The following is a 72089-nucleotide window of genomic DNA, read 5'->3' as shown; positions in this document are numbered from 1 at the left end:
ACCTTTATACAGCATATGTAATGAGTTCTTAAAGCTCATTAGTAGTAGTAGTATTGTGAATATTATAAAAACGTTTATATAAAGCAGATGACAATATATGGTAAAATGCAGTCCAAGTCTCTCACATACACACACACAAAAAAACTTACTAACAGGGTGAAATGACAGTTCCTATTGGTGTGGCAAGACCACAGCATAGCATCTGTAAGTTGAGAACTTTTTTTTTTTTTGAGACGGAGTTTCACTCGTTGCCCATGCTGGAATGCAGTGGCGTGATCTCAACTCATCACAACCTCCACCTCCAGGGTTCAAGTGATTCTCCTGCCTCAGCCTCCAAAGTAGCTGGGATTACAGGCACGTGCCACCACACCTGGTTCATTTTGTATTTTTAGTAGAGATGAGGTTTCTCCATGTTGGTCAGGCTGGTCTCGACTCCCGACCTCAGGTGATCCGCCCACCTCTGCCTCCCAAAGTGCTGGAATTACAGGCATGAGCCACCACACCTGGCTCAAGTTGATAACTTACTGAAGGCAAGAGTTATCCTCCAGCCTAGCCCCCAGGAGAGAGCCTGGCACATGGTATAAGCTTGGGAAATGAAATACTGAATAGAGGCGGCCACGTGCAGCGACTCACACCTGTGATCTCAGCACTATGAGAGGCCAAGGAGGGAGGATCACTTGAGGTCAGGAGTTCAAGACCAGGCTGACCGGAGATCGAGACCATCCTGGCTAATAATACGGTGAAATCCCGTCTCTACTAAAAAAATACAAAATACTAGCTGGGCGAGGTGGCGGCGCCTGTAGTCCCAGCTATTCGGGAAGCTGAAGCAGAAGAATGGCGTGAACCCGGGAGGCGGAGCTTGCAGTGAGCTGAGATCCGGCCACTGCACTCCAGTCTGGGCAACAGAGCGAGACTTCGTCTCAAAAAAAAAAAAAAAAAAAAAAAAGACCAGCCTGACCAACATGGAGAAATCTCATCTCTACTAAAAATACAAAATTAGCCAGGTGTAGTGGCCCATGCCTATAGTCCCAGCTACTCAAGAGGCTGAGGCAGGAGAATCACTTGAACCCAGGAAGCGGAGGTTGCAGTGAGCCAAGATTGCACCATTGCACTCCAGCCTACACAACAAGAGCAAAACTCCATCTCAAAAAATAAAAAAAGAAATATTGAATAGAAGCAGAAAATCGGGAAGTATAAAAAAGGGCAGAAGGTCTCTTATCTTCAGGGTAAATGAAGGTACAAAAGACAGCAGTGTGTTAGCAATCGTTTTGAAAACAAGGGAAATTCTACACTCCTTAGAAAAGTCCCTTAAAGCCTTTCTGAAAGACAAATGGCCAGTATATTTCAAAATTTTAAATGTCCCATATACCCTTTGACCCAGCAGTTCAACTTCTATAAATCTATCATAAAGAAATATTTCATGTCTACAAAAGTGTATGTAAAATAATGATGTCACTGGGAGTTATTTGTAACAGTGTTTAAAAAAAAAAAAAAAAGAAAGAAACAGGAAAAAAAAAGTCCCTAAGATTCCTACAGAATAGTAAAATAATTCATGTTTCAGGCAGGGCACGGTGGCTCATGCCTGTAATCTCAACACTTTGGGAGGCCGAAGCAGGCGGATCACGATGTCAGGAGTTCAAGACCAGCCTGACCAACATGGTGAAACCCCGTCTCTACTAAAAATACAAAAAATTAGCCAGGCTTGGTGGCACGTGCCTGTAATCCCAGCTACTCGGGGGCTGAGGGAGGAGAACCACTTGAACCTGGGAGGCAGGGGCTGCAGTGAGCCGAGATTGCGCCTCTGCACTCCAGCCTGGGCAACAAGAGCGAAACTATGTCACAAAAAAAATAAAAATAAATAATTCGCCGGGCGCGGTGGCTCACGCCTGTAATCCCAGCACTTTGGGAGGCCGAGGCGGGCGGATCACAAGGTCAGGAGATCGAGACCACGGTGAAACCCCGTCTCTACTAAAAATACAAAAAATTAGCCGGGCGCGGTGGCGGGCGCCTGTAGTCCCAGCTACTCAGGAGGCTGAGGCAGGAGAATGGCGTGAACCCAGGAGGCGGAGCTTGCAGTGAGCCGAGATCGCGCCACTGCACTCCAGCCTGGGCGACAGCGCGAGACTCCGTCTCAAAAAAAAAAAATAAATAAATAAATAAATAAATAATTAATTCATGTTTCATCCACACTATAGAATATCATGTATTCATTGAAAAGAATGAGGTATAACCACATGAAATGACCTAGAAAAATCACTCAAGATTAAATTTTAAAAGTAAATCATGGTAAAATAATCCTATTTGTAAAAAACAAACAAAAAGACACATATATTGGTACATGTGCACGCATAGAAAGCGGATGGGGAGGATACATCCTAAACCGACGATAGAGACAGGGAAGTTAACATGAGGAAAAATGAAGAATTTTCATTTTTCATGTATATAGATTTCATTCTATATACATCTATATTTTAAAACTTTTATCATAACAATATTTTCCTAGTAGAAGTCAGTAAAGACTTAATACATTAAGTCACCAAAAACAATGAGCTTTGGTAAATGAATGTTGCCACTTAATCCTTGGAAGAAAAGAAAAACTCAAATAAGGAAAATATTTTAAATAATGTTTTGATCTTAGACCAGCACAATCTTTTCCCCCAGAGACTTTTCAATAGTTCTTAAAAGTTAGCTCTGATTTTCAAAATGGAATAGGTGCCATATATTAAAATAGATCTCTTAAAATAGGCCTCAGCCTAACAATCATGGCTTCTCACAAACTGCTAGAAGTGATACCCTTTGGTGTAGAGGAAACCGTTCACTGCTATGAGTCTGTTTAGATCAAACACCCAAGCTATGTTTCTAATTTTTATACAAGAAGCATTACATCACTTAAAAACATGAAAAATTCTTCCAGGCACAGTGGCTCATGCCTGTAATCCCAGCACTTTGGGAAGCCGAGGAGGGTGGATTACCTGAGGACAGGAGTTCAGGACCACCCTGGCCAACATGGTGAAACCCCATCTCTACTAAAAAAAAAAAATTAGCCGGGTGTGGTGGCAGATGCCTGTAATCCCAGCTACTCAGGAGGCTGAGACAGGAGAATTGCTTGAACCCAGGAGGCGGAGGTTGCAGTGAGCCAAGATCATACCACTGCACTCCAGCCTGGGTGTTAAGAGCGAAACTCCATCTCTAAAAAAAATAAAAATAAAAAATGAAAAAAGTCTCAACAAAATGCTACATGAGAATAATGTACTTTTTAGTAAGTAATCTTCAGAATAAGTTATTTTGTAGTCTGGTTAGGTAAACAATGGATATCCTCAAATCTTCTCCAAGCAGTGTATTATTTAAAAAAAAAAAAAAAAAAATTCGATACTCTACTACCACTGTCTTCCACCTTAAAACTATAATTTTGCTTAATCAGCATTTTTGATGTGTGACATACATCTTTCTTGTAAAAAGATTTCCTTCAAAATATGCTTTAACTAATTAACCATACTATATCAAAATTACATAACTTATATGTTCTTAAATAGTCATCAGTATTAAGCTCTTGCTCCTCAAAAGACATTGTTAAGTAAATGAAAAGCCAAGCTTGTATTCCCAACTATTCAGGAGGCTGAGGCAGGGGACTTGCTTGAACTCGGGGAGGCAGAGGTTTCAGTGAGCTGAGATCGTGCCACTTCACCCCAGCTTCGGCAACAGAGCAAAACTCTGCCTCAAAAAAAAAATAAATAAAATAAATAAAAAATTAAAATAAAAAAAAAGAAAAAGAAAATGGAAAGCCAAAATACAAACTAGAAGAATGTATTTGTAAAATATACATCCAATACAGGACTTATATCCAGTTTAAAGAACTAGTAAAATTCAGTAAGAACAGCAGCAATTAAAACGGGGCAAAAACCTATGAACAGACATTTCACCAACAAAATTAGATGGATGACAAGCACATGAAAAGATGCTCAACATCATTAGAGAAATTCAAAATCACAAGGAGTGCTGGCAAATATGTGGAGAAACTGAAATTCTCATAATATTGCTGAAGAGAAAGCAAAATGGTACAGTCACTTCAAAAAGTTTGGCAGTTTCTCTTAAAAATATATTTACCAGATGACCCAGCAATTTTGCTCTAAGGTATTAATCCAAGAAAAAAGAAAACACATGTCTACACAAAGATTTATAAGCAATTGTTCACAGCAGCTTCAATTTTTCTTTTTTGAGACAGAGTCTTGTTCTGTCACGTAGGCTGGAGTATAGTGGCGCGATCTCGGCTCACTGCAAGCTCCACCTCCTGGGTTCATGCCATTCTCCTGCCTCAGCCTCCTGAGTAGCTGGGACCACAGGCGTCTGCCACCACGCCCGGCTAATTTTGTGTGTGTGTGTGTGTGTGTTTTTAGTAGACGGGGTTTCACCGTGTTAGCCAGGATGGTCTCCATCTTCTGACCTCGTAATCCACCCACCTCGGCCTCCCAAAGTGCTGGGATTACAGGCGTAAGCCACCGCGTCTGGCCTAGCAGCTTCAATTTTAACAACCCAAAACTGTAAAGAACTTAAATATCAATCAACTGGTAAATGTATGCATAGCTTGTGACAGATACATACACAGACTATTATTCCTCAATGAAAAGGAACTACTGCTAAATGCATGAATGAATTTCAGTGTTTCCAACAGGCTAAGTTAAAGAAGCCAAATACATAAGACTACAAACTCTATCATTCCATTTATATGCATCTAGAAATGGCAAAACTTAGAAAGCAAATCAGTGCTTGCCAGGACCCAGGGGATAGGGGGAAGGGAATTAACTGCAAAAAGGCAAAAGGAAGCTTTTTGGAGTGATGGAAATGTCCTTTATGATGTTTGTGGTGGTGGTTACATAAGTGTATACATTTGTCAAATCTCATCAAATCGTACATTTAAAAGTGATGAATTTCATTGTACGTCAATTTGACCTCAAAGCGGACAAAACATATTCGCTAGATCTGGGAATTTACCTTTCAAATGCTCCACTGTTCCTTATTATTTTAAAGAGGATAAAGATGCTTTCGGCCCGAGCTGGCTCACATATAATCCCAGCACTTTGGGAGCTGGTGAGCGGATCACAAGGTCAGGAGAGATGAGACCAGTGAAACCCGTCTCTACTAAAAATACAAAAAAAAAAATTAGCGAGCAGTTGTTGAGGCATGCAACAGTCCCCTAGCTACTCGGGAGGCTGAGGCAGGAGAATATAAGTGAACCGAGGCCGGAGCTTGCAGTGAGCGAGATGGCGCCCACTGCACTCCAGCCTGAAGCGACAGGCTGAACTCTGTCTCAAAAAAAAAAAAAAAAAAAAAGATGCTTTCTCTGAGAACTGGAACAAACAACTGAGTTTATCCATCAACTGTTGCCAGAGAAATGGTTTCTGTTTTCATTTGTAACCATGTGTATCAGGGAAAGCAAAAAAAAATTTATTTATTTATTTTTTTTTGGCGAGAATCTAAACTCTGTCACTCAACTGGAAAACAACGAATCTCCTTCACTGCGGCTCATTCCACTCATCTCTCACTCGGCCTTCAAGACTAGAAACCATACCTGTGAGCTATTCTGTATTCTGTGAGGCAGGACATCCAATCGCCCATAGAATAAATTACCGTCCATTTTATAATCCTTGTCCATTTCATCTCAAGTCAAACTTATTACCAAAATACCCCAGGTTGAGGCAAATTCTCCTGCCTTGGCCTCCCAAGTAGCTGGGACCACAGGTGCATGCCACCACACCCAGCTAATTTTTTTGTATTTTTGGTAGAGATGGGGTTTCCCTATCATGAACTTCTGACCTCAAGTGATCCGCCCACCTCTGCCTCCTATAGTGTTGGGATTAGAGGCACAAACCACTGTGCCCAGCCCAGGAGAGCAAAAAAATAAGAATGAAGATTTACAAATATTTGTTGCTAGTAACAAAAAAGAAACAACTGTTCAGAAGATACCTAAGACATCTCAAGAAGAGGTTTGATCAGACTGGGGAGATCATAAGAAGTCTTGTGTTTATCAGAAAGAAACCTGGCCAGTCGTCACTGTGAGGAAGAGGTACAACCTGTCCCAAGTGTTCTAAACCAGACCAACATTAACACCTTCCTTTCCCACGACCCCAAATCAAATCCGTCTCTGTTCAGTTCACTGCCTCATTTCCTCCCTCTGTCCCCTTCTCTTCATTCCCATTATGCCTAGCCTAGCTCAAATCCTCATAGTCCCAACAGCCTGACCTGCTGCACAGAAATTATTGTGAAATAACACTGTGTGGTTTTCCTGATACAAAGTAGTAAATGGCCTTTGTCATTTTATATTTTTTCTAAAGGAAGAAAAAAATTAAATCACGTATAATACTCCCCACCTGGAGATAACAACTGTTAATATTCTGGTGTTTATTCTCCCTATCTGTTACATATAATGTGACGTGGACTTAACACTCATTGTGCACACACAAACTGATCATGAATTAGGTACCTCAAACTGAAAGGTAACTATGGTAATTCCAAAGCAATAAAAACATACACACAATGCCTGCCTTCAAAGAGGCTTATAAACTAAGAAAAACGCAAACCTCAGGAAAATGAATATGTGATCACAGTATATGGGCAAAATTCAGTTTCAGAATTACATAAAAATATATTCAGGACTGGATTTAGAGAAAAAGCCTTCAATGGTAAATTTGTCTCCAAAACCAGAGTAATACTTGTTCCTTTTTACACTTAATATAATGTGCGCATTTTTCCATATTAAATACTTTTTAAACTATTTTAAAATGGGTCTTTCTGCCTGTGATCCCATCCACCTCAAACTATTTTTACACAATATTCTTTCATCTATCCATTCAGTCATCAAAATGCCATCCAACCCCTCAGTCAACAAAATCCCTCAGCTCAGGAACATAGCAGTGAACAAAACATACAGAACTCTGTGTTCATGGAGCTTAATTCAAGTAGGAAGACGACAAACGAAATATACAGTACATTAAATGGTATAAGCACTACAGAGAAAAATAAAGCAGAGAGGGATACAGGGAATGTGTTGGAAGCTGAGAATTACAATTTTAGATAGGGCAACCACTACTCTGACTTCCCCCAAAACCTTATATGGCTTCCCAATGCCTGATGCCTAGGCCCAAGGCCCAGAGGCCCTGATTCAGGTCTGGAATAGGGGCCAGGGAATCTGCATTTTCACATGCACATCAAGTGATTTTGATACAGATAAACTACAGATCACACTTTGAGAAACACGGGTCTAAAGCATAAGCCCCAAACCACTGACCCTAACACTGAAGGCCCTCCCAGTTTGGCCCCAACCTGCCTTCCAACTCCTTTCTCACTGCTTCTTACCTTCACATGCTCAATGCTCCACACAATCTGAACTGTTTTCTGAATCTGCCTTGCTCACAGTTTTCACTGCCTGGAATGCCCTTCGGCCCAGGCATTTCCTATTTAGAATCTATTCAGACTTCAAATACAAACTCACTCTCAAAGTGTTGCTTTGTCTACCCAGCTAGAAATAACACTTTGAATGCCTACAGCATCACAGCTATATAACTCTTGTGACAAATCTACTTTTCTAGCTTGTATTGACCTTCTTTCCTATGAGAGGGAAACTTTTTTGTCATCTACATTACCTCTGCATCCCTAGGGTGACTAGGAATTCTTGGCCCATAACAAGCACTCAAATTAGTGTTTGGCAACCAAATGGATACACCAGTCATCGATCAAACACCCTTGGTTCCTATATTACATTCCCTTTACTCCTTAACTCTTCTTAGCTTTTTTCTTTGCCATTGTTATTTTACCTTAACATTCTAAATGGCATTCCAAGATATCTGGATTTTTATAGTAAGAATGTTAGTTTTGTAAACAGAAAAAAATTAAGAAAAATTCTTTTAACATCGTGACTGAAAAAGTATAGCAGCAGGAGTTGGTAGGTAAACACTATCCTTTTCTGTCGCAACAGTCTCTTCCCTCTTCACGAGATGATCATGGAAATAGGAACCTGCATGAAAGAATTCTACCTTCTCACTATTCACAATAGCAAAGACCTGGAACCAACCCAAATATCCATCAATGATAGACTGGATTAAGAAAATGTAGCACATATACACCATGGAATACTATGCAGCCAGCCATAAAAAAGGATGAGTTCATGTCCTTTGTAAGGACATGGATGAAGCTAGAAACCATCATTCTCAGGAAACTATTGCAAGGACAAAAAACCAAACACCGCATGTTCTCACTCATAGGTGGGAATTGAACAATGAGAACACTTGGACACAGGAAGGGGAACATCACACACCGGGGCCTGTCATGGGGTGGGGGAAGGGGGGAAGGACAGCATTAGGAGATATACCTAATGTAAATAACGAGTTAATGGGTGCAGCACACCAACATGGCACATGCATACATATGTAACAAATCTGCATGTTGTGCACATGTACCCTAGAACTTAAAGTATAATTTAAAAAAAAAAAAAAAGAAAGAACTCTACCTTCACAGTTGCCTAGAAAGAAAAACTTTGCAGGCCGGGTGTGGTGGCTCACACCTGTAATCCCAGCACTTTGAGAGGCCGAGGCAGGCAGATCACAATGTCAAGAGATCGAGACCATCCTGGCCAATAGTATAGATGGGTGAAACCCCATCCATACTAAAACTAAAACAATTAGCTGGGCATGGTGGTGTGCACCTGCAGCCCCAGATACTTGGGAGGAGAATCGCTTGAACCCAGGAGGCAGAGGCTGCAGTGAGCCAAGATCGTGCCATGCACTCCAGCCTGGCAACAGAGTGAGAATCCATCTCAAAAAAAAAAAAAAAAAGAGAAATCAAACTTCACCCTGTCCAAGGTTACATACATACCAACGCAGCATTCTGAAAATCATCACCCCAGTATTATTTCAGCCTTTTATACTCCTCTATACACTGTAACAGTAATCTTCCATTTTAATGAATTTTAAATACATTATTTGGATATATAAAAATAGAAACATACTAGAAGATTGTAACATACCTGTGGATTTTCCAAACGCTTTAAATATTCTTCAAATGATCCTTCTATAAACTGCAAAAAATATATCTATTAGAAATGTCATCTAAGATATATGTCAAAAGTTAACTGCTTCACTGTGTAAACAACATTCACTGTGAATTACTGTTTGTACATAAACCTAAAATACCTCAGTATTATTTAAAAATATGTACATAATCTAATTATGAAAACATATAGCAATCACTAAAGACCATAAACACACAAAAGAATGTAAAGAAGGAAATTATGTCAGGAAAGGTTTCCTGAAAGAAAAGTGACTCAAGATGAACACTGGACAGGATCTGGATGGCAACAGGCAGCTGATACTCTACAGAGAGGGTCAATGTGGCATGAGGAGGAAGAGGAACACTGTGTTGGGAAGACAAGCAATCTGGCCAGCTGGAGCAGGACAACCTGTTGTGGAACTGAGGGGGAGAAGAACCCAAATGGGGGCATATTTACAGAGGGCCTTGAGCCCAGGAAGGACTTACAGGCTAGATGGGAAAGGCCATTCAAGGCCACTGCAGGTGACATTCTGAACTGAGAAATTATATAATGAAAGCAGTACTTTAACTTGGTAGTGGCCAATGTGTGGAAGGGAATAAAACAAAGACTGACTTACTAGCTAAGAAATAGTATAGCTTAACAATACAGATAAGAGTACTCGTTGTCTCTCAGTTCAGTGACACTAGAAAGAGCGATGAGAACTAATAAGGCTAAAAATATTTTGAAGCATCAACAGGATTTTTCTAATACAGCTTGCTTCATTGCTTCATTGTTACTTTGACATAAAAATAGGGTTTATTCAAGCTGTGTAATAACCCAACCTTTTTTATGTTTCTTTCATAGCAATCACACTCATTTGAGAAATCTCTAAAAGTCATTCGTTGAACTACCAAATTCAATTGCATTTAAATTACAGTCCCAGTTGATTTAGCAAAGTGATATACTTAAAGACATTAAAGTATACTCCCTAGTCTATAAAAATCTTTTAAGCACCCTTGGATTTTAAGATTGAGGCCGGGCGCGGTGGCTCAAGCCTGTAATCCCAGCACTTTGGGAGGCTGAGACGGGCGGATCACAAGGTCAGGAGATCGAGACTATCCTGGCTAACACGGTGAAACCCCGTCTCTACTAGAAAATACAAAAAACTAGCCGGGCGAGGTGGCGGGCGCCTGTGGTCCCAGCTGCTCCGGAGGCTGAGGCAGGAGAATGGCGTAAACCCGGGAGGCGGAGCTTGCAGTGAGCTGAGATCCGGCCACTGCACTCCAGCCTGGGCGACAGAGCCAGACTCAGTCTCAAAAAAAAAAAAAAAAGATTGAGATTCTTTTACAGATTATATAATGTCAAATTGCCAAAAATATCTTAAATTTCAAAACATATTTATAATAAAAGAGCCATATATATTAAAGATCCCACCAATCAAGGGCTACTGTTCTATATTAGATGATTATAGGTCTAAGAAAAAAAAAAAAAAAAAAACACAGAACCATTTAAAGTTACAAGAGACTGCAGAATTCTGACACAAGCCTGCATCCTATCTGAGAGTCTTCTTTCTGAACAGAAAGTGTCCATCTATGATATGGCTGAACAATGTCATAACAAGGCATAATCCTTTCTACAATATCTCTTTCCAATTCTGGACAAATGAAACTGCTTGAAGGTTCATATAAGGAAAGTGAAACTTTTCCCCATGGAACTTTCAACCTGTGATCATACCTCATAAGATTATATGGACTAAGGCCAGGCGCGCTGGCTCATGCCCGTAATCCCAGCACTTTGGGAGGCCAGGGCGGGTGGATCACGAGGTCAGAAGATTGAGACCATCCTGGCTAACATGGTGAAAGCCCGTCTCTACTAAAAACACAAAAAATTAGTCTGGCGTGGTGGTGGCGGGCACCTGTAGTCCCAGCTACTCTAGAAGCTGAGGCAGGAGAATGGCATGAACCTGGGAGGTGGAGCTTGCAGTGAGCCGAGATCGCGCCACTGCACTCCAGCTTGGGCAACAGAGACTCCATTCAAAAAAAAAAAGATTATATGGACTAAAAAAATATATGCAAAGCACTTAATGTTAATGCCTGGCACATAGTAAGCACCTCAACCAACGTTAGCAATGTCCATTATTATCAACAGTTTTACCCTCTGGGGCCAATGATTAGTAAGAATTAATTTAAAGACCACTCCACCTCCCCACTTCCCTTCTCTACCACACCTTTGTAATCTTTGTACTCTCTTATCTAGCCTCTGTATTACCAGTTTTTTTTAATAAAACAAGGTTTCAAGCCTATTATTTGCAAAGTATTATATCAATGTTCTCTACCAGTCAACTGGGGAAACAACATCCAAAGTTGTCAGGTTACATAATTCTAGGTCTTCAAACTAGTAAGTAATAAATCCTATAAGACTCTGAATGTAAAATGAAAACAGGTCACTGTGGCATCTTATTTCACATACTACCGAGAAAATTGTATTAAGCTGTTACACAACATTTTATTAACTATTAATCACTACTTACATAATTATAGTGTTCTGATATGTGAGTTCACACTGAACCCTGAAAATTAAAAACCTATAAATGCCTTCTGATAAAATTAAGCGTTCAGCATTACTTACACGCAGGGTATTTTTTACACTGCAAGTCTGAATTTTCTTTTTTTTTTTTTTTTTTTGAGAGAGTCTCACTCTGTCACCCAGGCTGTGGTGGAGCAGCACAACTCGGCTCACTGCAACCTCTGCCTCCTGGGTTCAAGCAATCCTTGTGCCTCAGCCTCAAGAGTAGCTGGAACTACCGGCATGTGCCACCACACCCAGCTAATTTCTTTTGTATTTTTAGTAGACACAGGGTTTTGCCATGTTGGTCAAGCGGGTCTTGAACTCCTCACCTCCCAAAGTACTGGGATTACAGGCGTGAGCCACCATGCCTGGCCTGAATTTTTTTTTTTTTTTCTAATTTATAGGGAGTTGCCAATCACAGAAACCACTATTAATCACAACACCCCCAATTCCCTGACCATGTCAGACAAAGCCCACTCTTAGTATGCAAAGGCCTTGTCCAGGTCATCTTTTCATCCCCCAGAGCTCAGCGTCTTATCCATCATTGTAGCTTTCTAAATGTCCAAATAAATGCAAAAAATATAATAGCCTGGAAAATAACGTAACTGAGTAACTAGATAAAGTTCAATAGAGAAGTTTTTTTATAAGTGTTATTTTCATAAACTGCATTAAGATCCAGCCTGTGAAATTTCTACCAGAAACTTCTAAAAGCCAAAATGTAAATCCAAGTCAAGACACCATTACATGTTTGAAATTACAAGTTACCGCTTCAAATTTCTCTCTGTTCTCTCGAAGATAGTGAATACAGGCCATTCTGACTTCAACATGGCGAGACTGAGAGTGCAATACCTAAAAACAAAAGGCAACAAACACACTATTAAGCATTCAGTTAAAAGTTACAACCTAATGTCTTCTTTTACACCCAAAATAATCTGACAACCAATAGATTATCAGTCTTCCTCCATTTCCCTTTCTAAAATTTCGGTATCTATTCATTCCTACCTCTTCTTCTAACCAAGCACAGCAAAAACATGACATATACAAACAATACTACTTCTTAAGCCAAATTTTGAAAAGAATTTATTAGCCTTTCTCCTTTAGGACATTTTTGCAAATTTAGGACACTCTCTTCCCTTGGCCATCCCTCCACAATAACTTTACTCTTCACAAAGAAGAGCTAACAAAATCCATGCTATGCCACGCTCAACGTCATCCTATACATATTGAAAAAGACAAACTGGCAACTTCAGTAGGAATGTATTTTGAAGCTTTCAGCCTGTAAAAGGCCGATTTATTTTTCCCATTAATTCTGAATCCACTTAGAGGCTCTATGTAAAAATTTAAGTCCACTATAGTTTCAGAAAAATTAAGGCACTCATTCTTTCCCTGGTGATCAAGCTTACAAGACAAGAAAGAACATCCAAGTAGGCAGCACAAGGGGTGCAAAAATGTTGTGTGATGTCATCCCAAGAGGTTTGGGATTTGTTTTTATGCCCAAATTGTAAAGTACCAACCTACAAAGTATGATCCAGATCCTCTCACTCTGTAGTTTTCATTTTCTTCTATTAAACAACCAGTTCAACAAAAAGATAACTTACTGGCATGTGGTCTTTTACCAGTATTCTAAAGCTGTGAACTGAAACAATTATTTTTTTTTTGAGACGGAGTCTTGCTCTGTTGCCCAGGCTAGAGTACAGTGGAACAATCTCGGCTCACTGCAACCTCCGCCTCCCGGGTTCAAGCAATTCTCCTACCTCAGCCTCCTGAGTAGCTGGGATTACAGGCACCCACCATGGAGCTTGGCTAATTTTTGTATTTTTAGTAGAGACAGGGTTTCACCATCTTGGCCAGGCTGGTCTCAAACTCCTGATCTCGCGATCCGCCCACCTCAACCTCTCAATGTGCTGGGATTACAGGCATGAGCCACCGCACCCAGCCTGAAACAACTATTTCTTATCCAATGCTTCCTTCTAGCTAGCTCCCAATTTTTTTCTTCCCCCCAGAGAGAGTCTTTCTCTGTCCGCCCAGGCTGGAGTACAGTGGTGCAATCTCGGCTCACCTCAACCTTTGCCTCACAGGTTCAGGCGATTGTCCTGCCTCAGCCTCCCGAGTAGCTGGATTATAGGTGCTGCCATGTCCGGCTAATTTTTGTATTTTTAGTAGAAACAGGGTTTCACCATGTTGGCCAGGGTGGTCTCAAACTCCTGACCTCAGGTGATCTACCCGCCTCAGCCTCTCAAAGTGCTGGGATTAAAGGCATGAGTCACCGCGCCCAGGCCTAGCTCCCAATTCTTTAACATGCTTAAAGGAGATTAGAATTCTTTTCTATTACTAGGTATCTCAAAGATATTCCTGTACCCTAAAGGGTTATAGTTTAAAAAAAAAAAAAAAAAAAAAAAAAACTCACACACTTAAAATAACACATTTCAAACTACCATCAAGATCTCTTAATTTATATTAATAGAAAGTAGCTTTAAGAGTTACAGATCCTGGCCGGGCACGGTGGCTCACGCCTGTAATCCTAGCACTTTGGGAGGCGAAGGAGGATGGATCACCTGAGGTCAGGAGTTCGAGACTAGCCTGGCCAACATAGTGAAACCTCACCTCTACTAAAAAAGTGAAAAATAAAAAAATTAGCCAGGCGTGGTGGTGCATGCCTGTAGTCCCAGCTACTTGGGAGGCTGAGGCAGGAGAATCGCCTGAAACCAGAAGGCAGAGGTTGCAGTGAGCCGAGATCGCGCCACGGCACTCCAGCCTGAGTGACAGAGTGAGGCTCCGTCTCAAGAAAAAAAAGACAAAAAAGTTACAGATCCAATTAAGTGGTTCTCCCTTTACGTTTAGCGTGAGTAGAGAATTTGGGAAAAGGGAGGCTCCAGCTGTGCGTTCTACAGCTCTCCTGGTAACAACCGGGCTCATTTATACCCACAGAACTGGCACAACTGCCTGGACGCCTAGTATGTCCTATTACGCTGAGATACACCGAAGATGCACCTATTGAGGTTAGCAATTAGTTTGTTTTCATTGTAATAACTGGTTTTCAGTTTAACCGATTCTACCTTCACTGCTGTCGTCGGACACGATTAAACTGTATTCGTATACATTCTAAGAGTCCGTGACCAAAAGAACTATCTATATATAAAAATAACCACCATAAGAATTTTTTTGCCAGCCGGGCATGGTGGCTCACGCCTGTAATTCCAGCACTTTGGGAGGCCGAGGCGGGTGGATCACAAGGTCAGGAGATCGAGACCATCCTGGCTAACACGGTGAAACCCCATCTCTACTAAAAAAATACAAAAAATTAGCCGGGCACAGTGGCAGGCGCCTGTAGTCCCAGCTACTCAGGAGGCTGAGGCAGGAGAATGGCGTGAACCCGGGAGGCAGAGCTTGCAGTGAGCCGAGATCGTGCCACTGCACTCCAGCCTGGGTGACAGAGCAAGACTCTGTCTCAAAAAAAAAAAAAGAATTTTTTTTTGCCAATTCAACAAATGACATTTAGCAACACTTCTTTCACAGAAGCCATGTTAGACGCTATTATGAATCAAGGTATTATTAGTATAAATAAACCACAGTGTCATCTGATAGGGCTTTCCTCTGCCATTAGCAAAGTGGAGCTAGTCTTAAAGCCATTTACCTAGAAACAGGTGGCAAACATAAGTTAGTAAAGCTTATTTTCAATCAAAAACAATGGTAGGCATATCTATTGGTTTTTCTCCTCTTTTAACAAAGATTATGGCACATACAATCTATCGGAACCCCTTGCTCAGAAGCAAAACTCTCAGCAACTTCTATAAAGTGTGAGAGTGCTGGTAATTTACAAAGTCAAGCACTGCAAGAAAAGCAAGGTTAAATGACAACTTTTTTAAATGTAAATTATTGTGCAAGGTTGAGAACACTCCGGAAGAATTAAAGTAGTATGACAAATACCTCTGCAAATTAATATATACATGAAAGCAAACGAGAAGGCTTTCCCATTTTTACTTGGGACAAGACAGTGATAAATACTGGGAAAGGCTGAGACACTGTTTTAGCAAGTCCTCTAAGAGTGCCCTATTTTTAGCTCCATGGCTGTGGAGCTGATTCAGGTCAGGCCTCCGGCAGGCCCAAATCCACAAGTGTAAAAAGGAAAAGGCCTATCTAAATCAGATAATTCGGAGAGAAAGACCAAAATCCTAACTCGTCTCCTCCCCTCTTTAAAAACTGCCACTTAGATTATTTACTCTGATTCCTTCTTAGAAATGATAAGTATTTGTGATTTTATAGGAGAAATTGTTGGCAAAAACATAAATCCTTGGTACTTATTTTAAAAGGGAAGCCTGACGTTGGTATTACTTCCTCTTTCCCACACACACACTTTGCCTTTGCGATGATGGCTATACCTGTAGTCTACTGAACTTCTCCCAAAGTTCAAGGTCTTGAGCTAAGCTCATCAGACTAAAACGGAGTCACATAACTGGGAAGGGCAGTCCCTTATGCCTAACCTAAGCCCCATTACAAAATACAATAAAATGTGTTACCTGATGTAACAAAGAGTTCTTAGTGTAAACTAGCTCTTGCCCCCTTTCCAGTTAAAAACAGAGATCCCACTACAATAACAGAGAGGTTTCTGTATAATCAAGGCCACCAAGTATCTATGGTATGCACTACGGAAATCAGGCACACCTTTCTGCTTCAATATAAACTAGGACTCAGATAACTCAAATCCAAGTAAATTCCAAGCTTCCCTTACCGCCATTTACTTCTACCTCCTCGCTTACCAAACTCTTGCTAGGTCTAACAGTACGTAATAAATATGGGCTGAATTCACTTCCACCTCTTCCCTAGGCTTCTGGAGGTGCTGAGGAGTTCAAGGAAGCAAGACAGACACAGACTCAGAAAATTCACAAATGGGGCAGGCTATTTACCTACTACTACTAAGAACTGGAGGGAGTGGGTGGGTGTTAACACACCTCACAGCAACATCGAAAATGAGAAAAGTCTAACGGACAGACCCTGGTTTGGGGAGCTTCTGGAAGAATGTTTCAATGACAATGTCCACAACATAAAGCAACGGTTTGTGTCCGTTAAATCAATTTGTTTTAAAGAAAGATTTTACGCTCCCTATGGCAAATAAATGGCTTGCCTTTTAATGTTTAAAAACATGAGAACAGACTGGCCTCCAGATGTTAAGTAAAAGATTTACTCACAAATAGAAATTTTAAAAGTTATTTAGCATTCAAAAAAGGTGAGGGAAAAGAAAACAGAAACATCATAAAAACCCCACAGGGGGGTAGGGAGCGGTGTGCGATGGGGTAGGGGGAGCAGGTCCTAGGTCAAACGAAAGCACATGTGAAAGGTCTGAAAGACACACCAGAGCAGAAACTTTTATCCAGCTACTTCGGCAGCTATTTTTCAATACAGGATGGGTTTTGGTGACAGCACACCTACAACACAGTGTTACATAACATGGAATAAGCTCGCTCAAAAAAAAAAAATCAGAAAAATCTTCCTGAGCAACTGTGTTAGAAAGTGGTTTTGAAAAGCTCCGGTTACACGTACCCTTTCTACTACCAACATCAAAACAGGCTTTTTAAAAAAAAGTCAGTTCTGTTTAGTATACCTACACAGCCCAGCAGTCCATAATAAAGGGTGGAACCTACTCAAAGACAAATCCTTCAAAATATTCTATATTTGTAAAAGGTTGGTTTTCTCAAACGGCAGTTTGCCCATTTGATTCAAGTGACATGGGCGAGCTTGCCTACCCCACATTCCAAAGTCCAGCAGCAAACCAAAATATGTTCCACAAGTAAAGTTTGATCCACCACTTCTAGTAAACACTTGTTTTACTGGAGTGGGGTGAGCGTGGTGCTTCTTAAACGAAGGGATGGAAGGTGAATGCGGAACAGAAGTGAAAAATATCATGTCGCCAGGTCCCCAGCAATAAATTAACTGTACAAGCTCTGAGCAGGCCTCACAAGTTGTCCTCAATCCATTACCTCTTCATCAGGAGAGAGACACCCCGTTAATTTGCGAGCTTTGAAGTTTCAATTTGCACCTTTCAGACGCAAAGCAGCGTCCCACTCCGGCGTTACAATGGGGCGCTGTGACGACAGCGAGGGCACGCGCAGCCCCGGCCGTGGGCGGCCCGGACAGCCCGCAGCTGCCTCCCCACCCAGACCCGCCGGGCCGTCCCCGCCTCCCCTCGCACCACCACCCCCCCTGCAATTACCTGCTCCGCCACTGCCCGGAACAGGCACGACCCGTCCTTGGCGACCAGTTTCCGATACAAGCCCAGTTTCCGCAGATAGGCGTCCATGGGCGTCGCGTCCTCGCGGGGCCCCGCGCCACCCTGGTCCCCGCCGTCGGGGACGCCGACGGCCGCCTCCATGTTGCTGGTCCTGCTACAGGCCAGGCGCGGCGAGGGCTAGCCCCACATGGCCAGGCCGCCGGCAGCTCGACGCCCCGGCCTGGGGCAGGCGGCGGCTCGGGCTGGGGCTCGGGCTCCGCGAGCGGCGGCAGGCGGCGGCGGCCCGAGACAGCGGTCCGCGCTCTCCGGGCGCATAGGGGAGCCCTGCCTAATGCATGGCTGTCCGCACGCGGCCGCCTCCTCAGAGCGAACACGCGCCCACAACAAACGGGAGGAGCGGGATTAAGGAAAACCCCGAGAGTGAGCAGTCACTTCCCGACGGCCTCGCTGGCTGACTCAGGACCCAGGCCGGGGGTCGCCGCCCCCACAAGTTTCCTCGTCCGTACCGGTGTGAAGCGAGAAAACCCCCGCCCCTGGCGCGCACGCTGGGCCGGCTCAGGTGAAGCGAGGCCTGCGTCCCCCGCGCACTCCCCACGCCGGGAGCCGAGGAAACCAAAAAAGAAAGACGCGGCCTTTCGTTTCCCCACCTCGCTGGAGGACGCCGGAGGGGCGGGGAGCGGGTGGGGGCGCCTGGGAGAGAAGAGCACCTCGCAGCCCAGAATTTGTTTTCGCTTTCGGCCCGACAGCGGAGAGGACGGCGGGAGGTGTAGTCTTGGCAGCCGCAGGAAGTCGGCTTGCGGCAGGCGGGGACGCGCGGGCCGGCCTACCCGGGGGAGGCGCCCGGGAGGCGCGCGGACTACAAGTCCCTACAGCGCGGGCGCCGCCGCCACCGCCCCAAGCGGACTTTGCGCTGCTCTGGCGCCGCGTCCGCGAGCAGGCCGAGGGGCTCTGCCAGCCGACGTGGGGCGAGCAGCGCGCGCCGCCCGCCAACCCTGCCGCTGCGCGGCGGGAAACGCGCGCGCTGGGCTGGCGTGGAGTTGCCAGGGACACGACGGCGCAGTGTCGGCCCTTTGTGTATTTCTTTCCAGAGGGCGCACCTGTCTGCTCCCTTCCCCCCGGCCTGCCCTCCTGGCGTTTCCATGGAGGTGGTTTTAACGGCTTAAGCAGAAAATAGAGCTAATTGGCGGAGGCTCCGGGAACTGGCACGGTGCGGGACGACACACTCTGCCCATAAATCAACCGTGGACTGCTGATTCCTATTAGAAATTAGAAGTACAGCTCACGTACTACGGCAAGATGAAGGCTTTGCCAAAGACATTTTTGTTTACCCTGTCGCTGTAGCTGAGCACCCCATTACAGAGGCATGTCACTGTCGGAAGACGTTAGGGTTTTTTTTTTTTTTTTTCCTTCTTAAAAAATTCGTCTTGTAATTGCTTGATAACATGCTAACTGGACTGGCCATGGCTTCCACTAGTGCTCGAGGCTTCAGCTCAACTTGCCACCCTCCGATGATGAATGACAGAGAATTGACAAAGTCAAATTATGCTTTAGAACCCAGAATTTATCCAGCATGCTTCTGTTGAACCAGAATTTTATTTTGCTAAAATACAACATGTGGTGTCCTTATTTAAATACATGGTTAATCATAACACTAATTCAGTCTTTAGGCTATGGTGGAGGAGAGGGAGAAGAAAAGGGAGCGTTACTGTAGGTTTAGACATGTAGTCAAATACGTTGGAATGGGGGCAAGGCAGGCCAGGTGGTGAGGGTCCAACGACATAAATTTTTTAAAAACTACTTTAGACACTCTTCGGTATTTTCAGTGCAAGCAATCAGTCATATATTCACTCTCCTAGGAGCGTAATTGATTTCTTAATGTTTATTCTATCTCAAATGATGCTTCTTTTAGAGAACACAAACGTCATGGTTACCCAAATGAAAAAAATGTCCCTGCCTCAAATTTACTTGTTGTAGCAAAGAAACACTTTGAAATCACGTTTAGAAAAATATAGTTTCAGCCGGGTGTGGTGGCTCACGCCTGTAATCCCAGCACTTCAGAGGCAGAGGCGGGCCGATCACTTGAGGTCAAGAGTTTGAGACCAGCCTGACCAACATGGAGAAACCCCGTCTCTACTAAAAATACAAAATTAGCCGGGCGTGGTGGCGCATGCCTGTAATCCCAGCTACTCGGTAGGCTGAGGCAGGAGAATCGCTTGAACATGGGAGGCAGAGGTTGCAGTGAGCCGAGATGGCAACTTTGCACTCCAGCCTGGGCAACAAGAGCAAAACTCCGTCTCAAAAAAAAAAAAAAAGAAAAAAAAAAAGGAAAAGAAGAATATAGTTTCAAGTCCAAACCTGTTGCTTTTCTTTTTAAAATACATTTACATTGCATATACTTCTCATTCTGCTTTAAAAAAAAAAAACAAAAACAAATCCTGAGTATTGCCACTACTTAAAACATGGATCACCCTTGTTTTTGAGTTTAAAAGCTTGCCTTTTAAACTCAAAGAGAAACTCAAAGTAATATCTAAAATCCTGCTGAATGAATGTAGAACAGCCTCACTCTAAGCTGGCTGCGTCTGGTTCCAAAATTAGAAGTGATGCACCTGTTATCTCTGACCCTGGGCCTGTTTAAGGAAATCCTTTAGGTATTTTGAGACCTAATCCAAGATAGACCCTCTGTATGCCAACTTCCCAAATATAGCTCAGTGTTAAAGCAACATTAGAGGATCCTACATCTTTAAACTGGACCAAAACTTAGAGAAACTCACTTACTTTCAAAGAAGGATCTTTACTTGTTGACATTAACTTCTGAACCTTTTCAATAAACCAAACCAGAGCTGACAGAATGTTTATTCTAAGGAAGCCATTTCTGCCTGTGTGAAGAACTCTAAGCAGACATCATTTTAATCAAACAATACCTGAAAGATTCAATGCTTTTGAGACCTAATGAAATTATAAAATTAAACTTACACAAAGGAGTCAACCAACTTTTTTTCCTTATGCAAAGTCAATGCCTTAAGTTTGTTTACTCTGACAAACTTTAGGGCTAATAATTGTACTAGACAGAATTTTTTAAATTGTTTTTAAACTTCATAGATCGATATATTTTATGGAGTTTTGTTTTTTCCAACCTAAGGTTAGGTATTGTAGTAGGCAGCCTCTAAGATGCCCCACCCCCGACCCCCACCCTGTGATTCCCACTTCCTGGTATTCACACTCATAATCACCTCTACCTTGTAACAGGATTGGTCTGAGTGACCAATAGAATAGAGCAAAAGTAATGGTATGTCACTTCTGAGATTAGGTTATAAGAGACACTTTTGGCATTTTGACTGCCCTCTCATACTCCCTGTCTCATGGGTCACTCATGCTGGTGGAACCTGGCTGCTATGTGTCAGACTGACAGAGAGGTTCCCTTGGTAAGAAACTGGAACCTTCCTTCCTCTAGCAGTCATGTGAGTCAGCTTTGAAGCGAATCCTCCAGCCCAGTCAGGCTTTCAGACAACTCCAGCCTTGGCCAAAATCTTGACTACAACCTCAGGAGAAACCCTGGCCAGAACTACCCAGATAAGCTCTGAAATTCTTGACCTCAGAAACTGGGTGAGAGAGTTTGTTTTAAGCTCCTAAATTTTGTCGTAATTTGTTACATGGCAATAGATAAATAATACAGATATAATTCTTCATTATTTGTCTTTACTAGATAGAGAATGAATGCATTTTGACAATTCATGAAAATAATCACTGGTTTAGTAACAGTGGTTTTACCAGTTCTCTGAATTCTAAAGATGAAAAGGTGGGTTATTTTACCAAAGAGTCAAAATAGTAAGTAATAGGATTTTTTTAAATCTATGAAATCTCTTACAAAAATAGAGTAACCGAAGAATGTTTTTATTGCCACATAGCATTGTTTCATTTTCTACAAAAATTCAAGTAATGGAATCCTACTCAAAAAATGTATTTTATGAAAAAAGACCTGTTTCTTCTGGATCTTATCTGCCAGAGGCTACTAATTGCCATTTGCCACTTCCCATTTGATTTCCCCTGAGTTTTTGTTGGGCCCATGGGCACCCAACTTTGGGCTGTATCTCCCAACTACCTTGGAACTAAATGTGACCCTGTGATTGTGTTTAGGTCAATGGGATGTAGGCAGAATTATTTAACTTCCAGCTCATCTCCTTAAAGATGGATTCTCCTGCCTTCTACTCTCTGTCCTACTTCCCATGAGGTGCTCTGAAAACATGGTTGAAGGCAGAGTGGCTCACGTCTGTAATCCCAGCACTTTGGGAGGCCGAGGCGGGCGGATCAGCTGAGGTCAGGAGTTCAAGACTAGCCTGGCTAACATGGTGAAACCCCATCTCTACTAAAAATACAAAATTAGCCAGGCTTGATGGCGGGTGCCTATAATCCCAGCTACTCTGGAGGCTGAGGCAGGAGAATCGTGGACCTAGGAGGTGGAGGTTGCAATGAGTCGAGATCGCGCAACTGCACTCCAGCCTGAGCAACAGAGTGAGACTCCATCTCAGAAAAAAAAAAAAAAACATGGTTGAAACTAGTTAGCCAGCTTTGATCATGCAAAGACAACACCCTAAGATAACAGAGCAATGAGATGGAGGACTGGAGCTCCTGAATACTTCATAGCCTGTGATCCTTGAACCACTCCTCTCCAGACTGTTCATGAGAAATAAACTTATTTTACTGACCATTGCCACTGTTGTTATTATAACTACTTAGTCTATGTATTCTAGCATATTTCCCCCTCCAATATTAAATAAGTGATAATATTTGGGACAAATTAAATTTACTTATAAGAGTTTCTGAGTTGAGCAGAATATAATTCTTTTTTTTTTTTTTTCTTTTGAGACAGAGTCTGTTGTCCAGGCGGGAGTGCAATGGCGCCATCACAGCTCACCGTAGCCTCAACCTCCCCAGGCTCAGGTGATCTTCCTATCTTAGCCTCCCGAGTAGCTGGGACTACAGGCGTGCACCACCACTCCCAGCTAATTTTTTGTGTGTTTTTAGTAGAGATGGGTTTTTGCCATGTTGCCCCAGCTGGTCTCAAACTCCTGAGCCAAGCAATCCTCCTGCCCCAGCCTCCAAAAGTGCTGAGATTACAGGCGTGAGCCACCACACCTGGCCCATAATTCTTTTTTCTGAGAAATTAGGGAATTGCCAAAGACTTAATTGCAAGATTCCAAATGTTAAAGGGCTTCAAAATATGAAATTTTTAACATCAAAATAATGGTGTTATTTCAACTAATGACTTTCTGCCTCACCAACCCACATTCCCCTTCAGCTGCTACATTTGATGGTGTTGACCACCTTTTCATTTTGTTACTCTCCTTCACTTTTTGTGAAGGTGATATATCTTGTGTAGTCAAGATATTTAAATATCTTGTCTTGATTATATCTCCTTTGCTGATTCCTTTTCTCCCCCACTCCCCATCTCCTAAATGTGGGGGTGCCCCAGATCTCAAGCTTTAACTTTTTTTAGCCCTGTTCTCTTTTCCAAGCTTTAATATCTTATCTCTAGTCCATGCAGGGTATTTCCACCTAAAACACATTTCTAAAAGTAAACTCATTTTTCTCTTAAAACCATCCCCCTCAAGCACTCTAACATGAAGCATTAGGTTTAAATAGTAGATACTAAAAAAACACAATATTTGCTGAATGATTTAATGATATATCATTTATTTTGGTAGCTAACTCTTGTTTTTGCTTAATCGTTTTACATTCTCTGTGGAATAGATGAGAAACAATAAGGAGTTATAGTTAAGGTAATAAAAACCAACTTTTTGCAAATGAAATAATTTAGTTAAATGCTCGGGCAAATCAGGAAAAAACTGGTGTAATGGGACTACATTTCCAATTTATATTTTGGAGGAATGATCATTGAGAAAAATAATCTTATCTGTAATTTAATAATTGAATGAAATGATAGAAGAAAACGTATGCTATAGCTTTTCCGTTTCATTTGCAAGCTATTCACAAGGAGGAACTGGCTGGTGGTAATAAAAGACTTTACCTAAAAAGCCTATGATTCTATACCCATTTCCCACCTTCTCTGGTAACTTAGAATATCAACATTAGCAAAGTCCTTCACAAGCCTTCTAAGTCTTCAATACTATACATTCCTGCATAGCAGAAAATACTTTAACGTTGCATGAGTTAGTTTACCTTTTCCTTGCTACAGCAAAAGGATCAAAAGAACAGCAGAGGAGAAACATCGTTTCCCAAAACGGGAAGCAGATACTTCTTACTGCAGGAGAATGTTTGAAGATCAAGGTTTGAAAGAAAAGAAGACCACTTTTCTTAGTTTTTAAAGTAATTTTTAAAATTCCACTATGGCTTAATTGTCATCAAGATCAATTCAAAAAATTACAAAAGAAAAAAAAAAGGAAAGAAGGAAGGAAGTACAAGGAACGGTAAAGGGGCCAGGACCCTGGTGCCATCTATTAGCCAAGTGAGCTAACCGAGAGAAGGACCTTGCAAGGGGCTTGGCTGAAAATGCTCAGATATCTGAGTCCTTTCTAGCCACCATTCAGCCTCCGCATGAAGGAGCATCTCTTGTTGGCCATGTTACTTAACTGTACCAGCGCTTTGTAGCTTGACTGCTCTGTAGTACCGAAGTTGGTGTATGCCATGAGATCCTTACTCAATCCTAATAAAGAAAAAAGAGCCCCCATCTGTACTTTCAAACCCCAGAGCTAGGACTGAATAAGTTTCAAACCCCAGAGCTAGGACTGCAGTCCTGAGACCCTATAACTTGTATGACTAAAGAAGTGAAACTATGATGTAGTTTCTTTTTTTTTTTTCTTTTTTTTTTTTTTTTTTTTGAGACGGAGTCTCGCTCTGTCGCCCAGGCTGGAGTGCAGTGGCCAGATCTCAGCTCACTGCAAACTCCGCTTCCCGGGTTCCCGCCATTCTCCTGCCTCAGCCTCCCGAGTAGCTGGGACCACAGGCGCCGCCACCTCGCCCGGCTAATTTTTTTGTGTTTTTAGTAGAGACGGGGTTTCGCCGTGTTAGCCAGGATGGTCTCGATCTCCTGACCTTATGATCCGCCCGTCTCGGCCTCCCAAAGTGCTGGGATTACAGGCTTGAGCCACCGCGCCCGGCCTAGTTTCTTATTAGAGCTATGACTTCCATATATTGCTATGCCCAAGCTGGATGAGTTAATAAACCTCACAGTAGACTGAGCCTCTTACACAAGTAGCTAGTAGCGAAGTCATAGTCCATCATCTCTGCAAATAAAACCTCCACATACTTCCAACCATTTACCTCTCCTTCCACCACTACCTCTTGATTCCACCCTGACGGAAGCAAACTCACAAAGTCCCATTACAAAGTATTTACTTTAGCTCCCCAATAGGATTGTAAACTCTCTGTAGGCTTGTAGAATTTAAGATTCTTTTTTTCTTTTTCAAGTGTCTAATAGTATATTTGCTTTTGCATATTCAGATTAAACATTCAGTAAACATTCATTAAATGATTTCAAGTATTCCCAATGAAATGCTCAAAGGAGAAAGTATTTCAAATGAAAATACATAAATAACTACAGGTTATGGAACCTCACCCTGTAGTTTGAGGCCTAAATATTTGATATAGAACAGTGGACCAAGATTATATGTTAAGTAATACTTAATACTGTCTTCCTAACCAAACAAATTGAAGATAATCTAAATAGAGAACTGGTCAAACACATGATTATGATTATGATTATTATTTTTTTTTTTAGAGTGCTAGGGCTTTATTACAAATGGAGTTGACTGCTAGAGAGGCCCTTCTCCAATCTTTCTTCTGTACCTTCTTCCCCCGCAAAGACATCCCTCTAGGGGAGGTCAGTAGGCCATTAGGTAGGAGGAAATCTGGAGAGTGAAAAGGGGCACTGCTTTTGTCAAAGTCATCTGAAATAACCACTGAGTCTGAAGGCTGGCTCCAGTTGAGAATCTTCTAGTGGAAGAGGCTTAGCTCTCATCTTCAAGGTCCTTCATTTCTACATCCTGGGGAGCTTTTGTCTTCTTTTGCCTTTTGAGCTGTGGTTCACTAGTCCTGGCTGGCTTTGAAGGGGCTTCCACTTCCATGGCCGCCTTCTCTTTCTGGGCAAACCGGATCTGCTGGCGGAGTTTTCTGGCTTCTTCCCTGACACAGTAATGTTGGCACGTGCACTGGAGGCCCGCTTCTTGAGATGGTGCCGCGTGATCAGCCCTTGGTCTATCACAGCCCCGACCACCCGGTGCCTCAGACGCCGCTCCCGATTCAGCACCCGCTGGCCTTTGAACAACTTCTTCTTCAGCTCGGTGCGGGGCTGGTTGATCTTTCCCCCGGGAGCTCCCACAGTTGCGATGCCATCCCTGGTCAAACACATTCTAATGTGTCAATACAATTAGAATACAGTACTATTCAGCCTTTAAATACAATGTGTCTGTTTCTGTGTGTGTGTGTCATATCACAATCATCCAGAAAACTGTATAAAACCACAGATTACTGAAATTGAAGGTAGAAGATGGTGATTAATTAATCTAAGATCTGTCATGAATTAATAATTGTACAACTTAGGTAATGAGCACACGTGAGTTCATTATACTATTCCTTTTACTTTGTACATGTTTGGAATTTTCTATAATAAAAAAGTTTAAAAACAGGGTTTTTAATATCCTGCTTCAGGCTGGATGTGGTAGTTCACACCTGTAATCCCAGCAGTTTGGGAGGCCAAGGTGGGTAGATCACCTTGGATGAGGTCTCAGACCCTGAGGTCAGGTGGATCACTTGAGGTCAGGAGTTTGAGAGCAGCCTGGCCAATGTGGCGAAACCCTGTCTCTACTAAAAATACAAAAATTAAGGCTGGGCACAGTGGCTCACACCTGTAATCCCAGCACTTTGGGAGGCCAAGGCAGGCAGACCACTGGAGGTCAGGAGTTCAAGACCACCCTGGCCAACATGGTGAAACCTTGTCTCCACTAAAAATACAAAAATGAGCCCAGTGTGGAGGTGGGCGCCTGTAATCCCAGCTACTCGGGAGGCTGAAGTAGGATAATCACTTGAATCTGGAAGGCAGGGGTTGCAGTGAGCTGAGATCGCACCACTGTACTCTAGCCTAGGCAACACAGCAAGACTCTGTCTCAAAACAAAAAAACAAAAAACCCGGGCACAGTGGCTCATTCCTGTAATCTGAGCACTTTGGGAGGCTGAGGCAGGTGGATTACAAGGTCAGGAGCTCGAGACCAGCCTGGCCAACACAGTGAAACCTCGTCTCTACTAAAAATACAAAAACTAGCCAGGCATGGTGGCACATGCCTATAGTTCCAGCTACTCAGGAGGCTGAGGCAGGAGAATCACTTGAACCCAGGAGGCAGAGGATGTGGTGAGCCAAGATTGTGCCACTGCACTCCAGCCTGGGCAACAGAGCAAGACTCCGTTTCAAAAAAAAAAATTAGCTGGGCATGGTGGCACAAAAAATTAGCTGGGCATTGGTGGCCTCTGCCTCCCAAATTGGTGGGATTACAGGTGTGAGTCACTGCTCCTGGCCCTGAACGTATTACTCTTAAAAGCACTGTAAAACCTGAGTAAAATAATTTTTAACAACTTTGAGATACAATTGACACAATAAACTGTATATATTTAAAGTGTACAATTTTCATATATTGATATAATGATATGCCCATGAAACTATCACCACAATCAAACTAATGAACATATCCATCACCCCTCAAAGTTTCCTTATCCTTTTTTGTAATCCCTGTATATCACACGCACACATGCACACACACATACAAAAACACACACACAGACACACACACACTCACACTCCTCAAGTTTCCGGATAACTATTGATCTGTTCTTTGTTACTGTAGATTAGTTTATATTTTCTAGAGTTTTTATATAAATTGAATTATACTATATGGGCTCTTTCTTGTCTGACTTATTTCACTCAGCACAATTATTCTGAACTGATCTGTTCATTTCATGTATCAGTAGTTTTTTTCTTTTTCTTTCTTTTTTTTTTTTTGGCTGAGTAGCATTCCACTGTATGAACATACCACACATTGTTTATCCATTCAGCTGTTGTATATTTGTCTTGTTTCCAGGTTTGGGCTATAAAAATAAAGCTACAATGCACTCTTCACTTTTCTCAGGCAAATTACCTAGAAGTGTAATGACTAGGTCATATGTCACATGGTAAGTGAACATTTAACTTTCTAACAACAACAAAAAAAACCTACCAACTGTTCCAAGTGAGTTGTACCATTTTATATTCATTGGTTACAGCTACAGTACATGAGAGTTCTAATTCCTTCACATCTTCTCCAACACTTGGTATGGTCAGCCTATTTATTTATTTATTTATTAATTTATTTATTTATTTATTTATTTTGAGATGGAATCTTACTCTGTGGCCCAGGCTGGAGTGCAGTGGCGTGATCTCGGCTCACCTCAAGCTCCGCCTCCCAGGTTCATGCCATTCTCCTGCCTCAGCCTCCAGAGTAGCTGGGACTACAGGCACCCACCGTCATGCCTGGCTAATTTTTTTTTCTTTTTTTTTTTATATTTTTAGTAGAGACGGAGTTTCACCATGTTAGCCAGGATGGTCTCGATCTCCTGACCTCTATGATCCACCCACCTCAGCCTCCCAAAGTGCTGGGATTACAGGCGTGACAGACTTTTTAAATATTAACCACTCTAATGAGTATGCAGTGGCATTTCATTGCAGTTTTACTTTGTATTTCCTTAATGACTAATGATGTGGAGCCTCCTTTTATGTACTTGTATGTCATTTGTATTTCTTCTTTGGTTGAGTATTCAGTTTGGTGGGGCTCTTGCTTTTAGGATTTGTTAGGTGGGACCATAGCAGCATTTAGCTTAGGGTTAATTTATATCCACTACTGAGGCTAGACCTTTCTGAGTATTCTAACCAATGTCTCATGAATTGTGAGATTTTCCAGTGTGGCTAGGAGGAACCATCACTCTCCTTACACTGTCTCTATACTGGGCATTGTTTTCTCTAATCGTCTCAGCAGGTTGTTTCCCTGGCCTTGGGTGGTTTCCTCCCATGCATGCATTGGTTACAAGAATTCTCCACAAATCATCACAGTTATTTCTCTATGCAGCCCTCTTCTCTATTGTACTGTGTCCAGTGAATTGGAGTTGCCTTGCTCTCTGGGACTCTTAGCGCCATCTACTCAACTCAGGGAGTCCCTGTATTTCACTTGAATTTCCCCTCCCTGTGCCATGGTCTGAAAACTCTCTCAAGGCAATAAGCTGAGGTGATTATAGGCTTACTTCATCTGTTTCCCACCTCTGTGATTGCTGTCCTTTGTTGTCTAATGTCCAGTGTCCTGAAAATTATTCTTTCATATGTTTTCTTGACTTTTTTCTTTGTCATTTCAGGAGGAAAGGTAAATAAGATCTCTATTACTCCATCTTGGCCAGAAGCAGAAATTTGAAAACAAATACAATGAGTATTTTTATGTTTACAGACTTTTCAGTTTGGGCCACAAAATAAGTCTAGTTTCCCTGCTTTTTTTTTTTTTCTTGTGAGATGAAGTCTCACTCTGTCGCCCAGGCTGGAGTGCAGTGGCGTGATCTTGGCTCACTGCCACCTCTGCCATCCAGGTTCAAGCGATTCTCACGCCTCAGCCTCCTGAGAAGCTGAGACTACAGGCGCACGCTGCCACACCTGGCTAATTTTTGTATTTTTAGTAGAGACAGAGTTTCACCACGTTGGCCAGGCTTGTGTTGAACTCCTGACCTCAAGTGATCAATCTGCCTTGGCTTCCCAAAGTGCTGGGGTTACAGGATTGAGCCACCAAACCCAGCTGGAGAAAAACAGTTTTTTTTTTGTTTGTTTTTTGAGATGGAGTCCCACTCTGTCACCCAGGCTGGAGTGTGGCGCGATCTTGGCTCACTGCAATCTCTGCCTCCTGGGTTCAAACGATTCTTCTTCCTGAGCCTCCCGAGTAGCTAGAATTACAGATGTGCTCCACCATGCCTGGCTAATTTTTTGTCTTTTTAGTCAAGATGGGGTTTCACCATGTTGGTCAAGCTGGTCTGGAACTCCTGCCCTCATGATCCACCTGCCTCGGCCTCCCAAAGTGCTGGGATTACAGACAGGAGGCACCACGTCCAGCCAAGAAAGAGTTCCCTAAAAGTGAAAGAAGTACATATTTGACATACATACCAAAAGTGCATTTTCACACTGGAAAAAATAAAATAGAATCCACAAAACACTGTAAGGATCAATACATGAGTTTAGTAAGGTTGCAAGATACATGATCAATCCAAAACCAATTGTATTTCTACTCACTAGCAATAAACAATCCAAAAATGACATTTAAAAAGTTCTGTTTACAATAGCATCAAAAAGAATAAAATCTTAGAAAATAATTCACAAAAGAAGTTTGAAAATTGTATGCTGAAAAGTATAAAGCATTGTTGAAAGAAATTAAAGGAGATATAAACACATAGAAAGATATTAATGCTCATGGATCAGAACTTAATTTTTTTTTTTTTTTCAAGACAGAGTTTAGCTCTGTCACCCAGGCTGGAGGGCAGTGGCACGATCTCAGCTCACTGAAACCTCTACCTCCCGGGTTCAAGCGATTCTCCTGCCTTAGCCTCCTGAGCAGCTGGGATTATAGGCATGCACCACCATGCTCAGATAATTTTTGTATTTTTAATAGAGATGTGGTTTCACCATGTTGGTCAGGTTGGTCTAGAACTCCTGACCTGGTGATCCGGCCACCTCGGCCTCCCAAAGTGCTGGGATTACAGGCGTGAGCCACCGCGCCCAGCCAGAAGACTTAATATTGTTAAGACGGCAATACTACAAAAATTGATCTACAAATTCAACATAATTCCTACCAAAATCCCAGCTTGGCAGAAATTCCATATAAATCTAATTTATATGGAAATGAAAGAGACCCAGAATAGTCAAAATAACCTTGAGAAAGAACAAAATTATAGTAATCATGCTTCTCAATCTTAAAATTATTACAAAGCTACAGTAGCCGGGCATGGTGGCTCACACCTGTAATCCCAGCACTTTGGGAGGCTGAGGTGGGCAGACTGCCTGAGCTCAGGAGTTCAAGACCAGCTGGACAACAGGGTGAAACCCTGTCTCTAATAAAATACAAAAAATTAGCCGAGCGTGGTGGCATGCACCTGTGATCCCAGCTACTCGGGAGACTGAGGCAGTAGAATCACTCAAACCTGGGAGGCGGAGGTTCCAGTGAGCCGAGATTGTGCCACTGCAGTCCAGCCTGGGTGACAGAGCAAGACTCTCCAAAAAAAAAAAAAAAAAAAGAGATAATTCTTGGGAGAAAATATTTATAAATCATATATCTAGTAAGGGATTTTACTGAGAATATATAAAGAACTGCTACAACTGAATAAAAAGACAACCCTATTAAAAATAAGCAGTAGATATGAATAGCCATTTCTCCAAAAAAGATGTAAAAATAGTGAATAAGCACATGAAAAGATTTTTATTACCTATCATGGAAATACAAATCAAAACCGTGACGAGATGCCACTTCACACATACTAGGATGGTTATAATAAAAAAGACAGACAATAGCAAGTTTTGGTAAGGATGTGGAGAAATTGGAACCCTCACACTTGCTAGAGGGATTGTAAATGCTACAGTCACTTTGGAAAACAAGTTTGCCAGTTTCCTAAAATCTTAAATATAGAATTATCATATGATTGAACAATTATACTTCAAGGTATACATTTAAGATCATTAAAAACATGTGTCCAGATAAAAACTTGTATACTAATGTTCATAGCAACATTATTCATAATAGCTGAAAAGTAGAGATAACCCACATGTCCATCAACTGATGGATTAATAAACAAATATGGCATATCTGTATAATACAATTAAAATGAAAGTACAAATACAGCAACAAAATGGTGAACCTTGAAAATATGCTAAATGAAACAAGCCTGGCACAAAAAGCCACATGTATGATTCCCTTTATATGAAATGTCCAGAAAAGGCAAATCCATACAGACAGAAAGTAGAGGGAGTTGAGGAGTGGGAGGAATGGGGAGTAGCTGTTAATAGGTAAGATTTTTGAGGACAGGTGAAAGTATTTTAAAATTAGATCAGGGTAAAAGTTGTGCATCTCTATGAATATGCTAAAATCGTGAAATTGTGCACTTTAAAAAGGTGAATTTTGTGAGATACGAATTATACCTCAATAGAGTTGCCATAAAAAATAAATTAAAATGGGCCAGGTGTGGTGGGGCTCACACCTGTAATCCTAGCACTTTGGGAGGCCAAGGCGGGCAGATTACCTGATATCAGAAGTTCAAGACCAGCCTGGTCAACGTGGGAAACCTCATCTCTACTAAAAATACAAAAATTAGCCAGGTGTGGTGGCAGGCACCTGTAATCCCATCTACTTGGGGGAGGCTAAGTCATGAGAATTACTTGAACCCGGGAGGCGGAGGTTACAGTGAGTTGATATGGCACCACTGCACTCCAGCCTGGGGCATAGAGTGAGACTCTGTCTCAAAAAAACATAAATAAATAAATAAATAAATACATAAATACATAAATAAATAGTGTAAGTATTTCAAATAAACTTAAAATTTTTAAAAATGCATTTTATTATAGTAGTCTCCCCCTACTGGGGGGAAATACATTCCAAGACCCCAGTGGATGACTGAAACTGTGGACAGTACTGAAACCAATACATTCTATTGTTTTTTTCTATACATATTAATGCATACTTATGATAAAGTTTAATTTATAAACTCGGCAAATAAAAGAGAATAATTATAACAAAATACTGTAATAAAAGTTATGTGATGTGGTCTTTCCCTTTCTTTCTTTGAAAATATCTTATTGTACTGTACCGTGGGGAACTTAAACTGCAGAAAGCAAAACCTCAAATAAAGGGAGACTCCCGTATTAGCTTTTGGGTCTACTACGAGGCTCAGTTGTAGAGGCTCAGTTGTATAAAGTGAGTAACATTTTCTTGTGCCAAAATCTACCATGTTTCCAAACAATTCAGTAAGTGTTTGTTTCATTTTCCTCAATTAGCAAGAACAGTCAACATGTTTAAACTCATTATTTGGTAATATAATAGGCTTATCTGGTATTATCTTCTAGGATAAATACTTGTAACTTTATAAATAGTGCATTAAGTCCCCTAATTATCCATATTTATAAAAATCTTATCCATAGATATTCTAAGATGAAGAAGTAGACAATAAAGTACAAGAAAAGATAAAACACTAGTAAAATGAGAAAATGTAGCAGGACATGAACTTCTTGTTTTAATGTTTTCTTTCTCTTTCTTTGCAATAAACACATTCCAGGAAAGGCACGTCTACTGCCACTCCTGAGAATGGAATGAAGGTATTTCCCTCACCTGTTTGAACACTAGCCTATAAAGCTATTGCTCTAAGCACGAGTTTTAATGAGCCATCAAGATCTATTGAGGGGCCTGGCGCAGTGGTGCACGCTTGTAATCCCAGTACTTTGGGAGGTCTAGGTGGGTGGACTGCTTGAGCGCAGGAGTTCAAGACTAGCCTGGGCAACATGGTGAAACCCCGTCTCTACTAAAACCACAAAAATAGTGAATAAAAAATTAGCCAGGAGTGGTGGCGCACACCTGTAATACCAGCTACTTGGGAGGCTGAGGCAAGAGAATTGCTTGAACCCAGGAGGTAGAAGTTGCAGTGAGCCGAGATCACACCACTGCACTCCAGCCTGGGCGACAGAGCAAGAGTCAGTCTCAAAAAACAAAACAAAACAAAACAAAAATCTATTGTGAAAGAAATTAAGAATAGGTATTTGATTTGTGTGTTACTACGTACAAAAAAAAAAAAGCAGAAAGCATGTGAAGTGAGATGATAGGAACTGGTGCTTGGGACATAAACCTAGGAAAAAATGTCATAGAAAGTAGGAGCCTGGTGCACAAGAAGTGCAGGGGACTATTATATATAAAGTTTCGGTGCTGCAAAAGAAATAGCACTGGAATATAAAATTTTCTTTTTAATTCTCAGCAAGGCAAGTTACTTCTATATAGAATGGTGCGCCCTTACAGATGGAACAATGGTGAGCGCACAGTTGGACAAGGGAGGGGAAGGGGTTCATATCACTGACCAACGTGGTGGTGGCTGCTGTTGGCTAGGGTTAGACCGCACAGGCTAAACTAATTCCGACTGGCTAATTTAAAGAGAATGACAGGGTGAGTGCTTTGGCGGGAGTCAGGGCAGAGCAGGTAGCAAGTAATCGGAATGAGGTAGGGTGGAGCAGGTGGTCAGAATGAGTTAGGGTGGAGCAGGTGGTCAGAATGAATTAGGGTGGAGCAGGTGATAGGAATGAGTCAGGGAGGAGTAGGTAATCGAAAAAGGTTGTTTTATGAGGAAGTTAAGTTTAAAAGTAAAAGGCAAAGAATTGAAAATACTGACATATTAATTCTTTGAAAAGAAATTTATAACTCATATCTAACAGGACTAAGGATTACTGTGAGGCTTATTGACCAACCAGCCCCAAGTTTTTACAGGGGGAGACTCCAGGCTCTTGCACGCATGGACTCTGTTGGCTGGCAAGGACCCAGCTGATCAGCAGATCACCATCTGATTCCAGGAGTTTCACTCTGTCCCCAACCAGCCACTCCACATCTACACTGTCTCTGCAGCAGCTTAAGTCTTGTTGAGATCCAAGGAGGGCCTTGGATATCTGGAACAATGGTGAGGGTGCTGAAGTGAGCCAAAGTCATGTTCCCTCCTCCAGCTGGGATGTGTGGTGTCTTCTTCCCTTACTGTAACATGGAAAGAAAAAAAACAAGAACAAAAAAAATGGTAAGTTATGTTCCTGAGCTTACTAAGACAACTATTTACCTATTGCCTCTCCATCCCAAATAGATCCTTTTGTAGCTGCTCACTGATGCCAGGACTGGGACTTTGCAAATTACATTTCCCGAGCTCCTTCGCCAGTTGGCGATCTGTTAAATTCTGCAAATCAGAGGCACAAGAGGGAGATTGGAAAGTTGGGGAGGAGGAGAAGTGATGTTTTTCTGACTTTTTGCTGTTTTTATGTTGGCCTAGCTTTTTCTGTCACCCCCAGAGGAAGCCTCACTACCCTCTCAGAGGTGCCAGGCAGCGTGCACTTCTCAGAGGCCTTATCCCCAGCTCAGGAGGCCCTTTCTCCAAGGAGATGAGTGGTCATCTCAGTATCTTCCCTTTTATTTCCCGAGAACTGAAGGTAGTTGTTTCTGCTGTTCTCTCTGGGTTACCCCAGGGCTCCATTTTTGTTCTTCCAGTCTTACAGCACTTGAGTAATCAATTCTCTCTCTATAATCTCCCCTGTTCAAATACGTAGCACTGTTTTTTGTTTGTTTTCCTTCCTGACTGGACTGTGGCTGATACAATACTACCCTTTGCAATCTGTAACATGGAGCAACATTCCCTTCTTCTTTTATAGAATAAAGACTGAACCAAAAAAGAAGAAAAAATGGCTAAGTTTTGCTCCTTGGTTAACTCAACCCAAATCATCTTTCTAATTAAATTTTTAAGTTCATCTCAGTTTGAACTTATATACTTGTTTTTCAACATGCTTAACCACCACCTATAATGCCTCCTGTCTTAATGAATGGATTTCCATATAAAATAAACACTGAAGACTTTTTCTTAGAGTATGTAACACATTTTTGTAAAATAAAAATTATAAAAGTATAATTCCAATTGTATTTGTAGAGCAGAAGTTCTATTAATATATTTCCAGACCACTCCCCAGATAAAAGAGAGAGACTACCAAATGTCCATCTTCAGTCATCTATCCTGAACCAAAAAGCTCTTCTAGTGGCAAGATATTTAACCCTTTCTCTCTTTCTTTCTTTCCTTTCTTTTTTTTTTTTTTTTTGAGACGGAGTTTTGCTCTTGTTGCCCAGGCCAGAGCAATGTCATGATCTCGGCTCACCACAACCTCCGCCTCTCGGGTTCAAGAGATTCTCCTGCCTCATCCTCCTGAGTAGCTGGGATTACAGGCATGCGTCACCATGCCTGGCTAATTTTGTATTTTTAGTAGAGACGGGGTTTCTCCATGTCAGTCAGGCTGGTCTCGAACTCCTGACCTCGGGTGATCTGCCCACCTCAGCCTCCCAAAGTGCTGAGATTACAAGCATGAACCACTGCGCCTGGCCCCTTTTCTTTTACATTTTTTCTTTCTTTCTTTCTTTCTTTTTTTGAGACGGAGTTTTGCTCTTGTTGCCCAGGCTGGAGTGCATTGGCGCCATCTCAGCTCACTGCAGCCTCCACCTCCCGGGTTCAAGTGATTCTCCTGCCTCAGCCTCCAGAGCAGCTGGGATTACAGGTATGTGCCACCACGCTGGCTAACTTTGTATTTTTAGTAGAGATGAGGTTTCTCCATGTTGGTCAGGCTGGTCTCAAACTCCCGACCTCAGGTGATCTGCCCATCTCAGCCTCCCAAAGTGCTGGGATTACAGGCGTGAACCACTGCGCCTGGCCTCTTTTAATTTTTAAGTAGTCTCCTTTCACCTGCAGAATTTGCAGAGCCTTTTGAGAGACTCTATCCCCTTCTCCTTCTCTGGCTAAGTTGTATTTAAGTAGAGCAGCATAAGGCTGATGGATGGTATTTCTTCAAGATGGGTATACTACTCCGTGTCAATTACTAGTTTATTGCTTCTTAGCTCCCTTCACTGCCTGCACCATAATAATGAAGCTGGACTTTCTTCTTTGCCATTTGGCATGATGTTAAGCTTTGTCAGTACAGGGTGTTGGGGGGACGCTGGCTGGAGAAGAAAAGAGTTTCTCTCCCTGGTTGCAGTGTTCTCTTCTTGTCAGGCTCCTGCAGCAGTCAGCCACACCCACTTGTACCCAGTGATTATTAGCATATGGCACCTCCCTATGAACAGCTTTTCATGGCACCTCTTTGGTGACTTGACAGTGAAGTGCGGGCGACAAGGTATTTCTCCATGAACAGCTTCCCCCAGCACTTCATGAGGTGGATTTCCAGCAAGTTTCATCAGTATGGCACCCCCGCAAACTTCTCTGCCATCCAGTGAGCTAAGTCCTTGCTGTTTCTATGAGGTCTGGATGTCAGCCCTGAATGGGCTTCCTTATCTTGGTTCTGTTGGTAGTGGCTGTTCCCTAAACCTGCTATCCATGATATGAACCCTAGAATACCTGACAGATCTTAATCAATTTAGAAACCTTATTTTGCCAAGGTTAAGGACATACCCATGACACAGTCGCAGCAGGTCCTGACAACATGTGCCCAATGTATCAGGGTACAGCTTGCTTTTATACATTTTAGGGAGGCATAAGGCATCAATCAATACATGTAAGATGTACATTGGTTCGGTCTGGAAAGACGGGACAACTCAAAGCAAGGGGCTTCTAGGACACTGGTAGGTGAGAGACAAAGGGTTACATTCTTTTTGAGTCCTTGATCAGCCTTTCACTGAATACACAATTTAGTCTGGCTCAGTGAATCTGCGTTTTTACATGAATATTATGGCAGAGGAAGCATTTGTCTCAGGTGAGCAGAGGGATGAGCTTCTGCTCACATCTGTGAAGGTAAGTGATCAGGATGAAGTTCAACAGAACTGTTTTAGGGTAAAGATCTTGAGGCCCACAAGGAATTTCCTTGTGGGCAAATTGTGAGGGAGATATGTAGCTTTGTAGCTATCTTATTTAGAAATAAAATGGGAGGCAGGTTTGTCTGACCTAGTTCCCGGCTTGACTTTTCCCTTTGCTTAGTAATTTCCTAGCCTCGTGGAAAAAGTCAGTCTAAGAAAATGAAGTTGACATATAGAGAAAAGCAACAGTAGGAGGAAAATGAAAAAAAAAAATGTTGGCGTTAGAGTGCCTGATTTTAATATTACCACAGGCACAAATGTGCCCTGACCCTTACCACGGTTTAGTTACTTGTACCAACTAATTTATTTTTCCCCCTAAGCTACTTTGTGTTAAGTTTCTATCATTTATAATTGAGAATCCTAAAATGTTAACTTTCCTGAGGACCCTTGACCGCATTCTCACTTCCACTCTTTATTCCTTCAGCATATTTTATATGTACTAACCATTTGCTACTTTATACTGTGCTTCTTCCCTAACCGCCCATATGGCACAATTTTACATTTTTAGCTGACGGTATCTAAGGCCATATTTTGCATATATACATTTTGTTATTGCCAATTAGATGGCAATTGGCACATCTGTTACACTGCCATGCACGTCGTTTGCTATTTAATTGATGAATAGAAATTCCATGGCATTACAAATGTGGTTGTTTCCCTTTAGGGGTCTAATTTAAATATGTACTACAGAACAGCCCTCACTCAGTATCCATGGCATGGGGTAGGGGAGCGGGAAAGGGGGAATTGGTTCCAAGATCCCCGCAGATACCAAAATCCACGGTGTTCAAGTCCCTTGTATAAAATGATGTCATGTTTGCCTACAACCTATGCATGTCTTCTGGTATACTTGGTCATCTCTAGATTACTTATAATACCTAATACAATGTAAATGCCATGTAAATATTTGTTGTAGTGTTTTTTATTTGTATTTTTTTTAATTGGTGTATTGCTATTTAAAATGTTTTTTTGCACATATTTTCTTTTTTTTTTTTTTTTTTTTTGAGACTGAGTCTGGCTCTGTCGCCCAGGCTGGAGTGCAGTGGCCGGATCTCAGCTCACTGCAAGCTCCGCCTCCCGGGTTTACGCCATTCTCCTGCCTCAGCCTCCGGAGTAGCTGGGACCACAGGCGCCCGCCACCTCGCCCGGCTAGTTTTTTTTTGTATTTTTTAGTAGAGACGGGGTTTCACCGTGTTAGCCAGGATGGTCTCGATCTCCTGACCTTGTGATCCGCCCGTCTCAGCCTCCCAAAGTGCTGGGATTACAGGCTTGAGCCACCGCGCCCGGCTATTGCACATATTTTCAACCCACGGTTGGTTGAATCTGCAGATGCAGAACCTGCAGATATACAGGGGGCCAACGGTATATGGTGCCTAAGAAATATTCAGATAGCATACTGTAATAGTAATAGCCTCTATTTGTTAACACTCCATTTTATTTAAGGAACTATGTTTTGCATATGTTATCTTGTTTAATTGTCACTCTAGGAAGTTTTATTATTTCTATTTCAAATACGAAAATACTAAAATTACATTAACTTGACAAAACTTGAACCAAGGCTTCACTGACTCCTAAGTTCATCTACTATGCTATGCTGCTTCACCCGTAGTGTAGATAGATACATTATATTTTAAAAGGAAAACCCCTGAAGGTGTATTGTATATGTTCAACCTTTGCCTATATATAAAAATTGGTTTAGGAAGAATAATTAGGTAGAGCCCAGGGTACAAAAATATTATTACTAAACATTGAACACTGTTGGACTTTTTAAAAAACTACTGAATCTACCCAAGACAAGGATCCTCTTCATCTGCCTGTTCGATGGTGTGCACACAATGAAACGAGGCAGCATTGGCAATGTGATTCTATTGGTCTTATTTGCCTTTGATGCTGTTCTTTATTGCAGTGAAGAGAAGCTCCAGTCATAGTCCTGAAATAAAACCAGTGACTATTTAAAGCTAGTTTTATTTTTCTGAGAAAAATATAGAATAAAATACATATACAAGTAGCCTTGTCTTAATGTTCTCTGACCAAATTGCCTTCTCTTATTCTTTTTTAAAAATTTCTTTGATACATTTCAATTTTTATGTCAAATTAAGCTTACTGTACATTAAGAAAAGATACATAGAGCAGCATTTTATCAATAATTATCAGGCCTTTGGAGGTGGGGTTATTAAATTTTAGGTCATAAGTCAAAATTACTTTTCATGTTTGGCTAGTTGAACCAATTAATTTCTTTTATTCCTAAGCTACTTTGAGCAATTATTCTAAAAATTTATTTGCTGGAGTTTTTGTGGCTCTTTTTTCTTTTTTAAAAAGGGACTATTATTCATGTAAATAAAGTAACCGCAATTCATTTGCTGTAGTTCACGTTTCAACTCTACATCAGTTCCCGGAGAGAACCTTGAAAAGATCAGTGGAGCTGTATTGATTACTTGCAGTCAGAAAATGTTTCAGTAGCTGTATTTATGATGTTAAAAAAGATAGATAAAAAGCAAAAAACATTTGTTACATCAGTCAAGTTTTTGTTCTTATGTGTGGCAAATCACTGATTTGAGTTATTGTCATACAATAAGCTAGTTTTGCTTTTATTTTTCTCTTTTAACTGAAATTACAAGTTATCCACAATTCAAAGACTAATTTTGTACCAATAAGGAAACAACAATGCTTTTTGATGCTTCACTCTGAAAAGCATTATAAAACTGGACCAACTAAATCAGACCTCACTTAATGCTGAATTTGAGTTTAAAATCAACACTGTGAAAGAAGGGGATTGTAGTGAGAGCCTAGCCCCACAGAAACTTTTGGTTTTAAATACCTTCCGATGACTTGGCCTACGTGCAAGACAGTTCATCTGGAGATGGGCACACATTCACAAATGGGCTGTTCAATGTTGCAAACAAATATGTTTACAGTCAATTGAATCATTTCTGCAAATAGGCAGATTTTTACTTGTGGATTCCGAGTGGCAGAAGCACATACATACATGCCTCTGATGTTTTCAAAGCAGGACATCTTAAAGGGACTCTTTTATTTTGTAACTGCAGCTAATAACACTAAAGATTATATGTGTTTACTTCTTCCCTGTGAGATTTTCCAAATGCTCAGTTGATTTTTTTCTAATTACTATTTAAATGAAAGAAAATTGGATAAGTAGACACATTTTTGTACTTGGACAATACTGTTCATTCCAATTTAAGTCTTAGTAGCAAAAATAAATTCAAATGCATTTAAGTCATGAAGGACCATACCACAGAATAGCACATTTACCTGCTTAAAGGAGGGGCTAAGAATTCAGGACAAACCCATAATCATCCCACTCCTACCCTGGACCTGCTCTATGTTCAGCCAGTAAAGCAAACAAATTAGTCTCTTTCTCAAAAGCGAGAGAGCAAAACTGAAGAGAGCCTCAGAAAGCAGAAAAATATATTCCAAAATGCACTAAGAAAATGCCTAAATTGAGCAATCCTCAAGTACCTGAAGCAGTGTGTGTACCACTGTTTTCCAACACAGATTTTTCTTATCTCTTTTCTATTTAAAACATGGAGTGGGCAGAATGTTTTAATCCAGAGTTTTTACTTTTGTAACCTAGGAACAATAATTTGAGGCTTCTAAGTAGGTAAGTGTTGCCATGGATACAAAAAGAAATCTCTCCAAGATCTCCTCCCGTGTGGAACTTATTACTAAAAAAAGGATGTGAAGCTCAAAGTATATCTAGACAGACTCGTGGACTGTTGAGCTAGCTGAACCTTTGGTCTGTTAGTAGTTTTGAAAAAGAATTTTAGGCCGGGCGCGGTGCCTCACGCCTGTAATCCCAGCACTTCAGGAGGCTGAGGCGGGTGGATCAGGAGATCAGGAGATCGAGACCATCCTGGCTAACACGATGAAACCCCGTCTCTACTAAAAATACAAAAAATTAGCCAGGCGTGGTGGCGGGCGCCTGTAGTCTCAGCTACTTGGGAGGCTGAGTCAGGAGAATGGCGTGAACCTGGGAGGCGGAGCTTGCACTGAGCCAAGATTGCGCCACCACACCCCAGCCTGGGCGACAGAGCAATGCTCTGTCTCAAAAAAAAAAAAAGGAATTTTAAGTGTCCAGATACATTGTTGGTATATATGATGATGTAACTTCTATGGGGAATAATTTGCAAATAATCATCAAAATTACAATTATATATACCCAATGACCCAGCAGGTCTTCTGGGAATTTCTGCTGCAGATATACAGAATCTATCCTACAGATATTTATAGCATATACATACGTGCTAAAGCATGCACACATAGGTTATTTGTTGTGACATATTTTTGTAATAGCAAAAGCCTGAAAACAACCTACATTTCTATGAATAATAGACAGGTTAAATAAAATAATGAATACTGCAGAGCCATATCAATATGGAATGATGTACAAGATGTATACTGTGAAGCAAAAATAGTGAGTGTAGTAAAAATCAAAGTGTAGAGTATGCTACGATTTGTGTAAAAGAGAGAGGTTGTATTCATATTTATTTGTTGGTATATGCATAACATGTCTTTGGATGGGGTGCTAACATTGATTGCCTCATGAGAAGTGGTACTGGGTAACTGACATACAGAGGTGGGAGGGAGTCCTTTTAGTGTGTACCTTTCGCTGTATACTTTTTAGTACTTTCTGAATTTTGAATCATGTAAATGTACTAACTATTCAAAACACAAATCATTTAAAACTAAATATACACAGGTGAACCCACAAAATCTTCATTAGTTCTAGCCATTAGGAATGCTTTATAATCTCCATCTTTCATCTTGTATAAAAAGCCTTTCCAACGTGGAAAAAGTATGTTTTGGAAAATGTATAAAATAGTAGTAGATAACTGAACATGTGTTATGTGCCAAGTAGTATACTCAGATCTTTACAAATGGTTTCTCAATTAATCTCTACAATTCCATGAGACAGGTACAATTATCTTATGTTATGAAGGAAGACATTGATGTAACACAACTAGGAACAACACTAGAGACACCCAAGTATTATTGACTCAAAGACTTGTGTTTAATCACTGCCATACTGCTGTTCTTTTCTTCAATGAATTCTTCTTTCTTCTTTCCTGAATTCTTCAATGAACTTTGGCTGAACATCAGCACAATAAAATTGAATAAGTGGGAGGGGAAATGTATAGGTATTATTTGGTGACTAGTTATCTCATTTGATCAGTAAAAAATGTTTCAGAATAAAGAGGCCAAATATGTTGGCTACATTCTTGCATTCCAATATGGTGTAATTTTGAAACCATCTGGTTACAATCACAGGCATTAAAATATAATTTGTGACAAAATAGGAACTTCAACAAGAATAGAATTAGCCACTTAAAAAAACTCCAGTCTTTGGTGGCTTAGTATCTAGAGTCAGATGTGAAAATATCACTTAGCTTTGGGCCATGTGAAAATTTGGAAATTCTTAGGTTCATTGGGCTTAAGCCTTGTGTAGTTCAAGTTTCACTTAGCAACAGCAGTACTCAACTTTAGTTTTCTAGGAATAACGACATTTGAAAAGCATTTTGGCCTTTAAATTTGTAGCAAAAAAATTCTTGTTAAATATAAACAAATCAGTAATATCTGGATTACTTGCAACTTTACATGCAATTTTAAGGGAAAAAATAAAATGCCTGGAAGAATATATTTAAGGCTTGGCCATATATGAAATTTGAAAAATAGACTTCTTTGGGTAGGTTTGTGGGGTTTTATTTATCAAAAATTTATCTATACTCATTGTGTAAATAAAGAGATTAAACTTAAAAGTTCATTTCTTTGCTGCATTACAAGAAAAATACTCAACAATATTCATGTAAATAATAACACCATCTTATGTTAAAGTGCTTTTTCGCTTATATTTTATAAAATTAATAATTGTGACTTTTTAAAGAGATAATTGTTACATTTCAAGTACAATTTTAATATCTTTTAATTTAAAAAACTCCTACCTACTTTCAAAACAGTTTGGAGTAGTTTATAATGAAATATATACACACACACACACACACACACACACACACACACACACACACACACACACACACAGTTTCATTCAAGGTCCAGGAAGGAAAGCATAAACCACTCAAGATCTTTCACCAGAGGGAGTTTTGATACAGAGAATTAATGGTCAGAAACAAAAGCTGAGAATGTAAGCATAGGACATTGAGGCAACCAAGAGACTGGTTCCACAAGAAGCTACCACCACCCCTACCAGAGTTACAAGTAATTTACCTTCTCCTTTCCTCCTGTACTTCAATTTTCCGCCAGTGTTTTTCACTGGCTGAACCTATCTGGAAGCCAGAGGAAGAAGGAACCTAGAAAATGTACTTTCCTCTGAGATAGCATGGGGCACAAAAAGAGCAGAAAATTTATATGAGAGTCTAACCATTTTGCCATTCAGGATCTATTCTTATTCTTTGTATTAGTCTGTTGTCATGCTGCTAATAAAGATTTACCAGAGACTGGATAATTTATAAAGGAAAGAAGTTTAATGGACTCACTTGTTCACATGACTGGGGAGGCCTCAAAATCATGGCAGAGGCAAAGGGGAAGCAAAAGCACATCTTACATGGTGGCAGGCAAGAGAGCGTGTGCAGGGGATCTCCCCTTTTTAAAACCGTCAGATCTCGTGAGACTTACTCACTATCATGAGAACAGCAGAGGAAAACCCGCCCCTATGATTCAGTTACCTCTCACCGGGTTCCTCCCATGACATGTGGGGATTATTACAATCCAAGGTGAGATTTGGGTGGGGACACAGAGCCAAACCATAAAACCCTTATACCAATACAACAGCAACTCCATGATTCTGCCTAACATGAGTCTACTATCCATCATGCAAACAAAGACACTGTTGTCTTCTTTCCAGAAAATGGACACACAAAGTCCTAGAAAAGTGAGCCATAGTATCTATCTCAAGATTTTCCAGGTGATAACACAATCCTGTAATCTTCCCTGTTGTAGTTCCTTATGGTCCTGGTTACCTGTGAACTAAATTGTAAAATTAGGCACTACCAATTCTCATTCAACATAAGAGGGAAGATAATGGCAGGAAAATCTGAAAGAAAAAAACCTGGCACATATGAAACATTGTGTGTGTGTATGTGCATAGCTGCTATGATCCTTATTTCTGTAACTAATTACAAGGTCAAGAGTGATATTTCTTACTTCCTTCTTCCACCACCCATTTCATGATTGCTTTGTCCTAATATAGCACCCGGATTTGTTGGGATTCTTTACCTGATTGGGTGACTAAGACTTTTATACTGAAGGATCTTAGTCCATAGAAGTTCAGACTTTATTGGGTGGCTTTACAATGGACAGAAGTAATGAGAATCCCTGGGGTTCTAGACACGATCCTCCCTACCGGCACCATGCACCAGCCACCCAGTTTTCATGTGTTAATCAGATCAAATTTTCCAGTCTCTACAGCAACTTCCTTCTCTATCTGTTGGTGAGTCTCAGCTTCTAGTTTGATGGGACTTGTGTTGGATTCTCTGGGGCCAATATTCCTCTTTGGGAACTAAGTCCTATAAACTAGCAGAGTCCAAGGGTGAGAATGAGAGGCAAAACCTCTGAGACAGGGTTAAGCTTAACAGGGAGAGAGTCCACTCCCATTTCTATTACTTGGACTATCCCATGTATTACAGCTATGAGATAAATAACACATCATAAATAGAGAACTGGGTCAGAGATATACTGCACCCCTACATCATAGAACGTTGTCTTCTGGCAGATGACATAACTGGCTTTTTAGTAAGCTATTATTCCTTTCTATTAGGCCAGCTGCTTCTGGCTGATAATTTAGGTAGTAAGACCAGTGAACTCCATGATCATGAGTAATGAATAATTGTTCTTTTTTGTTTTTGTTTTTGTTTTTTGTAAAATGGTTTCCAGAAGTCATATTGTGAGGAATACCATGCTACTGAATAAGGCCTCCTGCGAGCCCATAGATGGTGTTGGGAGATTTATTGCGGGCATTGAGGACAAATGCATATCCTCAGTATGTGCTTAATTTGCTCCTTCTGTGATGGAAGGAGCTCACTATTGTCTACCTGCCACAAAACAGCTGACTGGTCTCCTGGGAAATGTGCCATATCAGTGACTCAGTGTTGGCCTCTGCTGTTGGCTGGTTGGGCACCCAGCAGTGGCTACAGCCAGATCAGCCTTGTTGAGGGAAGTCTCTGTTATTGAAGTCCCTGTTATGATTGACTCTATCCCTACTGCTATGGTCACTTTGTATGCAATCAAGTACCAGGATGGGTGAGAAAAGAGGCTGTGCAGAATATCTTCTTTTTGCTCCCCTCTCCACTGTACCCTGAGTTGAGTAGTTACATGCGAGATTCTGCAGTTGCTAGGTATGTCTACCTCAACTATCCAGAGACAGAGGATATAACCACAGGACAGGGCTGCGGGCCCACTGGGCCCACTGTGACATAGTCTCAGCCCCAAACTCCATTAACCCCCCGACTCCTATAAGCCCCTATTCTGAATGAATGGTGGATCACGGTGATTTTTCCCAGGGATTAGCATCAACTCAAATTTGATTAGCATCAACTCAAATCTATTAATTCCCCCAAATTTGGATACTTGTCTTTTCCCAGTGTACAGTCATCCTGGTAAAGGACTGCATATCTCACTGGGGTAGGTTTGGAGGATGATTTCTAGTACAAGCATGCAGTGTTGTCAGATCCTTCCTGATAAAACCCATTCTCCTGACTGGGCACGGTGCCTCACACTTGTAATCCCAGCACTTCGGGAGGCCAAGGCAGGTGGATCACCTGAGGTCAGGAGTTCAAGACTAGCTAGGCCAACATGGTGAAACCCCATCTCTACTAAAAATACAAAAATTAGCCGGGCATGGTGGTGGGTGCCTATAATCCTAGCTACTTTGGAGGCTGAGGCAGGAGAATTGCTTGAACCCAGGAGGCAGAGGTTGCAGTGAGCCGAAATTGTGCCATTGCACTCCAGCCTGGGTGACAAGAGCAAAATTCTGTTTCAAGAAAGAAAAGAAAAAAAAGAAAAGAAACCCACTCTCCCTTTCAAAGGGCTCCAAACTGTCAAATTGGCTGAGATCTGGGAAATGTGAGAGGCTATGAATTCCTTTTGCAGTGATTAAGTAAGGTTTCAGCTCCTCATTCCTAGAGTATTTCTGATGGTATAGATCAAATATATTAGTATGCTGCCATCTATTTCATTCCTAAGAACACTGTGTTCAGTTAGCCACCACCACAGATCCCTTGTGTCAAAATACTCTCATTGTCACTCTGCACCTGTTGCTGCTCATTCTGGTAATTGCATCCAGTTTGTTTCTGATAGTTAAGAGCTTTCGCCTGGCCTATGTCATGCCAGGATCCAATTATTCCCACTCCAGTTGTGGAGCTCATCCCAGTGGCAGCATCTTCCAGCATCCTAACCAGTCAACAGAGAACAGCCACCACCAGGTTTTTCCAAGATGCCGGTGTACCTTTTGCTAATGCATTTTCTCAGTGAAGTAGCAAATAAGGAAAATAGGGAAAGGGTGAGTGAGTTTCACAGAATTAATCTACTCCAACATTCTTATAACCCTAAGCTTTTAAAATTTCTTCTTCCATATTTTGAAGGGAAGTTCTGGCATGTTAACTTCATTAAAGGTAGGCCTCTACTGAATACAAGTTTAAGCCAATCAACCAAGGACACTGTTAAGCCATTTCCCACTTATGTACCCCAAATCTTATATACTGAATAAGTGCACTCATAGATAAATTTGGCTTGATTCAGTGTTAAATTCCATTCTCTTTGGTCTAACACCCTGAAAACTATCTTTAGGCCAGGGATGGTGGCTCATGCCTGTAATCTCAGCACTTTGGGAGGCCAAGGCCAGTGGATCACCTGAGGTCAGGAGTTTGAAACCAGTCTGGCCAACATGATGAAACTCTGTCTTTACTAAAAATACAACATTAGCCTGGCATGGTGGCGCATGCCTGTAATCCCACCTATGTAGGAGGCTGAGGCAGGAGAATTGCTTGAACCTGGGAGGTGGAGGTTGCAGTGAGCCAAGATTGTGCCACTGCACTCCAGCCTGGGCAACAAGAACAAAACTCTATCTCAAAAAAAAAAAAAAAAGAGAAAGAAAAGAAACTATCTTTAAACATTTTACCTGGGCTCATTCTAATGAAAATTGGCAAGATTCAACAATTCTTTTGGTATATAGGCTATCTGCACCCAGATCAGACTGCAATTCTCCCCCAGAGCATGCTGGGATCTGACTCTATTTATGGGTCTGTAAGCAATGACAGATGAAAGATAGGAAAGATTGGTGGTCAAGTCAGGCAGGATGGCTCTTCCTCTCCTAGTCAACATGGGATACCCCATCATTGAAGGAGGCATGACAGCAAGGTCTCAGGTTCTGTTTAATCTTTCTGTATCCCTGGACTAAAGCAATGTATGCTGGTCTTGTTTTACATTCCAGACTGGATAATGTGTACCTCTCAGGCTGTTCTCACAAATGGCCTCTTCTGTCTGTTTTGAGTACATATTATCCGTGCTCTGGGGTACAGAGTACTCTAGGGTTCACCCTTGGTCATTCCTAATTATCTGTAGTGCAACCTATAAAGTCAGTGGCCAGCCTCACTGGCCCTGAGGCTGAAACAGAGTACCGACAGAGTGAAGTATCAAGGGTAGAAGGCAAACCTGGAGATCGGAGTTGCAGGAGGAGGCACTAAGAGATAAGGGTCAACTTGTACAAGATTGATCCCCTTGCAGGATGCCATTTAGAAAATGAGTTGGCTTCCTGAAAAGTTTTATGGAAATTGGTTATTGTTCAGTGCATAAGGCATTGGCCAATGACAAGTATTGGACCCAAGCTCCCCCATCCTATTTATGAAAGGGAATGAATTGGTGCTCCCCTAACTGTGAATGTTAAGGTGTTGAGTTAGGCAACCAACTCACCATATCACATAGCTTCCAGGCTTGGACTCCAGACTCTACTCATTTCATAACAAGATATGAGAGGATAGTGCTGAACTGGAAGAACAGAGCTAGATCCACGTTTCTGCTCTGTCATATTGCTGTGGTGTCCCAGGCTCTGATGATGCCTCATAGGGAATGGGGATTTGGAATAGGAGGCTATTGCTTCCTTAATAATGAGCAGCAAAAAGGCCTCATAGCCCAAGGGTTGGGGTCCTTCCCCCACAGGCTGACACAGCCAGAAGTCTCTGTGCTGCCCCAGAATGTATGGACAATGGGACAATCTACGTTCCTAAGATTTCTGTTTCTATGAATCTTCTCCTATGAATGCAACTATATGTGTGCTGTGTGGTCATTTTTCCTTGTTTGCTCAACACTCATAAGGCTTCTTGTCTGATTTGTGTATTGCTTGGTTAGAGTTATTTTTCAAGTATTGTTCTCAGATCAAATACAAGGGTAGTATAGTCTCTGCATCCCTGCATGTAACTTTCTTTCCTGATTAGCCCATTGTTTTGCTTTGTTTTTATTCTTTGTCTATGTAAAGTAGCATGTCAGCCCTTTCCTCACAGTAATGGGTAGATGTTATTATATACTAATTTCTAGCTTCTGACATTGTAGAGTTGAAGTCAAATGACAGATTGTCTTTCTTCCTTTATAAGTAAATTTTTTTTCTGCCTTGAAGTTTTTATGAGTTTTTCATCATTCTTGAAGTTTTAAGATTACAAGAGCATGCCCAACAATGTGTGTTTTCTTGTTAAAACCATCTGGAATTCAGCGAGCCCTTACAGTCTGCAGATGCATATCTTTCTTCAGCTCAAGGTAATTTTCTTCTTCTATATTTAATTATTTTCTTTTTTCCATTATTTCATTTTATTCCCCTGTGGAATGCCTATTACTCACATGTTGGATCTTCTGGATCTATCCTTCGAATCCTTCATCATTTCCCTAATGATTTTCATCTCTTTGTAATTTTGTTCTTTGCTTCGAGATCTCTTTCACTTGAACTTCAGGCCAGTAACTTGAATTTCAACTTTAAACACCTCTTTGAATTGAGATGCTGAATTCCTAGTTCATTCCATGCTATACATGAAACTCTTTTAAGAGTTCTCATTATACTTTTAACTCTCTTCCAGTCACTCTCTTTTTAATAAGGGATTCTTCTAAGTATTAATCTCCTTGGCTGCTAGACCTAATATATTTTCCTTCCTCCCAGTGGTCTGCTGACCTTTGAGAGCCACGGTTTCCACAGGAACTATGGATCACATTCTAGCATTGGTGCTCCCTAGTGTTAGTCTTAGGCTCTCATCTGGCTGAGAAAGAAGAAGTTCCTGCAGTAGCTCCCTCCCTCAGGGAGTTGTGCTCATTATTGGCCCCAGTGCTTCACCCCTCCCCATATCCGTGTCCTTGTAACTGCAATACCCTCCCATTCTGGATGAGATGATCTGCCTCGGGATTTTGTTCTGGTCTCAGCCATGTGATCTGATATGACCAATGGGATGTTTTTCAAGTAGGGGCTTGAAAAAGTGCTTGCACATTTCCACTCACTGTCTGGTTCCTCTGCCTTCACGATGGGAACATCCTAGGCTAACCTGAGGAAGGATAACATTTGGACCTACCAGAAGTGTGTCATTCAGTTGTCCCTCCAAATGACTTTTCTTTCTTTTTTTTTTTTTTTTTTTAAACCAGAACATTTATTGCATGACTAATCGTTGACATTCTTAAGATGAACTGGATGCTGCCACAGCTGCCCTCTTGTGTTTAGGTGTTGTTGCTTCATGGAATCCATGCCTGAATCTGCGGTATACAATTTTTAGGTGCCTCATTTGACCAGTTCCGGTGGTATTTTGTCTTTTAGCCTTGGCACTCCAGTTATACTTTCTCTTGTGCTTGGCAGGGTAGCCACATTTGCCACAGGTTGACTTCCGAAGGTGGTAGGCCTTAGAGCCACAGCGGTGGCACAATATGTGTGTCTTATTGCAATGTTTTCTAAACAATGACGTTCCCTTCGTCATCTCGCTTCTGCAGTTGAGACCAGAGAGACCCCAAATGACTTTCTGTCTCATTTCAAGGTGTTCATGAAGTCTGAAAACATAGGCTCATATACATAACACTATCCAGGACATCTTCAATCTGTAAAAAATAAAATCACATAATTATTTACGTTTCCAGGCTTCATGGACAGTCTTGTAGAACAAAAGCCAAAATCCTAATGATCATCTACAAGAGGCTCTATATGATTTCCTACTCTCCCCACCTCTCTGATCCCCTGTTCTCTCTCTTGTTCATTCTGCTCCAGGCACACTAGGCTTCTTTTCATGTGCCTGAAATGCCTTTGCCCTTTACCCAAATATCCCCAGTGAAGTGGTTTGAATATTGGTCTCCCCAAATCTCATGTTGAAATGTAATCCCCAGTGTTGGAGATGGGGCCTGGTGGGAGGTGTTTGGGTCACTGGGGTGATTCCCTCATGGATGGCTTAACACCATCTCCTTGGTGATAAGTGAGTTCTCACTCTGAGTTCATGTGAGGTCTGGTTGTTTGAAAGAGTGTGGCACTTCCCCCCATCTCTCTCTTGCTCTTGCTCTCTCCATGTGACGTGCCTTACTCCTGGTCACCTTCTGCCACAATTATAAGCTTTATGAGGCCTCACTAGAAGCAGACGCCAGCACCATGCTTCTGGTAAAGCCTGCAGAACTGTGAGCCAATTAAACGTCTTTTCTTTATAAATCACCCAGCCTCAGGTATTTCTTTACAGCAGTGGGCTGTTCTTTATAGCAATGGGCTAACACACACACATCCCTCACTTTCCTCATGCCTCCTCAAAGGTCACTTTTCCTTATCACACTACTTACTCCCCTCTAGTACTCTGTATTCTTTTACTCTGTTTTATCTTTTTCCAAAGCACTTATCATAATCTGACATACTTTTTATTTTGCTTATCTATTTGATTTATTTTCTCTCTTCTTCACTAGATTGTAAATCCTGTAAAAGCAGCGATTTTTGTCTGTTTTGTTTACTACTGATGCAGGATTTTTCTCAGTCCCTTTGCCAGTCAAGGACCTCTGGCTGGTGATGCCCCTACCTGGGCCGTGCTCGGGGCATGCTACCTGCTGTAGGAGATGGCGTGCTCACTTGGCCTGTCTGGACCAAGTCATGCTTGCACATCAGTTCCCGAGTTCTTTTTTCACATCCAGGAAGAATGAGAATATGTTGACAATTGAAAAGTAAGCAAGGTGGGGAGTTTTCTTGAGTGTTGAAATAGCTTTCAGGGGAGAGGGGATGTGGGGGTGGTCCTCCTACCTTAGGACAGGAAAGTGCCCTGTGTATGGCTGAGTCTGGGGCTTTTATGGGCTCAGAATGGGGAGGGGCAGGCCATAAGTAGTATTGGAAAAGGCAATATTCGATTAGTTAAAAGGCATTATTCAGAAAGAATCAACTGGGAAAAGGCAGGCAAAGAGAAATAGAAGTTCTCTGGGTTGTGGGTTCCATCTGGAACCAGCAGTCTGGTCTTTCAGCCTTCAGGCTGTTTTTGGCTTGAAGGTGGTTTCACTGAGGACCCACCCCTATCTGCCTGGGCATTTGGCTTCCTTCTGTTGCCATCACTGCTATAGCTCTAATACCTATATCATACTTGGTAAATGTTACTGCATTGAATAAAACCGTCAACATTTATTTTATTATAATTATTTGCTTTTAGAGACAAAGTGTCACTGTGTTGCCTAGGCTGGAGTGCAGTGACTATTCACAGGTGTGATAATGGCACACAATAGCTTTGAACACTTGGGCTCAAGCGATCCTTCCTCTTGCCTCAGCCTCCCAAGTAGCTGGGATTATAGGTGTGCATCTGGCTCGCAATCAACGTTTTAAAGCATTATCTTTGGCATAGAGACAAATGCTTATTTTATTTGTTGTGACAGAGCAAACATTCTGTTCATCTAAAAGTTGTATCATATCACTTAAGTTCAAATGAAGTCTAAGCGTAGCTGGAGAGAGCTGATGGTTTTAAATAAATTGTATTTAATCTGTTAAGGGCCTATTATATTTCCACTCACAGTGGATTCTTACAGTGGTAGATATGATGTGAATTTTTAATAAATTCAAAATTTTGTTTGTAAAATAAAAGATAATAATATCTCAACATAAGCCTTAAAAATTCTTAAACATTCTGAACAGATTTCTCATTAAATTAAAACAGAATATAGTTTTGGCTATTAGTATAATGTGATCATGAGTTGTTCCTAGGCTTTAGTTAAGTAAAATAACCTCCTGATATATTTCAAAGAGCAAATTAATTCAACTCTTTCCTCATGTTACAAATTGTTAAATATATGTACACATTTGTTCCAACTGGTCATAAGAAATACTTAGAGAATATTGATAAAATACACAAAAATCTCCTTTTTCCATTTAATGCTGCATGTCATTAAGTATTCTTTATAAATACAGTTGTAATTGTAACAAACAAATCCATATTGCTTTTCTACAATTTAGTTTTATAGTCTCCTGTTATAAGATTTGTAGACTATTGTCTATTTTTCTCTTTTTTTTTTTTAATTTTGAGGCAGAGACTTGCTCTGTCACCCAGGTTGAAGTGCAGTGGCACGATCTCAGCTCACTGCAACCTCCGCCTTCTGGGTTTAAGCAATTCTCTGCTTCAATCTCCTGAGTAGCTGGGATTACAGGTGCCTGCCACCACATATGGCTAATTTTTTTTGTATTTTAAGTAGAGATGGGGTTTCACTATCTTGGCCAGGCTGGTCTTGAACTCCCAACTTTGTGATCCACCCATGTCAACCTCTCAAAGTGCTGGGATTACAGGCGTGAGCCACTGCACCCGGCCTACTTTTCTCTGTTATAAGTAAGACTTTGATGATCATCCTAGGACATAATTCTTTGAATGCTATCTCTGTTATATATATATTTTGGCTAGATTCCTAGGTATAGAATTAATTAATCAAATGATATAAGCATTTAAAATTTTCTTGCTCCATAATTGTCACATTTTGCAGAAAAGTTGCATCACTTTTTACTTCTATTAGCAATATATTGGTGCATCTCATCCCTCTCATATCAGCATTGAATTTTTTTACTGTGGTAAAGTATACCATAAACATATGGTAGCATAATGTTTACCATTTTAGCCATTTTTAAGTGTACAGTTCTGTGACATTAAGTATATTCACATTGTTGTGAAACCACCGTCACCATCCATCTCCAGAACTTTTTCCTCTTCCTAAATTGAAACTCTATCCACATGAAACACTAACTTTCTCTTCTCCCCACAGCCACAGGCAACCCCCTTCTACTTTCTGTTTGTATGAATTTAACTACTCTAGGTACCTCATATGGGTGGAGTCATATCTCTCATTTTGTGACTGGTTTAATTAACTGCCTTCAAGGTTCATCCATGTTGTGGCATGTGTCAGAATTTCCTTCCATTTTAGGGTTGAATAATATTTCATTGTATGTATATAGCACATTTTGTTTTTCCATTCATCTTTCAATGGAGACTGGGGTTGCTTTCACCTTTTGGCTATTCAGCATTGAATTTTAAGAAGACTCTTCCCTAGTTTTAATTGTATTTATTTGATTTATTGTAATACTGAACACATACACACACACACAAACACACACATTTTTCTCCCCTGAGTAGCTATTTGTATTTTAATATTGATTATGCTAAATTTGTCATTGACTTTAGTAGGTATTCACTGTAAGCAACATAGGAAAGTATTAAGCTAAGAACATACCATTTATGTTCATATCCAGGGAGAAAAGTTTTAATATCTTGTCGTGTATCAATTTTTTGTTTTGTTTTGTTTTTGCAATTAGCTACAGTTGCCTTTAGGTGGCATTAGATACTTAGGCATGTGTTATAGAGATTTCTGGTTATTGGATGTGTGTATGTATATTTTGACAGCTTGATGGACTTAAAAGCTGATCCAAATGTTATTTGAGGTCTAGAATGACATATAAATTAATATAGAAGCTAGGCATCCTGAGACCTCTTTCATTATGCAACTTCATGCTGACTAAATGACATCTTCCTTTTGGTTCTACAACAAATATTCTCCAGTTCTTTGCCTTGGATTAGATAATTTTACAACAAAAATCTTAAAAATGTTTTGAAGTTCAATGTGAGGTTCTAAGCAAAATGGAGACTATTCTTTGGCCCACATTTTGTAAAAATTTGGATTGAAAGGGAGTTCTTTCATGTATGTAAGAAATCCCTTACACCCATTTTTCTGAATCAACACTTCAGACATCAGAATTTACCGTGGTTGGCATAATGGAAGCAAGCCCAATATTTAGCAATAAAGGGTGTGGAGAAATTGCCATCTGTATGGATTCTGGTATTTGGAATCATACATATTATCATTCATATTATCATTTTTTTGCTACTTCATTCAGAATTCATGTTTCTGAAAGACACTATTAAAAAATTCTCAAGGCACTTTTGTTCCTTTAAAAGATGCCTTCCTTTCAGGAAAAGAGAGCAGATTTTAGCACATTTTACTTGGTTGTCATGGGTTTGAATGGGGCTTGGGGGGGTCAAGGGATTTGCCTGGGGTCTCAGGTTGGTGACTTCGTGGCTAGCCTCCTCTACACTGTGTTGGAATCGGCTGGCTCCAAGATCCTTGTTCTGTCTTCCCACTAGACCACATTGTCTTCCAAATGAAACCACAGTAGTGCTGAAAGCAGAAAGGAAACTCTTCAACTCATTTCTTTTTTTTTTATTCTTTTTTTTTAGACAGAGTCTTGCTCTGTCACCCAGGCTGGAGTGCAGTGGCATGATCTCGGCTCACTGCAAGCTTCACCTCCTGGGTTCACGCCATTCTCCTGCCTCAGCCTCCCGAGTAGCTGGGACTACAGGTGCCTGCCACCATGCCCGGCAAATTTTTAAATATTTTTTAGTAGAGACGGGGTTTCACTGTGTTAGCCAGGATGGTCTCGATCTCCTGACCTCGTGATCCACCTGCCTCGGCCTCCCAAAGTGCTGGGATTACAGGTGTGAGCCACCGCGCCCGGCCTCAACTCACTTTTTAAATAAAGATTTCTTTTAAGGAAAGGACAGGGAACAGTAAGAATAGCCTTTTTCACAGGTGAGTGACTTGAGCCATCTCTACCTTTTGAATGTTAGCTTTTTCTTTAATGAATTACTCCTGAAATACTTGTTTGTAAAGATCAATGAAATATTTCCTATATATGTTAATGATAGTTTTTCTTTTCAAGAAAAATGTGTTTTCATCATACCTAGGGTGGAGAGCTAACAAACTTTGAAAACCCATTATGTGGCAAGTGTCTTACACTTGTTATCTCAAATAATATTCACAGTGACCCACAGTAACATTGCAAATAACATGACTAATTCCATTTCATTGGAACAGTACTAGAAGTTCAGAGAGATTTTTCTTCAAAAAGAAAAACTTGTTCAAATTCCCACAACTAGTAAATGAGAGAATCAAGATCATGGTCCATTCCTATTGAATACATGTGGAAATAGGAAGAATTTATTTAAGTTTGAGACGTATTTCATTGCCTATCCCAAGTTAACATCTTTTGAATCCTTATAAAATTTCACACCTTTTCTTTTCTTTTCTTAATAGTCTCAGATTACAATTAATGAATTTTAGATGTAATTCACAATTTTTTTTCTTTTCTATAGTCATATCTTCATTATAATCAGCAGCATCTTATAATTTTTCACTGAATTTGTAATTAGTCTGTGTAGGGGTTCAAGGGATATGGGGCTGATCAAGGAAAAGGATGTCTGCAAGAGAGGCAGTGACAAGTTTGTTGGTGCTTGGCCACGGTTGCATCAGAGGAGAAGTCCCTCATAGCCTTACTGGTGAGGGAGGAGGACAAGGGAGAGAGAGATTGGAGAGGAAGCTTACATAGAGTCTCTGGGTCAGAGAGCCCTGACATGCAGCTTTGGCTTGAGGCCTTATAACTGCACGGCCCTGTCTTATGAATAGGTAACAGCTGTTGGGCGAGGTTTTGCGGGGTATGCAAAGCAGACAGGCTCTTAAGCAGCTAACATTTTCTTGGTCAGGCTATTTTTAAAATAAGTGGATGTGTAAAAACTTAAGTTTGGTGTCAGTGGGCTTTTGAGCTAATGGGTCTCAGCCTGCAGTGGAGAAACAACCAACTTTGGGGATAATATACAGAGGCTATCTTTGGCTGATTTATGTAACAGCCTATCCCAAGGCACCAGAAGTATTTAATTGTTCTGGGACCAGAGAATAGCTTTTGATCATAGAAAGTATGTGATTCAACTAAACTAGTAGTTTATTAGTTCAATGATATTACTCTCTGTGGTTTTATTTACTTATACTTGTATACAGAACAAATACTATTTATAATAAAGGGAAGTAAGTACCCCTATCTTCAAATATAATTTTATTCCAGTTTCTAGTATATATGCTGCTGAAATGAGCATAATTTTATTCCAAAGAATTGAATAACATATTCAAATATTTCTGCCTCCAGCTAGAGCCACCTAAGGATTCATATTTGATAGCAGTACCATGTTTAATTACTTTTTATCCATATATGTTTGAATTACATAAATATTGATGAAAAGTATAATAAAGCCTTAAACTTCTTTTCCATTTTGTAGATATATATACATATATATGTTTGTCTTTGGTTTGTGAAAGCGATTCCTATTTTGCTATGAAAAGTTACTAGTTTAATTGGAACTCAGAATATTTACAGCTATGTAAGACCGTGGGCTCTCTGCTATTTGGCATGCTGGCCCTGATGTCGCTGGCAGCTCCAGGCATCCTCCTGTGTTGAGGCTTATCCAGGCACCAGCTTCTGTGCTTCCAAATTTCAGGGGGCACGTGTCACGTTTCTGTAAGAACTCTTACTGTACACTGCATTGTGATCTGGTTGTACCTTGGGTCTGTGTATCTGCAGTGATTCTCTACCCTTCAGATTCCATGAAAGAAATCTGCTATCAAATGAATTACTAGGCTTTTTGTGGGCAATGGTTGTTGGACCAGTGTGGCTACCTTGAAAGGCATGTGTCTAATTTCTCTCTTTGAATGTGTGGGCACTTATATCACCGATCTCAAATTTGAGGCCTCAATGGACCCTCTAAGATTCCCAGGAACTATCCCACTTGTGATTCTATGATTTATATAGAAGATTATTTACTGGACTAGAAAAATATGCTTATGAAGAACAAATGGGAACTAACATTTGTTGAGTATATTATATGAATTACCACATTTACTCATGAAAACCCTAAAAAATAGGAATTATTTTTTTCTTTTTTATTGATGAGTACACTAAAGCTAGGAGGCTCTACCTATGATTAAAGTGATGATCCAAATTGAGATCTGTTTGACTTTGAAATATGGGCATTGAAATTATTGGCATTTAAAAAATATATAAAAAACCATTTCCCTTTTAAATAATACTAAGACAGAAATTGCATTAAACCAATTAGAGATTTTTAAATATTTGAAAAGGAATCCATAAATGTGATACATCATAAAAACAGAATTCAGGACAAAAACCATATGATCATCTCAATAGACACAGAAAACGCATCTAAAATGAATTTTAAAAGATAAAATTCAGCATCCCTTCATGATAAAAATTTTTGACAAATTAGGCATAAAAGTAACATACCTCAACATAAGAAGGGCTGTGTATGACAAACCCACAGCCAATATCACACTTAATAAGAAAAAGTCGAAGCATTTCCTCTAAGAACTGGAACAAGACAAGAATGCCCACTTTCACCACTCTTATTCAACACACTACTGGAAGTCTTTGCCAGAGCAATCAGGCAAGATAAAGAAATAAAAGGCATCCAAACTGGAAGAGAGAAAGTCAAATTATTCCTGTTCACTGATGATATGATTTTATATCTAGAAAACCCTAAAGACGCCACCACAAATTCTTGGATTTGATAAATAAATTTAGTCAAGTTTCAGGATACAAAATTAATGTACAGAATCACTGGCATTTCTATACACCAAACCGAATCTAGCTAAGGACCAAATCAAGAAGGCAATTCCATTTATAGTAGCTAAAAATAGTAATGAAATACCTAGGAATATATTTAACCAAGGAGGTGAAAGATCTCCATAAGGAGAACTACAAAACACTGATGAAAGAAATTGTAGACGACACAAACAAATGGAAAAATATCCCATGCTCATGGATTAGAAGAATCAATATTGTTAAAATGATCATAAAGCCCAAAGCAATCTATAGATTTAATACAATCCCTATCAAATTACCAATGTCATTTTTTCACAGAATTAGAAAAAGCAATCGTAAAAATCACATGAAACCATAAAAGAGCCAAATAGCCAAAGCAACCCTAAGCAAAAAGAACAAAGCTGAAGGCATTACATTACCTAACTTCAAATTATACAGGATTATAGTAGCCGAAACAGCATGGGGCTGGTGTAAAAATAGACACATAGATCAGTGGAACAGAATAGAGAACCCAGAAATAAAGGCACAGACTTATAACCAACTGATCTTTGACAAAGTCAACAAAAATATACACTGGAGAAAGGACACCCTACTCAAGAAACGGTGCTGGGAATATTGGAGAGCCATATGCAGAAGAATGAAACTGGACTGCTATCTCTCACCATATACAAAACTTAAGATCAATTAAAGACTTAAATCCAATACCTGAAACTGTAGAAATCCTAGAAGAAAAACTCTTTTGGACGCTGGCCTAGGCAAAAATTTATGACTAAGTCCTCAAAAGAAAATGCAACAAAAACAGACAAATGGAACTGAATTAAACTAAAAAACTTCTGCATAGCAGTAAATAAATAAGTAAACAAACAAACAAATAAATAAAATCAACTGAATAAACAGACAACCTACGAATGGGAAAACTTTTTTTTGCAAACAATGCATCCATGAGGGCTAATATCCAGAATCTACAAAGAATTCAAACAACTCAGCAAGAAAAAAACAAATAACCCTGTTATACAGTGGGCAAAGGACATGAACAGACATTTTCCAAAGGAAGACATACAAGTGACCAACAAACATATGAAAAAATGCTTAACATCACTAATCATCAGAGAAATGCAAATTAAAACCACAGTAAAATACCATCTCACACCAGTCAGAATGGTTCTTTTTAAAAAGTCAAAAAACAACAGATGTTAGTGAGGATGTGAAGAAAAGGTGGCTGGCACAGTGGCTCACACCTGTAATCCCAGCACTCTGGGAGGCCGAGGCGGGTGGATCACTTGGGGGCAGGGGTTCGAGACCAGCCTAGTGGGCATGGTGGCACAGGTCTGTAATCCCAGCTACTTGGGAGGCTGAGGCACACAAATTGCTTTAACCTGGGAGGCGGAGGTTGCACTGAGCCAAGATTGTGCCACTGCACTCTAGCCTGGGTGACACAGAGAGACTGTCTCAAAATAAATAAACAAACAAACAAAATAAAGAAAAGGGAATGTTTGTACACTATTAGTGAGAATGTAAATTAGTACAGCTGTTATACAAAACAGTATGCAGATTTCTCAAAGAACTCAATATAGAACTACCATTCCATCCAGCAATCTCATTATTGGGTATATACCCAAAGGAAAAGAAATCATCGTATCAAAAAGATACCAGTACTCATATGTTTATTGCAGCGCTATTCACAACAGCAAAGACATGGAATCAACTTAAGTCTCCATCAACAGAGGATTGGATAAAGAAAATATGATATATATGTATGAACACTACTCAACCATAGAAAGGAATAAAATCATGTCTTTTGCAGCAACAAGGATGGGACTGGAGGCTATTATCCTAAGTGAAATAACCCAGAAATAGAAATACTGCATGTCCTCCATTACAAGTGAGAACTAAGAAATAGATACACATGGACATACAGACTGAAATAATAGACACTGGAGACTCTAAAAAGTGGGAGGGTGAAAGGGGAGTGAGGGGTGAAAAAATTACATATTGAGTACAGCGTTCACTATTTGGCTGATGCGTGCACTAAAAGCCCCTACTTGACCACTACACGTTATGCACATGTAAAATACCTATACTTTTACTCCCTTCATGTGTAAAAAAAAAAAAAATTAAAGAAATACTTGAAAAGGATAACAAAACTTACAGAATAACTCATTTTTTAATTTATAACATCAATTTTTACCATCTTAAGTCAATGGTTATCTTTGAAAAACTTCGTAGATAACATTATGGAAATATGCAAAAAAAGATAATCTAGTAACATTTTCATTTGTTGAACAATAAAGTAGTTTCTTTTTATCCCTGAGCATTTTGTTTAGTAAAACTGACCTTAATTGTGCCCTTCACCTACTTTACATTAGAAAAAACATAAACATTGCCTAAAAACAAATTGCAACATTGTGTGTCTTTTGTTATCTCTATTTTTAAACAGAGGTAATGCCTCAATAAAGCAGTTATAATAATATATAATTATATAATAGAAAATAATATAATAAACTGCATGTTTTTTAAGTGTCCACTTAGATACTTTTTATTTTTTATTTAATTAATTAATTAATTTATTTATTTAGAGACAGAGTCTCGCTCTGTTGCCCAGACTGGAGTGCAGAGGTGTGATCTTGGCTCACTGCAAGCTCCACCTCCCGAGTTCACGCCATCCTCCTGCCTCAGCCTCCCGAGTAGCTGGGACTACAGGCGCCCGCCACCACGCCCAGCTAATTTTCTTTTTTTCTTTTTGTATTTTTAGTAGAGACGGGGTTTCACTGTGTTAGCCAGGATGGTCTCGATCTCCTGACCTTGTGATCCACCTGTCTTGGCCTCCTAAAGTGCTGGGATTACAGGCGTGAGCCACCGCGCCTGGTGGATACTTTTTAAAAAATACTTTAATTTCTAGGGCACATGTGCACAACCTGCAGGTTTGTTACATAGGTGTACATATGCCATGTTGGTTTGCTGCATCCATCAACTATTTCTCCTAATTCTATCCCTCCCCCAGCCCCCCACCCTCCGACAGGCCCTGGTGTGTGATATTCCCCGCCCTGTGTCCAAATGTTCTCATTGTTCAATACTCACCTATGAATGAGAACATGCGGTGTTTGGTTTTCTGTTCTTGTGATAGTTTGCTGAGAATGATGGTTTTCAGCTTCATCCATGTCCCTGCAAAAGACATGAACTCATCCTTTTTTATGGCTGCATAGTGTATGCACATGGTGTATATGTGCCACATTTTCTTTCTTTTCTTTTCTTTTCTTTTTTTTCTTTTTTTTGAGATGGAGTCTTCCTCTGTTGCCCAGGCTGGAGTGCAGTGGCGTGATCTTGGCTCACTGCAAGCTCTGCCTTCTGGGTTCATGTCATTCTCCTGCCTCAGCCTCCCGAGTAGCTGGGACTACATATGTGCCACATTTTCCTAATCCAGTCTATCATTGATGGACTTTTGGGTTGGTTCCAAGTCTTTGCTATTGTAAATAGTGCTGCAATAAACATACGTGTGCATGTGTCTTTATAGTAGCATGATTTATAATTCTTTGGGTATATATCCAGTAATGAGATCACTGGGTCAAATGCTATTTCCAGTTCTAGATCCTTGAGGAATCGCCACACTGTCTTCCACAATGGTTGAACTAATTTACACTCCCACCAACAGTGTAAAAGTGTTCCTATTTCTCCATATCCTCTCCAACATCTGTTGTTTCCTGACTTTTTAATGATCACCATTCCAACTGGCATGAGATGATATCTCATTGTGGTTTTTGATTTGCATTTCTTTTGACCAGTGGTGATGAGCATGTTTTAGTTTGTCTGTTGGTTGCATAAATGTCTTCTTTTGAGAAGAGTCTGTTGATATCCTTTGCCCACTTTTTGATGTTTTTTTTTTTTTCTTGTACATTTGTTTAAGTTCTTTGTAGATGATGGATATTACCCTTTAGGTAGATTGCAAAAACTTCCTCCCATTCTGTAGGTTGCCTGTTTACTCTGATGGTAGTTTCTTTTGCTGTACAGAAGCTCTTTAGTTTAATTAGATCTTGTTTGTCTATTTTGGCTTTTGTTGCCATTGCTTTTGGTGTTTCAGTCATGAAGTCCTTGCCCATGCCTGTGTCCTGAATGGTATTGCCTAGGTTTTCTTCTAGGGTTTTTATGATTTTAGGCCTGACATTTAAATCTCTAATACATCTTGAATTAATTTTTGTATAAGATGTAAGGAAGGGATCCAGTTTCAGCTTTCTACGTATGGCTAGCCAGTTTTCCCAGCACCATTTATTAAATAGGGAATCCTTTCTCCATTTCTTGTTTTTGTCAGGCTTGTCAAAGATCAGATGGTTGTAGATGTGTGGTGTTATTTCTGAGGCCTCTGTTCTGTTCCATTGGTCTATATATCTGTTTTGGTACCAGTACCATGCTGTTTTTATTTCTGTCACCTTGTAGTATACTTTGAAGTCAGGTAGCATGATGCCACCGGTTTTGTTCTTTTTGCTTGGGATTGTCTTGGCAATGCAGACTCTTTTTTGGTTCCATATGAACTTTAAAGTAGTTTTTTCCAATTCTGTGAAGAAAGTCATTGGTAGCTTGATGGGGATGGCATTGAATCTCCTATCTATGAACATGAAATGTTCTTCCATTTGTTTGTGTCCTCTTTTATTTCGTTGAGCAGTGGTTTGTAGTTCTCCTCGAAGAGGTCCTTCACAACCCTTGTAAGTTGGATTCCTAGGTATTGTATTCTCTTTGTAGCCATTGTGAATGGGAGTTCACTCATGATCTGGTTGTTTGTGTATTATTGGTGTATAGGAATGCTTGTGATTTTTGCACATCGATTTTGTATCCTGAGACTTTGCTGAAGTTGCTTATCAGCTGAAGGAGATTTTGAGCTGAGCCGATGGGGTTTTCTAAATATACAATCATGTCATCTGCAAACAGGGACAATTTGACTTCCTCTTTTCCTAATTGAATAACCTTTTATTTCTTTCTCTTGACCGACTGCCTGGCCAGAACTTCCAACACTGTGTTGAATAGGAATGGTGAGAGAGGGCTTCCTTGTCTTGTGTCAGTTTTCAAAGGGAATGCTTCCAGTTTTTGCCCATTCAGTATGATATTGACTGTGGGTTTGTCATAAGTAGTTCTTATTATTTTGAGATACGTTCCATCAATATCTAGTTTATTGAGAGTTTTAGGGCTCTCAACTAGATATTGAGAGAGTTGAAGGGCTGTTGAATTTTGTCCAAGGCCTTTTCTGCATCTATTGAGATAATCATGTAGTTTTTATCATTGGTTCTGTGTATGTGATGGATTATGTTTATTGATTTGTATATGTTGAACCAGCCTTGCATCCCAGGGATGAAACCGACTTGATTGTGGTGGATAAGCTTTTTGATGTGCTGCTAGATTCAGTTTGCCAGTATTTTACTGAGGATTTTTGGACTGATATTCATCAGGGATATTGGTGTAAAATTCCCTTTTCTTGTGTCTCTGCCAGGCTTTGGTATCAGGATGATGCTGGTTTCATAAAATGAGTTAGGTAGGATTCCCTCTTTTTCTATTGATTGGAATAGTTTCAGAAGGAATGGTACCAGCTCCTCTTTGTACCTCTGGTAGAATCTGGCTGTGAATCCCTCTGGTCCTGGATTTTCTTTAGTTGGTAGGCTATTAATTACTGCCTCAATTTCAGAGCCTGTTATTGTTCTATTCAGAGATTCAACTTCTTCCTGGTTTAGTCTTGGGAGGGTGTATGTGTCCTGGAATTTATCCATTTCTTCTAGATTTTCTAGTTTATTTGTGTAGAGGTGTTTATAGTATTCTCTGATGGTAGTTTGTATTTCTGTGGGATCGGTGGTGATATCCCCTTTATCATCTTTTATTGTTTCTATTTGATTCTTTTCTCTTTTCTTCTTTATTAGTCTTGCTAGCAGCCTATCTATTTTGTTGATTTTTTCAAAAAAACAGTTCCTGGATTCATTGATTTTTTTGAAGGTTTTTTTGTGTCTCTATCTCCTTCAGTTCTGCTCTGATCTTAGTTATTTCTTCTCTTCTGCTAGCTTTTGAATTTGTTTGCTCTTGCTTCTCTAGTTCTTTTAATTATGATGTTAGGGTGTCAGTTCTAGACCTTTTCTGCTTTCTCTTGTCAGCATTTAGTGCTATAAATTTCCCTCTACACACTGCTTTAAATGTATCCCAGAGATTCTGGTGTGTTGTGTCTTTGTTCTCATTGGTTTCAAAGAACATCTTTGTTTCTGCCTTCATTTTGTTATTTATCCAGTAGTCATTCAGGAGCAGGTTATTCAGTTTCCATGTAGTTGTGTGGTTTTGAGTGAGTTTCTTAATCCTGAGTTCTAATTTGATTGCACTGTGGTCTGAGAGATACTTTGTTGTGATTTCTGTTCTTATACATTTGCTGAAGAGTGCTTTACTTCCAATTATCTGGTCAATTTTAGAATAAGTGTGAGTAAAATGTATATTATGTTGATTTGGGATGGAGAGTTCTTTAGATGTCTATTAGGTGTGCTTGGTGCGGAGCTGAGTTCAAGTCCTGAATATCCTTGTTAACCTTCTGTCTTGTTAATCTAATATTGACAGTGGGGTTTTAAAGTCTCCCATTATTATTGCGTGGGAGTCTAAGTCTCTTTGTAGGTCTCTTAGGACTTGCTTTATGAATCTGGGTGCTCTTGTATTGGGTGCATATATATTTAGGATAGTTAACTCTTCTTGTTGAATTGACCCCTTTACCGTTATGTAATGGCCTTCTTTGTCTCTTTTGATCTTTGTTGGTTTAAAGTCTGTTTTATCAGAGACTAGGATTGCAACCCCTGCTTTTTGTGCTTTCTATTTGCTTGGTAAATATTCCTCTATCCCTTTATTTTGAGCCTATGTGTGTTTCTGCACATGAGATGGGATTCCTGAATACAGCCCACTGATGGGTCTTGACTCTTGATCCAATTTGCCAATCTGTGTCTTTTAATTGGGATATTTAGCCCATTTACATTTAAGGTTAATATTGTTATGTGTGAATTTGATCTTGTCATTATGGTGTTAGTTGGTTATTTTGCCTGTTAACTGATGCAGTTTCTTCCTAGCATAGATGGTCTTTACAATTTGGCATGTTTTTGCAGTGGCTGGTACCAGTTATTTCTTTCCATGTTTAGTGCTTCCTTTAGGAGCTCTTGTAAGTCAGGCCTAGTGGTGACAAAATCTCTCAGCATTTGCTTGTCTGTAATGGATTTTATTTCTCCTTCTCTTATGAAGCTTAGTTTGGCTGGATATGAAATTCTGGGTTTAAAATTCTTTTCTTTAGGAATGTTGAATATTGACCCCCACTCCCTTCTGGCTTGTAGGGTTTCTGTGGATAAATCCGCTGTTAGTCTGATGGGCTTCCCTTTGTGGGTAACCCGACCTTTCTTTCTGGCTGCCCCTAACATTTTTTCCTTCATTTCAGCCTTGGTGAATCTGACAATTATGTGTCTTGGGGCTGCTCTTCTTGAGGAGCGTCCCTGTGATGTTCCTCTGTATTTCCTGAATTTGAATGTTGGCCTGCCTTGCTAGGTTGGGGACATTCACCTGGGTAATATCCTGAAGAGTGTTTTCCAACTTGGTTCCATTCTTCCCATCACTTTCAGGTACACCAATCAAATGTGGATTTGGTCTTTTCATATAGTCCCATATTTCTTAGAGGCTTTGTTCATTTCTTTTTACTCTTTTTTCTCTAACCTTGTTTTCTCGCTTTATTTCATTCATTTGATCTTCAATCGCTGATACCCTTTCTTACACTTGATCTAATTGGCTATTGAAGCTTGTGCATGGATCACGAAGTTCTTGTGCCATTGTTTTCAGCTTCGTCAGGTCATTTAAGGTCTTCTCTACACTATTTATTCTAGTTAGCCATCTGTCTAACATTTTTTCAAGGATTTTAGCTTCCTTGTGATGGGTTAGAACATGCTCTTTTAGCTTGGAGAAGTTTGTTATTACTGACCTTCTGAAGTCTACTTCTGTCAACTTGTCAAAGTCACTCCCCATCCAGCTTTGTTATGTTGCTGGCGAGGAGCTGCGATACTTTGGAGGAGAAGAGGCGCTCTGGTTTTTAGAATTTTCAACTTTTCTCCCCATCTTTGTGGTTTTATCTATCTTTGGTCTTTGATGTTGGTGACCTATAGGTGGCGTTTTGGTGTGGATGTCCTTTTATTGATGTTGATGCTATTACTTTCTGTTTCTTAGTTTTCCTTCAAACAGTCAGGTCCCTCAGCCACACTGTTGGAGTTTGCTGGAGGTCCACTCCAGACCCTGTTTGCCTGGGTATCACCAGCAGAGGCTGCAGAACAGCAAATATTGCTGCCTGATCTTTCCTCTGGAAGCTTCATCCCAGAGGGGCACCTGCCTGTGTGAGGTGTCTGTCGGTCCTTACTCTGAAGTGTCTCCCAGTCAGGCTACATGGGGTTCAGGGACCCACTTGAGGAGGCAGTCTGTCCGTTCTCAGAGCTCAAAAGCCATGCTGGGAGAACCACTGCTCTCTTCAGAGCTCAGTTGGAAATGTAGAAATCATCTGTCTTCTGCATCGATCATGCTGGGAGCTGCAGACCGGAGGTTTTCCCAAGCAACCATCTTGGAATGGAACCCCAATTTAGATACATTTTGACAAATGCCTATATTATAGTTTTAATGTGTCCCCCAAAATTTCATGTGTTGGAAACTTAATTGCCTTTGTAACAGTATTAAGAGGTGGGGCCTCTAAGAGGTGAAAGATTAATGCCATTATCTTGGGAGTGGGCTCCTGATAAATAGATGAGTTTGACTTGATTTTCTCTCTGCCTTGTACGCTTGCTTGTCACTCTGCCTTCCACTGTGGGACGACCCTTGCCAGATGCTGGAGCACCATGCTTTTGGACTTCCCAGTCTGCAGAACTATGAGTCAAATAAATTTAACGGCTAAGAGGGCAATATGAGGGATTAGCAATTGGAAGCTGGCAAAGGCTGAACCTGCCAGACTAAAGTAGGATCTTAGCAGGAGGCACACAACTATTGACATACTGTAGCCCTGCAGGAAGCTAGCCAGGCCTCTGCTCCTGCCTGGTTACTTCTGGAACCAACTGGAAGCCAGAAGACAGGGATCCATGATACATTCTGCACAGCTCAGTCACCAGAGGTTCAAAGAAGAGCCAGAAAGAATAGATAGTGGGTCTGGAGGAGCACATAGAGAATATCCATGTACAGACTTCCAACAAAACCCTGTACTCCTTATACATTAATGCATTAAACTAGTCACTTCTGATCTAGAAAGTCATAATACATGGTTTCAGTCTAGAGACTGGTGGTTCTCAATTTTTTTTTTTCTATACTTTCCTAATGTAAGATTAATCTGGGAAGCGAACACTCAGTCAGGAGGCACATTTCCCATTCCCTTCTATGTAGGTAATACATTGAGACTGAATAGACCAATGGGAGGTGAGTATAAAGGGTTTATCCCTCTTTCAAGCTTGGCTCATGAAAAACTGCATATTTGATCATCCATGCTCTTTTCCTCTTTAAATTGGCTGGAATGAAGGCAAACTTTACTATTATGTTAGGAATCACATGTTGAATTTGAAAAGGTCACAGATGGATGAAGTCTGAGTCCTTGAATCACTATTTAGAGAGCTCATAGAAACAGAAATACTTGCATTGGAAGAAAAAATAAAATACATACAAGAAACTTATTCATTAGGGAGGCACTATGGTTTGAAAGCTTATGTCCCCTTCAAAATTCATATTGAAACTTAAATACCCAATGCAATGGAATTAGGTAGTGGGCCTGTAGAAGCTGATTAGGTCATGAGGGTGGAGCTCTCATTAGTGACTTTTGGGGTGGAGAGAACTAGTCAGGCCCTCTTGCCCGTCTTCCTCCCACCATGTGAGTATGCAACAACAAAGCACCACCTATGAAGCAGAGAGCTGACTTTACCAGACACAGAACCTCCTGGCACGTTGACCTTGGACTTCCCAGCATCCAGAGTTGTGAGAAATAAATTCTATTTGTTATACATAAAAAAAAAAAAAAGAAGAAGAAGGCCTGGTGCAATGGCTTATGCCTATAATCCCAGCACTTTGGGAGGCCAAAGCAGGCAGATCACTTGAAGCCAGGAGTTTCGAGACCAGCCTGGGCCACATGGTGAAATCCTGTCTCTACTAGAAATGCCAAGAAATGCCAAAAAATTAGCCGGGCATGGTGGTACCAGCTACTTGGGAGGCTGAGACTGGAGAATCGCTTGAATCTGGTAGGTGGAGGTTGCAGTGAACTGAGATTGCACCAGTGCACTCCATCCTGGGTGACAGACCAAGACTCTGTCTCAAAAAAACCAAAACCAACCAACCAAACAAACAAACAAAAAACAAAAAGAGAGAGAGACTGGTGGTTCTTAATTCCTTTGGGGTCACAGACTTTGAGATGTGCATCTAAGTACTCAAACAAATTTATGTACAATATTTTGCCTCCTCAGAGACAGATAATATTTTAGTAAATAATGAATTTGATTTTTTCACTTATATTCTCAGAAAAAATAGTGGCCAACATGTAACAATTTAAAAAATAAATTGAAATTGTGTATTTAAAATAAAAAAAAAAAGAAATTCAATAGGAAATTTCTGCTAACAAGGATATTCCAAAAGTATATGTATTTTTTTTTTTTTTTTTTAACTTCAGTAAGAACAACTTTTGGAGCAGTCACTGACATGTTAACATGCCAACTTTTTCAACTTTGACATTCCACAAATGTCAACTCTAACACTAATGACAGAAAGTTATGAAATCTTTGACTTTCAATTGCAGATGGAATCAAAATTCCCATTGCTTGCTTGCTTTTTCAAGTAAGGATTGGCTTGTATCAGAAAAATACCAGAATTCTCACAGTTTCTGAGTTGGATTCTATTTATGCCTTTTTTTCCCTCAGATCATTGAGAGCATCTTTGTTACTGGCACTGTCTAGATGGTATTTTGAGGAGAGTTTTTTTTTTTTTTTTTTTTTTTTTTTGGTGGAGTCTCGCTCTGTCACACCCAGGCTGGAGTGCAGTGGCAGATCTCAGCTCACTGCAAGCTCCGCCTCCCGGGTTTCACAGCCATTCTCCTGCCTCCAGCCTCCCCGAGTAGCTGGGACTACAGAGCGCCACTTAGCCCGGCTAGTTTTTGTATTTTAGTAGCTAGAGGCGGGGTTTCACTGTGTTAGCGGGATGGTCTTGATCTCCTGACCTCGTGATCCGCCCGTCTCGGCCTCCCAAAGTGCTGGGATTACAGGCTTGAGCCACCGAGCCCGGCCTTGAGCAGAGTTTTACAGTGTTTCCAAGTGCTGCAGTTTTTTTCCCGCAGAGAGATGGCCACTACAGACTCTAGCTAATGGGAAGACAGATATTAATCAAATAATCACAAACACACATGTAAAGTTGCTGTGGAGAAAAGGTACATTGTTCTGTGAGAAAAAATAATGGAGACTTATCTAATAAGAAAGCATTGTTTAATCTGCAATCTTAAGACTCAGTAGAAGTTATTGAAGAGTTACTTACCCCAAGTTCAATGAAGTTCTATTAGACTTAACTTCCAGACAGCTGATGAATTTCCATAAAGCAAAAGACAACTTCATAATCTGCTTTTCTAAGAAAACTTCTTGAAAAGACAGAAATGCAAGGCTCTGAAGCTAAATAGGTTGAAGACTTTTGTGGTTGTAAGCAAAAGTTTATTTGGGGTTTACCTTTGACACTAATGTGAGACAATCTAGAGTGGAATGAATCTCATTGCTAGTTCTCCAAGCATGCATAGTACCAATGTTTCTTTGAGTTGAAATTTTGTTTGGCAAATAAACTTTGTATAATTTCAACACCACAGGAGGCCTTCGAACTTTCTAAAAGTGCTCCCAAAATAGAAATCCTCATTCAATGCTGTTCTTATGCAGATAACAAGTGAACTGGACTTGGTTCTGCCAACAGAGGTCAATACTTTCACCATGAAGAGAAATAGCAATTCCTTCATGATCTGCTTCAAAATATTGAAATCGATTTTAGTGATTCTGGAATGGATGAGAAGATTTAACAGAGCATTGTTTTACTTTTTAAATTTTTCTTCAAATTACAAATCAGCACAACCATTTCCAGGACATTTTGCTTCAGCAAGGTCTTTTATTTAGTCGTGCAGCAAGCGATCTTGCAGGATGACTCAAGACAGTACATCTTTGTGTTGGAGAAAATTCAAGTTTTTAATGCTTTCCAATTGACCCTTTTACTAAGGCAAAAGAGGCAGACTGTGCAGTGTATTTTCAGGATGTAAGGGATCACTTCAGCTTCGTTGGGTTCCTACTTCCATAGGTAATATGTTCAACCATGCAAGGAAAATCCAAGCGCAGAGAGAGAGAGAGAGAGATTCTTGCCGGGCGTGGTAGCTCATGCCTGTAATCCCAGCACTTTGAGAGGCTAAGGTGGGAGATCATGAGGTCAGGAGATCGAGACCATCCTAACCAACATGGTGAAACCCCGTCTCTACTAAAAATAAAAAAAGTTATCCGAGCGTGAGTGGCGGGTGTCTGTAGTCCCAGATACTCAGGAGGCCGAGGCAGGAGAATTGCCTGAACCCGGAGGCAGAGGTTGCAGTGAGGTGAGATTGCACCACTGCACTCCAGCCTGGGCAACAGAGTGAGACATTGTCTCAAAAAAAAAAAAAAAAAAAAAGAGAGATTCTTTTTTTGGTGATATATCCTAGTCTAAACTGATATTAAGGTATAGATAAACAGATGTTCATAATCATAATGTTTCATTTTCAATTCATGTCAAAGAATGGCCTGGTAGATATTATAACAGGCCAATGACACCAAACTGTAATTCTGCATACTGCTTTTAACTTGTTTATTATAAACAATGCTTTCATAAAAATATGTTATACAAAAAGTTTTTCTCCCCCAACTGTAGTTTTAAATATTGGGGAAGACATTAAAAAAAAAGTCTATTTTTCCCCAGGTTTGTGGATCCTCTGGAAGTTATCCATTAGTTCTCTGATTTATAAACCAAGGGCTAACAACCTCATCTATCAATAAGGCTTTAATCTTCTGATACTACTCTATCTCTTCACTTTCACCTTTATCTATTAAGTATAATTGTCTGAAGTGAGACAGAAAATTATTAAGATAACTTGGAGTAGCAATTTATAAACTGTGGTGCAAAGGAACACTGATGGCCCCCTGGAAAAAACTCATCTCTCCCTTTGCCATTTCCTCCCCTCTCTCCAGACTTTTTTTTAAAACCCCAATGTTTCTCTGAAATTATGATGAATCTCTCAGGAGTTTTTGTGTATCAAGATCGACTCTTTGCACGTCTGAGAGAATATTGCTTTCTCTTGGCAGAGGGTTTTGACCTATGTGGGGTTTGGGAACACTTAGAGGATTCAAAGGTGCCCTTTAACAGGGGTCTGGAGCCCAAAACTCCATTTTAATTTACACAACCTGTGTATCGTCTGTTACAGTTCTTTCTTTTCATGCTGTGACTCTTTCTCCTGCCTTTGCTCTGATTTTTACTGAAGACCAGCTACTTCAGCCTGTCCATGAATGATCACTTTATCTGGTATTCTTTTTCCTTCCTCATGTTAAATCCTCACGTTCTTAAGTTTTCCAATTTGTGACCTTCTCATTTACCCTAAGCCTGGCCCTATATGGAGAACTTCATCCTCCCAGCAGGGGTCACCGTAGTTCTTTCCCAGAGAGCCTATAGTTACCATGTTAAAGAATCCACCCTCTGGTCTTTATACAGTTCCAGTTT

At 40.5% G+C, this 72089-nt stretch overlaps 1 protein-coding gene, 1 long non-coding RNA gene and 2 pseudogenes across 5 annotated transcripts in view; all 4 read right to left on the bottom strand.

The window, feature by feature from the left end:
• The window catches only part of OTUD4 (OTU deubiquitinase 4), a 49580-nt gene extending 31008 nt beyond the window's left edge, over nt 1-18572 (bottom strand). For 2 of the 3 annotated variants that reach the window (XM_003899234.4, XM_009207644.3), the window contains exons 1-3: nt 17796-18572; nt 12353-12436; nt 9017-9067 (exon numbers count right to left, since the gene is read on the bottom strand). In XM_003899234.4, the coding sequence (XP_003899283.3) occupies nt 9017-9067; nt 12353-12436; nt 17796-17954 (294 nt within the window). In that variant the 5' untranslated portion in view covers nt 17955-18572. Of the gene's footprint in view, nt 1-9016; nt 9068-12352; nt 12437-17562; nt 17699-17795 lie in introns of those variants that run through there. The other variant, XM_009207645.4, reaches the window with a different exon arrangement.
• Nucleotides 18573-25546: 6974 nt separating this feature from the next.
• Nucleotides 25547-26651, bottom strand: LOC101018568 (annotated as a pseudogene). Its single transcript, XR_160868.3, has one exon. The product of XR_160868.3 is annotated as an uncharacterized protein C11orf98-like (transcript).
• A 7594-nt stretch (nt 26652-34245) lies between these two features.
• On the bottom strand, nt 34246-41271 carry LOC103884670. The gene is made up of 3 exons (XR_647348.3): nt 40904-41271; nt 39215-39356; nt 34246-34591 (listed from the first exon to the last, which is right to left on the bottom strand). It is a non-coding gene; the product is annotated as an uncharacterized LOC103884670 (long non-coding RNA).
• An 8790-nt stretch (nt 41272-50061) lies between these two features.
• LOC110743341 lies at nt 50062-52451 on the bottom strand (annotated as a pseudogene).
• Nucleotides 52452-72089: the final 19638 nt, after the last annotated feature.

The sequence above is a fragment of the Papio anubis genome, chromosome 3 (assembly GCF_008728515.1).
Source record: "Papio anubis isolate 15944 chromosome 3, Panubis1.0, whole genome shotgun sequence".
Taxonomy (NCBI): Eukaryota; Metazoa; Chordata; class Mammalia; order Primates; family Cercopithecidae; genus Papio; species Papio anubis.
This window is presented reverse-complemented; position numbering and strand designations above follow the sequence as displayed.